The sequence below is a fragment of the Ipomoea nil genome, unplaced genomic scaffold, assembly GCF_001879475.1.
Source record: "Ipomoea nil cultivar Tokyo-kokei standard unplaced genomic scaffold, Asagao_1.1 scaffold1334, whole genome shotgun sequence".
Lineage (NCBI taxonomy): Eukaryota > Viridiplantae > Streptophyta > Magnoliopsida > Solanales > Convolvulaceae > Ipomoea > Ipomoea nil.
The window spans coordinates 1219156-1291244 of record NW_017617762.1 but is presented as its reverse complement, the minus strand read 5'-3'; the positions used below and the strand labels follow the sequence as shown (position 1 = coordinate 1291244).

The 72089-nt window shown below is 36.3% G+C and overlaps 4 protein-coding genes and 1 long non-coding RNA gene across 10 annotated transcripts; 2 read left to right on the top strand and 3 right to left on the bottom strand.

Annotated features, from left to right (window-relative positions):
• Positions 1-2303: 2303 nt before the first annotated feature.
• On the bottom strand, positions 2304-12050 carry LOC109185620. Its single transcript, XR_002054998.1, has 3 exons — positions 11782-12050; positions 11518-11598; positions 2304-2642 (listed from the first exon to the last, which is right to left on the bottom strand). It is a non-coding gene; the product is annotated as an uncharacterized LOC109185620 (long non-coding RNA).
• Positions 12051-12058: 8 nt separating this feature from the next.
• Positions 12059-15301, bottom strand: LOC109185618 (TMV resistance protein N-like). 2 transcript variants are annotated; one of them, XM_019335574.1, is made up of 3 exons: positions 14546-15301; positions 12561-13654; positions 12059-12471 (listed from the first exon to the last, which is right to left on the bottom strand). In XM_019335574.1, exons 1-3 carry the CDS (start codon positions 15076-15078, stop codon positions 12293-12295), a joined length of 1806 nt encoding a protein of 601 aa, XP_019191119.1. In that variant the 5' UTR covers positions 15079-15301; the 3' UTR covers positions 12059-12292. The 2 variants fall into 2 exon arrangements, with proteins under 2 accessions (XP_019191119.1, XP_019191120.1); XM_019335575.1 differs by having other exon boundaries at positions 12059-12463; positions 12565-13654.
• Positions 15302-37151: 21850 nt separating this feature from the next.
• Positions 37152-42695, top strand: LOC109185615 (2-C-methyl-D-erythritol 4-phosphate cytidylyltransferase, chloroplastic). 4 transcript variants are annotated; one of them, XM_019335564.1, is made up of 11 exons: positions 37152-37755; positions 37861-37938; positions 38401-38456; positions 39146-39225; positions 39432-39508; positions 40382-40459; positions 41241-41309; positions 41509-41577; positions 41682-41728; positions 42024-42114; positions 42365-42695. In XM_019335564.1, the coding sequence occupies exons 1-11, from the start codon at positions 37537-37539 to the stop codon at positions 42428-42430; spliced, it is 930 nt and encodes a 309-aa protein (XP_019191109.1). In that variant the 5' UTR covers positions 37152-37536; the 3' UTR covers positions 42431-42695. The 4 variants fall into 4 exon arrangements, with proteins under 4 accessions (XP_019191109.1, XP_019191108.1, XP_019191111.1 ...); XM_019335563.1 differs by having other exon boundaries at positions 39426-39508; XM_019335566.1 differs by lacking the exons at positions 42024-42114; positions 42365-42695 and adding exons at positions 41837-41895; positions 41929-41960 and having other exon boundaries at positions 39426-39508; positions 41682-41767.
• A 62-nt stretch (positions 42696-42757) lies between these two features.
• LOC109185614 (protein STICHEL) lies at positions 42758-49598 on the bottom strand. Of its 2 annotated transcripts, XM_019335562.1 has the most exons (7): positions 48597-49598; positions 46744-48563; positions 46200-46419; positions 44860-45399; positions 43493-44207; positions 43182-43263; positions 42758-43107 (listed from the first exon to the last, which is right to left on the bottom strand). In XM_019335562.1, the coding sequence occupies exons 1-7, from the start codon at positions 49051-49053 to the stop codon at positions 43009-43011; spliced, it is 3933 nt and encodes a 1310-aa protein (XP_019191107.1). In that variant the 5' UTR covers positions 49054-49598; the 3' UTR covers positions 42758-43008. The 2 variants fall into 2 exon arrangements, with proteins under 2 accessions (XP_019191107.1, XP_019191106.1); XM_019335561.1 differs by having other exon boundaries at positions 46744-49597.
• An 11540-nt stretch (positions 49599-61138) lies between these two features.
• LOC109185564 (protein FAR1-RELATED SEQUENCE 5-like) lies at positions 61139-64280 on the top strand. Its single transcript, XM_019335504.1, has 3 exons — positions 61139-61196; positions 61892-62570; positions 62891-64280. Exons 1-3 carry the CDS (start codon positions 61139-61141, stop codon positions 64278-64280), a joined length of 2127 nt encoding a protein of 708 aa, XP_019191049.1.
• Positions 64281-72089: the final 7809 nt, after the last annotated feature.

The window sequence follows — 72089 nt, the reverse complement described above, 5'->3', positions numbered from 1 at the left end:
CCTTTTAGGTGAGCCCAGCGTTGAGAAGTGAACGAGTTAGACTAGACTAGTAGTTATAGAAGTCTACACTCTTAATGTTTTGATCATGATGTTAATTATCGGAATTTAGACTTATATTGTGGGTGACGTTTGATGATGTAGACTTCGGGGTGTCTTTTTCCCCTTATGACTTTCAGTTAGTTTTATGGATGCTAGTTATTTAATCTTTGTTTATAGTTCTACCCTTAGCCTGTGCAATCACCACAGAATGGTGGTTGCGGCAGTGACATTCCCACTAGTTATCTTATTTAGTTGTTTATCCGTTGCTTAGTTTATGTTAATTGTGGTTTAAAATTGTAATTAAGAGTTAGAAAAAGTGGGGTGTTACACAAAGTCCTAACAATCCTCGGCAATTTATACCATACACCCTGGCGTATGACTCTGTGTGCCCAGCTGCAATACGACGTCGCATGACACTGGTAAGTAACGGTTTTTTTTTATTGCTCCGTTTCCGCTGTTAAGTTTAAAAAAAAAAAAAAAAGGAAAGTAAGCGAGGGTTTCTAAAGTGCTGCTTTCATTCACGATTTATTGTTCTTCGATGTATATATCGAGCTTATCTTTGCGATTTGCTTTATATTTCGCAATTATTGGATTTAAGACATGGACGAAGCGATTGCGCAGCATCAAGTGGCGGAGACAGAGGAATTCAATGATCCGGTTGGATTGATAGATAAAGAGAATGTTAATCCAATTTTTTATATTTGATTTCTCATATGATTTTGTATTTTTTCGTTGTGTGATGGATATGATTAAATTCGTATGGGATAGTGATTCATTGAATTATATGAAAATTGGTATATGATTGGTGTTTTTGATTGTGTTTGTATTGGATGTGAGTATGATCTTATTAGAAGGTGTTAATTTAGGGGAGTTTTATGTGCATTATATTGTTTGATTTGTACGTATTTTTTATGTAATTGTGTAGATTTTGGGATTCAATGACATAGTAAGCTGGACTGAAAAGATATTTTATATATTTATGATTATGTATATTGTGGTATGTGTTTATGTGTATTATAGTTACGGATTATGTACATTAATCGTAGAGGTACTTAAGCTATGTGGTTTGCAACTGATCAGGATTTGGTAGGGAAGTCAACGTGTTTGGTTGATGAAGCATATGGCATGTATAATGACTATGCTTTTAGATTAGGTTTTAGTGTGAGGAGGGGTAAGCAAAGATATAGTTCTGTTACAAAAACAATGAAGACGAAGATGTTTCATTGTTCGAAGGCTGGATTTAAAAAGATTATAAGAAATGGTGCTATTCTAAAATTGATGGTCATACAGGTTGCTGTGCATTTGTCCAATTTGATTTAGATGAGAATGGGATGTGAATTGCTTCGAAGCATGAGAAGTTGCGTAATCATGAATTGGTTCCACCGAGCAAGAGTTACCTTCTAAGGTCACATAGGATGGTGTCTAGGAATCATATTTTTTAACTCACTAATTTGAAGAACTGGTGGGGTGTCGAATCCAACAAATAATAATTTACTTACTCTAATAAAATTGCAACAGCAATGAGTAAGGTCGTATCCCTAGAGATTGGTTTAATTAATTTTAAGCCAAGATTAAATTAAGAATTAAGAATTGAATGATAATTCAAGTTCAAAATGCAATAATAAAATAGCGAAGAATATTAAGTATCAAATAAAATGAATCAATATAAAACTAGTATCCAACCCAAGACATAATATCAGAATTGATCCAAAGAAGTGATCATTGAAATAAAGTGTAAATCCTTTTATCCTACACCAAACTGGTTATGGTTATTAACAAGCTCCTATCTCTCCTTACTTTATCGGTAATCAAAACAGGCTCTTCAATTACTTCCCTAGATAATTAACAACCTTAAACAAGCTCTTAGGATTTAATTAACTACCAGCATTAAAAATTAAAAAAACTACCAATTCTAGCCAACAGACTCGCAAGCTCGGTCCATTTAAACTAGATTATATATCTCCATAACATAAGATTGAAAATCTAATTTATAATCAACTATGTTATTTTACCACTAAGGTTTAGAATACTTGAACAATTACGGATTCAAGAATTTTAAATGGCAATTTACTGAAATGAAAATTGAACAAAGGATCATTTTTGCATAATTAATCAAAGAAGTAATATATCAAGATAATAGAGAATATATAAATAATATAACATAAAAGAAAACCAAATTAAGTCTCACAATCCTAAAAGAACCAAAACTTCAATTATTCTTGAGTTGGAAAATAAACTTAGCAGAACATAATAATTAAATGTTTACAGAAAATAAAATTGTTCTCTGAACTGACTGACTGACTTCTACTGAAAATTCAGCCTATTTATACTAGTTCTAGCTCCCTAATCAACTCAAAATAACCCTAATTTTCCTAACATTCACAAATTAAATTCATATCTTAAACCACATAAAATCTAGAAAATAAATAATATTTATTTTTCTAACCAGAGAAATTTAACAAACTAGGCTCCAATTACTCTTGGCTTCAATTGATTTCGTCCAGCTCGTTCGTAGAAGAAGTTCGAAGAAGTCGCTCGTCCCTTCAGTCGTCGATGGAGTCGTCATCTTGACTTCATTCTGCTGCTACGGTCTACGTACATAACTAACGAAACAAAAGAGAAGCAATAAATTAAATGAGACTTGGGCCTTTGGGCTGCTGATAAAACAATTAAAACACTTTACATGGACTAACTAGTTAAAACAATTAAAAGGAAATTAATCCAAATCATCAACTAAACCCAATTTCTATTAATTTGTCCATTAAGTCTAATCATTTATATAATTATTATATAAGTGCAAAACATAAAATTAAGTTCAAAATAAATATAATACTAAATAAATAAAACTAATTTATTATAATAACTAATCTAAATTAAATATATAAATCGTACTTATCAAGAATAGTGGTGTTTATGTTGCAGATTGTGTAAGATTCCTTAAAACACAATCGGAGGATCACCACTTAATTGGTTTTACGAGTAGGGATACATATAACTCTTTATGTACTGATGCATTGAACAATTTGGATGGGACTGACTCAAACACACTGATTGAAATATTCAAACGAAGTCAATCAAGTAAAAAGGATTTTTACTTTGATTTTGATGTGGATTTCGAGTCAAGATTGTGTAATTTTTTTTGGAGGGATGGACGAATGAGGAGAGATTATGAATTGTTTGAGGACTTGATAGTTCATGATATAACATATCGTACTAACAAATATGATATGATTTGTGGACCTTTTGTTAGCATGAATCACCATTGCATGAATGTCATGTTTGGATGCGGTTTTTTGATGAATGAGAAGATTGAGTCATTTGTATGGTTGTTTTAGTAATTTTTTAGATCTATGGATTACAAAAGTCAACAAAGTATAATGATGGATCAATGAGCTGCTATGTAGAACAAAGTTGATTATTTATGTACTTACACCTTTCTCTCCTCCCGTGAAACCAGTGTTCCATTTGTCTACTTCAGTCCCTTTGTAGGTCTCCATGTGGCGCATGCAATATATGCCACAATCTGTTGTGTTGTGTTCATTCTGTCATGACATTTGAATGTACTCCACTTCAATATTCTTGACTTTCCTAGCAAGGAAGTTCTTCTTTGTTTGAAGGTGCTTGTAGAAAGCTGGTTTCTGCAGAATATAGTCATTGTAGTGTTTAACTAATTTGAGTATGGTAGATATTAAATTATAGGATATAAATATTAAATATTAGTATTAGTATATCTTACCAATTTGGCTGGGCAGTTCTCATATTTGTTTTATATGGTATTTCTTGGGGCAACAGTTTGTCAATGACCTGAAGTTTTGATTTGGAGATGTTGAAACACATCAAGTAGTAGTGATTTTGTGGCAAGAGTGTAAAGAAAACCTAAAATGAATAATTAAAATGGATTTAACAAATTGTGTCAAATACAAAAGTAAATCCAATAATGCTAGAATTCACATACTTAGGTATATAAATTATTATTTTTTAACTTACAAGACTTGCATCAGTTATATCTATAGCAATTCCCCTCAGCTGGTAGTCAATGTTGTACAGAAGTCACTGACATTCATATTCCTAGCTTTTATCTCAACTTTTTCAAGGGACATCTGTAAAGAAGAAGTTGTTTGTCTTATAGTGCATTGTTTAAAAAAATATTTAGGTCAAGACATATACTTACGTAAGCAGCCTCTGAGAAGAAGATCCTCTTTGGATGACCTACGACTCTTTTCATATCAATCATGGTCATTCTGTGTGCCCAACTCTGCAGAATATTGGTAGCTACTTGCCAGTTTGCCAGTGTCGCAAAGTCCACTCTTGTTGCAAACAGATCATGGCCAGAAAACAACATTTCACTACAAAACAAATTGATATTAGGTTTAAAAATCATAAAATAATGCACATGTATGGAAGTAAAGTTCATAATGTAAAGAATTTCTATAGTTTAATATACATAAAGTAATAATATAATACAAATAAACATACGTATATGTGTTATTAAAAGAAGTGATTGAACTAATAAGATGTAGAAGAAATACATACAATGAAGGGTATTCTTCATTTGGTGGCAAGAACGCATAGTCAGAGATTAGTTTTTCCCTGGCTGAAACATTTTTGAGCTTCGAAATGTTGCTTGTCCAGTACGGGGATCGAAAGGTCAAAGGGTGCTTCTTGAACTTTCGTTGTGACCCTTTCCGGATATTGACATCTTCAACCTCATCTTCAAACTCAGCCATGATACTTTGTAGAGACATAAAAGTAATTAGTAGCATGATTTAAGTAATAGTCATATAATAGCATGATTAAACTAATTAATAAGACTCAAAATGTACATAATATTATAGCAGAATACACATAAAATATTAAAACAATATACATAACCATAAGTGGCTCATGTCTGATGAGTTATTAAACTGAACTACAAAATGTACATAATTACTGGATAAAATACGCATAATAACCTAATAAACTACACATAATGATACTGTTAAGTGATAATTGAGTTTTATCTATGAAATTCAAGTTGGTCTGGAGTTTCTTGTGCTGGTGTTGGTAGTGCTCCATCAGCAACCAACTTCTCCAAGATTGTTGCAATTGGGGTCATAGGTGTTGTATTTTCTTCTGCTGTTTGTGGTGGTGGTGTTTGGGGTGCTGCGTGGTGCAAATGCTGCTTGTGGTTCTGATGTTGGTGCGTGTGGAGGTTGTGCTGTTTTTTGCTGGAATTGCATTTGCTGCTCCTTCTGCAGGTTTGTCTGATGTAGTAACCTCAGGGCCGGTCGGTGTTAGCAAATGAAATGTGGGTGCAGGATGTCAGGAGTTGACATGTTCTTCAAGGTAGCCATGAATGCTGCTTCAAGATCAGCAACTGCATCCAAAAAACTCGGCTGGTTGTATATATCATCATCACGTAGTAGGCTCTCTGGTGGGGTTGGATTCGGGCTTGGTGTGAGGCTTACATTGTTGGACAAGTTGCTGAATACATTCTTTATAATCTGAATGACAGAGGTGTTTGCCCCAACCCCTGCCATGGCCTCACCGAACTCCATAATGCTTGTGGTTATATTCTCCAAGGCTTCGGTGACCTTTTCAACATCTTGATCTTGTGGCTACTCCTGAGGTGGTGGCTGTTGTGCAACTGGCATGTATTCAACAATCTTCCCCTTTCAAAATCCTCCTATCTTTTTATCAACCTTGACTCTTGCTCTCAAATCGCTTGAAGTCCATGAAGTGATTGTAAGAATAATTTTTCTGACTATCTCTCCTCTAACCTGCACCTTGTCTAGGTATGATAGCTTCAAATAAAAAAAAATAAAAAAAGATAAACCACATAAAATTAATATCAGTTCAAATTAATTTTCAAAATGCTATAGTAAATTACACATAACTTCATAAAAAATGTACATAATTATAAACTATAATATAGATAATATATATTCAGAATACACATAAAGTTGTAGAACAACATCCAAAATTCATACCATAGGAAAGTGGCAAGCCTAGTGAAGGTTGCATCACGTTTGGTTTTCCATGCTGAAGTGGTGTCAACAAGAGATCTGATTGTGTAAGCACACCAGTTCAAGTCTTTGATTTTGCTAACATCTTGCAACGAATAGAGGATCCTGTAGTTGCAAAACATATTCTTGAAACCTTTGATCAGTGTGGAAACAGTGAAGATTACAAAGTCACGCTTGAACATGTCCCCATAGTCACGCTTCTCAATGATCCCATTCAGCATATGGCTCGTTGTTGGTGTGCCTGTCTTTATACCCCACCGTTGTCTCCAAAGGGCAACCAAGTGTTTGAACTGTGGGTTTTTTGTTCATTGCATCACCCTCTATAACAATGTGATGGCCTTTGAGAATACCAAGGGCTGAATGTACATCATCATCTCCTAGAATGAGCTCTTCCTCTTCTATATGGATCGAGCATCTACCAACATCAAACCTTTCAAGAAGGTATCTTAGAAGTTTGCCATCATTCTATATGGATCGAGCATCTACCAACATCAAACTTTTCAATAAGGTATCTTAGAAGTTCGCCATCATAGGAAGAAAGCGTTGCACTTAGGAAGGATCCAAATCCTACGAGATGAAGATGTACATTCAACCCTTGGTATCCCCAAAAGCCATCACACTATTATAGAGGGTGATGCAACGAACAAAAATCCACAGTTCAAACACTTTGTTGCCCTTTGGAGACAACGGTGGGGTATAAAGACAAGCACACCAATGACGAGCCAGATGCTGAATGGGATCATTGAGAGGCGTGACCATGGGAACATGTTCAAGCGTGACTTTGTAATCTTCACTATTTCCACACTGATCAAAGGTTTCAAGAATATGTTTTGCAGCTACAGGATCCTCTATTCGCTACAAGATGTCAGCAAAATCAAAGACTTGGGCTGGTGTGCTTACACAATCAGATCTCTTGTTGACACCACTTCAGCATGAAAAATGAAACGTGATGCAACCTTACTTTCCTAATGGTACAAATTTTGGATGTTGTCCTACAACTTTATGTGTATTCTGAATATATATTATGTATACTCCGTATTATAGTTTACAATTATGTACATTTTTTTATGAAGTTATGTGTAATCTACTATAGCATCCTGAACATTATTAATCTGAACTGATATTAATTTTGTGAGCTTATCTTGTTTTTTTTTTTTTTTCTATTTGAAGCTATCATACCTAGACAAGGTGCAGGTTAGAGGAGAGATATTCAAAAAAATGATTATTACAATCACTTCATGGACTTCAAGCGATTTGAGAGTAAGAGTCAAGGTTGAATACATACAAGCTGCGCAGCAGCCACAAGATCAAGATGTTGAAATGTCACCAAAGCTTTGAAGAATATGACCGCAAACATTATGGAGTTTAGTGAGGTCATGGCAGGGGTTGGGGCAAACACCTCTATCATTGAGATTATAAAGAATGTATTCAGTAACTTGTCCAACAATGCAAGTCTCACACCAAGTCCAAATTGAACCCCACTAGAGAGCCTACTACGTGATGATGATATATACAACCAGCCGAGTTTCTTGGATGCAGTTGCTGATCTTGAAGCAACATTCATGGCTACCTTGAAGAACATGTCAACTCCTGACATCCTGCACCCACATTTCATTTGCTAACGCCAACCGGCCCTGAGGCTACTACATCAGACACACCTGCAGAAGCAGCAGCAAATGCAATTCCAGCAGAAACAGCACCATCTCCACACGCACCAACATCAGAACTACAAACAGCATTTGCACCAGCAGCACCACCACCATCAGTAGCACCCAAAACACCACCACCACAAACAGCAGAAGAAAATACAACACCAATGACCCCAATTGCAACAATCTTGAAGAAGTTGGTTGATGACATAGCTGACAGAGCACCAGGAGCACTACCAACACCAGCACAAAAAACTCCAGACCAACTTGAATTTGATAGGTAAAACTCAATTATCACTTAACAATATCATTATGTGTATTTTATTAGGTTATTATGTGTATTTTATCCAGTAATTATGTCCATTTTATAGTTCAGTTTAATAACTCATCAGACATGAACCACTTATGGTTATGTATATTGTTTTAATATTTTATATGTATTCTACTATAATATTATGTACATTTTGAGTCTTATTAATTAGTTTAATCATGCTATTATATGACTATTACTTAAATCATGCTACTAATTACTTTTCTGTCTCTACAAAGCATCATGGCTTAGTTTGAAGATGAGGTTGAAGATGTCAATATACGGAAAATGCCACAACGAAAATTCAAGAAGCACCCTTTGACCTTTCAATCCCCGTACTGGACAAGCAACATTTCGAAGCTCAAAAATGTTTCAGCTAGAGAAAAACTAATCTCTGACTATGTGTTCCTGCCACCAAATGAAGAATACACTTCATTGTATGTATTTCTTCTATATCTTATTAATTCAATCACTTCTTTTAATAACACATATATGTATGTTTCTGTGTATTATATTAATACTTTATGTATATTAAACTATAAAACTCTTTGCATTATGAACTTTACTTCCATACCTGTCCATTATTTTAAGATTTTAAACCTAATATCAATTTGTTTTGTTTATTTGCAGTGAAATGTTGTTTTCTGGCCATAATCTGTTTGCAACAAGAGAGGACTTTGCCACACTGGCAAACGGGCAAGTAGTTACCAATATTCTGCAAATTTGGACACACAGAATGACCATGATTGATATAAAAAGAGTCGTAGGTCAGCCAAAGAGGATCTTCTTCTCAGAGGTTGCTTACGTAAGTATACGTCTTGACCTAAACAGTTTTTTAAACAATGCACTATAAGACAAACAACCTCTTCTTTACAGATATCGCTTGAAAAAGTTGAGATAAAAGCTAGGAATATGAATGTCAGTGACTTCTGTACAAACATTGACTACCAGCTTAGGGGGACTGCTATTGATATTAACTGATACAAGTCTTGTAAGTAAAAATAAATAAATAAATAAATAAAAATAAAAATATCTATATACCCAAGTATGTGAATTCTAGCATTATTGGATTTACTTCTGTATTTGACACAATTTAAACAATTTATTAAATCCCTTTTAATTATTCATTTCAGGTTTTCTTTACACACTTGCCACAAAATCACTACTACTTGATGTGCTTCAACATCCCCAAATCAAAACTTCAGGTCATTGACAACACCCAAATCAAAACTTTAAGTCATTGACAACAAACTGTTGCCCAAGGAATACCATATAAAACATATATGAGAACTGCCCAGCCAAATTGGTAAGATATACCAATACTAATATTTAATATCTATATCCTATAATTTAATATCTACAGTACTCAAATTAGTTAAACACTACAATGACTATATTCTGCAGAAAACAGTTTTCTACAAGCACCTCTAAACAAAGAAGAACTTCCTTGCTAGGAAAGTCAAAAATATTGAAGTTGAGCACATTCAAATGCCATGACAGAATGAACATAACACAACAGATTGTGGTGTATATTGCATGCGCTACATGGAGACCTACAAAGAGACTGAAGTAGACAAATAAAATACTGGTTCCACGGGAGGAGAGAAAGATGTAAGTACATAAATAATCAATTTTGTTCTACATTACACAATTTATCTCTTGTTTCTTATTATTTTAACATCTATTTTTTTTTTAGGATGCTTTCATTACATCACTTAGAGCCAAGTATGCACCAAACATACTCATGTGGTCAAACAATGCATACATAGAAACGGTCCGACAGTCAACAAAAGACATTTACAAGAAATTAAAATGAAACTATTAACAAAAATTTGTATAAAACACGTTTGATAATCCAAGCTCATATTGACTCGTATTTTAGTTGAATTTTGAAAGTTTCTGTTGAAGATTGACTATTAATAAAAATCTGTATAAAACAGTTTTGGTAATCCAAGTTCATATTGACTCATATTTTATGTTATTCATATTGCAATATAATTATGTGCATAATATAATAAAAATCATAATGTGTATAATCAATGCAAAGACTACACATAAACTATTAAAATAAAAATGTACATAATTATATAAACTGTATTTCAGCAAACAGTTGAATATATCTAAAAAAATCTTTTTGATTTCTTAACCCTTTAATATGCTTCTTTGAGTTCTCACCAATATGTCATATACATAGCCGATGTCGTTAACTTGGGAAAACTTGAACAATGGCAGCAACTATAGCAGCGCATTGATCAGTCATTATACTTTGTTGACTTTTGTAATCCATAGTTCTCAAAAATGACTTAAATAACCATACAAATGACTCAATATTCTCATTCATCAAAAACCGCATCCAAACATGACACTCATGCAATGGTGATTCATGTCAACAAAAGGTCCACAAATCATATCATATTTGTTAGTACGATATGTTATATCGTGAACTAACAAGTCCCCAAACAATTCATAATCTCTCCTCAATCGTTCATTCCTCCATAAAAAAACTACACAATCTTGACTCGAAATACACCTCAAAATCAAAGTAAAAATCATTTTCACTTGACTGCCTTCATTTGAATATTTCAATCAGTGTATTTGAGTCAGTCCCATCCAATTTATTCAATGCATCAGTACATAAAGAGTTATATGCATCCCTACTTGTAAAACCAACAAGTGGTGATCCCCCTGATTATGTTTTAAAAAATCTTATATCATTTGCAACAGAAACACCATTGTTCTTCAAATCAGTAAGATAAGAAATATGATTCCTAGACACCATCCTATGTGACCTGAGAAGGTAACTCTTGCTCGGTGGAACCAATTCATGATTACGCAACTTCTCATGCTTCGAAGCAATCCACATCCCATTCTCATCTAAATCAAATTGGACAAATGCACAGCAACCTGTACGACCATCAATTTTAGAATAGCATCTATTTCCTATAATCCTTTTAAATCCAGCCTTCGAACAATGAAACATCTTCGTCTTCATTGTTTTTGTAACATAACTATATCTTTGTTTACCCCTCCTCACACTAAAACCTAATCTAAAAGCATAGTCATTATACATGTCATATGCTTCATCAATCGAACACGCTGACATCCCTACCAAATCTTGATCAACTGCAAACCACATACAGTTTAAGTACCCCTACGATTAATGTACATAATCCGTAACTATAATACACATAAACACATACCACAATATACATAATCATAAATATATAAAATATCTTTTCAGTCCAGCTTACTATGTCATTGAATCCCAAAATCTACACAATTGCATAATAATAAAAAATAAGCACAAATCAAACCATATAATGCACATAAAACACCCCTAAATTAACACCTTCTAATCAGATCATACTCACATCCAATACAAACACAATCAAAAACACTAATCCTATATCAATTCTCATATAATTCAATGAATCAGTATCCTATACAAATTCAATCATATCCATCACACAACGAAAAAAATACAAAATAATATGAGAAATCAAATATAAAAAACCTGGATTAACATTTTCTGTATCTGCCAATCCAACCGGATCATTGAATTCCTCTGTCTCCGCCACCTGCTGTTGCGCAATCACTTCGTCCATGTAAATCCAATAATTGCGAAATATAGAGCAAATCGCAAAGATCAGCTCGATATATACATCGAAGAACAATAAATCGCGAATGAAACCAGCACTTTAGAAACCCTCGCTTACTTTCCTTTTTTTTTTTAAACTTAACAGCGGAAACGAAGCAATAAAAAAAAAACGTTACTTACCAGTGTCATGCGACGTCGTATTGCAACTGGGCGCACGTAGAGTCATACGCCGGAGTGTATGGTATAAATTGCCGGCAAGCAAATTTTTGTTTGTTTCAGAGACATGTTGGCATGCCACGCCACCAGAGTCTTTATCTGCCGTCAACTTAATGACACTGCTGGAAATAGCTTCTTCCTAGCCATGTATAATTCTCCAGCTACGCATCTTCATTCGCACTTCAATTCTTGATTTCAACAACCATTTGCCATCTACTTCAATCAGCAAAAGGACTTTCCAAACAGGTATAGCTTCTTAACACCAGTTGGGAAGTTAGTTCATCAGGTTTCCTCTAGCCTCTTAATTTAAAAAGGTTCATTTCCTTACGACTTAAAATGGACTGTTCTCTGTTCTCCCACAGTCCCACACCTTGCAGAATTGAATAACAGCTCTAGAAAATTAGCTGTAAGCCTGCCTCCTATCAATTTGTGCTTACAGAAGCACTCCACAATTGACACTATTTAAGAGCATCTCTTACTTTTGCAGGAAGAACTTTGGAAGACTGGGAAGCAGGGAAAAGATTCCCATAAACCGCCTTTTCCAATTGCTTTGGTGTGGTATAATTGAATTGTCCTCAAATTCTTGAGAATATGGCCTTTTTGGGCTATTAACATGCGAGGCAGACTCATTCACAACTCCATTGCCCTGTTCCAGAAAAATATCAAGTAGAACAAGCTAAGGGCACTGTCATGATAACTTAACATGCAGAGAAGGAAATGAAATGATTCAAAAAAAAAAAAACTTACGGTACTCTCTGTTGAGGAAACCAATTGATCCAATAATTTAGACAGTGTGTGTAGATCATCCCTAGAATCTTGGCGAAGAATTTCTTTCCCCATGTTTTGAATCAATTGTGGCATCATTAGCTTATTATCATTATCAACAGTAACGAGGGATATGTCGATGAGGTTCTGAATTCCAACTACTGGGTGCAAATCACATTTTTCTAAAACGTTGATTGCAAAGTCCCTGTCTTTCCCCACAAAATGACAGGCAATGAGAACGAACAATCTCTTGTCATAATCATCTAACGGATTTAAGCTTATCTCGAGATTTCTTTGAATCTTGTGATGAAGAATTCTTTCCAACTTCTCTAATTTACTTCTCCAAACATCCATGCTTCTCCCAGAAAGATAAGAACCCAGATCTTTAAGAGCTAAAGGAAGCCCGCCACAGTGACGAATTGCCTTTACCGAGTATTCCATTAGATGTTCAAGAGGATCGTCTTGTCCAAAGGCATACCTACAGAAGAGTTTTAACGACTCTTCATCATCCAGTTCCTTAATCTTGTACTGCAAATGCCTTTCGTGTCCCTTTAACAGATTCTCACACCTTGTTGTAATTATAATTTTACTTCCTCGAGAAAACCAATCTCTTGCTCCAATTACCACATCCAAGAGTTCTAACTGATCTACATCGTCAAAAACGATAAAAACTTTTTTACTGCCAATAGCATCTTTGATCTTGATGATCCCTTCATCGGTATTAAATATAATTTCCTCTCTTCCTTTCAAAATGTTTTCAAAGATTTGTTTTTGTAGACCAACCTGACCATTGGGTATTTCTGAAGCTGCTCTAACATTTGCCAGGAAGCAACTACCTTCAAATCTATCGTAATTCAAGTTGTAAGCTACTTTAGCAACAGTAGTCTTTCCCACTCCACCCAAACCGCAAATCACACCTACGCCAACATCACTGGACTCATCCTGTAACCACTTGTTAATTTTCCCGACTCGAGATGCTAGTCCAACTGTGTATGAAGGTACGCTTAGTACTGTACGATTCAGTTTCTTTACAATCTCCCTGATGATTTTTTGGATGAACTCTGCCTCATGCCTATATTGCAGTTCAAATATAGAAAGATCAAAAGGTACTAGTTATACAGTTTGCAATCAAAATTGAATCATTAGGAAAACACAGGACAAGAAAAAAGTAACGGTTCAAGTTCATCAAAAGCAACTTATTGCACACTCACAAACTGTTGGAGTCGTTAACATCTAAAGGTGACACGGGAAATTGATCAAAACCAAAGGTTGCAAGTTCATAAACTTCTAAAGTTTACCCATTAAATGGGGTTTAGGCCAAACATATTGAACATAAAGTTTAAGAGTTGATAAATTTGCAGCCTTCTTAAGTGTTAACCTCACCTATTCACTCCATGCCTCCAAATGAATTATATTCAATACTCTTCTCCCAAAAGATTGAATTCCCAACTCCAAGGACTCCCCACACCCTGGCCCGACAGAGGATGTAAATCACGGTAACTCAGTGGCTCAACAGACAGGGCCAAATGCCGGGATCGGCCCACTTTGGGCACAATCCCAACACTGCAGCTACCGAGTTTCCAATCTTGGTCTCTTCTCCCAAATACTATCTACCAAACCAGTGAGCTAAGCCTCTGCGGGCACTTAGTCAATACTCTTCTAAATATATTCATCTAGTCCAATCGGATAATTTATGGGCAAGAGGGAGTACATAACATACCTACATTATGAGTATAAATGATGAAAGCCTAATATTACTTGGCATAGAGTCAATCCTAACAATCTTTAATGGGCACTTAATATTCTAACACAAGAACTCACTCTCCAGTAGAACCAAAGAGCCTACTAATATGAGTATTTAAGGAAACATTATACTACACCTTATTTTCCTGAGAATCACATTGTAAAGATAAACAATTTGGTAAAAAGATGAAGAAATTTGATGATAAATTAGCAAACTTACCCATCACATTCTTCCTGCAAAACCATTCCTTGCAATCCTGCAACTTCTCTGAGAGCTTCTCTCCACTTCTCCACCTTTCCTTTCCACTCCACCCTTCCTTCTTCCACCTCCATCTTCTCCCTCTTCGCGTGCCTCTCAAACGCCTCCGCGAAGCTCCCGCTTTGCTTCTCCACATCCGCCCTTCCCACGCTGTAAAAAATGGGGAAAACCGCATGCCCTTCACTCTTCCTCCTCCCCAGAATAGTCAAAAGTTCGTCGAGACACCACCTGGAAGATGCGTAGTCTTTTGAGAAGACTATAATCGAGATTCGCGATTCTCGGATCCCCCTCCGCAGCTCCGCGTCGATATTCTCGCCCCGGCCTATCTCGTCGTCGTCCCGGAAAGTTCTGATTCCGGCGTTGATTAGGGCAGTGTAAAGGTGATCGGTGAAGTTCTTTCGAGTGTCTTCGCCTCTGAAACTCAAGAAAGCATGGTAAAAAAATCTGGGCACCGATGAAATGCCGGATTCTTGGGTTCTAGCTTCTGCTTCCATTTATTACACCAAGTGAAACGTAAAATAAGGATTGGGTTGAGGTGTGGAGAATCAAACTAAACTATGATCAACAAATGAAAGAAATATCAGAACTATGTGCTCGTAACAGAAGAATTAAGGGTCGAATTCGATCGAGTAGTGTAGAAAAGATTGAAGTACTAGTGAAAGAAGAAGAGCGAGGATTGAATTTGATCAAGAAAAAACTGAAATATATGCTTGTTAAAGAAGCATGGAGGGATTAAAGTCAATAGCATGGAGGGATTAAAGTCAATGATTAATATTAAAAAGAGTTAATACCCAAAATCGTCCTCGACTATAGTGATTTTTCTCAATTTCGTCCTAAACGACCCGACTTTGGTGACCTAATATCGTCCCAGACTTTTGTGTTTCGCTCAATTTAGTCCCAGACTTTTGTGTTTTTGCTCAATTTAGTCCTTCATTTGTTATTCTGTCTATTTGGTGTTAAATAAATAGACAATTCAGTAATTTTAATATTGGCATCTCTTTACTCATAGACATGTGAACTGCAAAATCCCTTTTTTTTTTTTACGAATTACTCCCAGAATTACTCCTAAAACTGCGAATATAAAATTTGATTTGCAGGTCCGGGAGTAATTCTGCGTGTAATTCGTACAAGAAAGAGGAATTTCGCACTTCACAAGTTGAAAGTAAAGAGAGATCAATATTGACATTACTGAATTGTCCCTTTATTTAACACCAATGTGATAGAATAACAAATGAAGGACTAAATTGAGCGAAACATAAAAGTCTGGGACGATATTAGGTCACCAAAGTCGTTTAGGACGAAATTGAGAAAAATCACTATAGTCGATGACGATTTTGGGTATTAACTCATATTAAAAACAATGGAATTAAAATTAAAATATGGTTAAATACTTAAATCTAAGGATGACAGAAGGAATGAAGGATTAGTCCCGCGTAGTCGCGTAGACGGCCGACCGGGAAGAATTTACACCGTGTTTGGTTATACCTCCATTTGAGAGAACTAGGTTACAAGACTTACAACGATTAAATCGATGTAATTAATACAAGTTAAATTAAAACATTATCCATGTAATTAAAAAAAAATATTTTCAAGAATAATCACTTCACTATTGATATTTATCAATTTTATTCTCGATTCTCGATTTTTAATCTAATTATAAACGATCCTTTGACTATTGATTTTGTTAAAGATTTGGTTTTCCGATTAAATATTTGTTTAATAGGCCTTAAGTTTAAGGGTAAGAATGTAAACATAATAGCAAAAATTTTTCTCCAAATTTACATATTTAAGAGTGTTGAAACAAATGATATAATCGTCTCAAATTTAGAGCATAGACTTCTTAGTGATCTGGTCCACTAATGATGAATGAGTTAATACCCAAAATGATCATCGACTATAATGACTTTTCAATTAGTCGACTTGAGCTAGAGGGGCACGAGTCATTAACTGCCTTATCGGCTGACTCTTTGGTCACAAGAGATTTCCCCTTTCTGTCACCCTTCGAGTGGTTGTGTGAGCTTCTACCACTCGTCTCTCCAAGAGCATTCCTCAAATCGTTGTTATTGGTACTCCTCGGTTGGTCTTAATGCTTTCTCACAACCGGATAGGGACAATCCACTTTGTATTGTCCTGGTTTTCTATAGTTGTAGCACAGTACATGCAACTTCTCGGAACCCTTACTCTTCAAGGCACTTGACCTCTTAGAGTGTCTCCGATTTGAGAAAAATGGTGCGGATGGAGTTCCTTAGATATTGCTCTTCCTCATGAAGCGCTTAAACTTCCTGACAAACATAGCAAACTGTTCATCAGATTAAAAATCAGAGAGGTTAGAGTTTAACCTGGATGAAGTGGATGGTTGTTAGTCAGCAACCAACACTGCGGTTCTTGGTACCTCTTCATCACCCTCCAATTCCCTCTCAAACTCATAAGCTTTCAAATCACTAAAGATTTGAGATGTCTGGATAGCCTTGAAGTCACGATGGTCACGCATGGCTATAACCTTCATCTCCCATGACTTTGGCAATCCATGGAGAATCTTAAGGTTAATCTCCTTCTAGGATAACTCCTTTCCCAGATCAGCTACCTCGCTGAGGAGTTTCATAAACCGAGTCTCCATCTCGGCTATGCTCTCACCCTTAACCATTCAGAAGTCCTCAAACTTCTTCATAGCAATAGTAAGCTTGTTCTCCTTCTCTTGTTCATCGCTTTCACCGATCTGAATGAGCACCTCCCAGATTTCCTTTGCAAATTTTCACTTCTTGATTCTAGGGAATAACGTCTCGTCGACCGTCTTGAACATGATGTCCTTGGCTATGTTGTCCAAGTTGTTCCTTGTTCGGTCCTCCGACGTCCATGCATGCCTCTGTTTTACAACATATTCTAGAGTGTCCAGTCTTTGGGCTGCTGCATGAGCATTCACCATCATTATATAGACAAGACCTTCTGTCACGACCTCCCACATCTCGTCATGCAGAGCCGAGATGTGCGCCTACCGCCTACATATGCACCTTCCAATCATCAAACTTGTTTATGTTGAACAACAAATTTTCGGAAAGATGATGATCCATATTATCAAAGAAAATTCTTGCTAGTGAAAAAAAGACTTTTGAATTTTCAATAGAGATCACCAGACAGTATACACAAAGTGTTTACCGTTCAACGTAACTGCTCTGATACCACTTGTTGGTCCCAATGAGGATTAGGATACAAGTCTAGAGGGGGTGAATAGACTTGTATAATTTTTGAAAACTTTTACGATTCATTAAAGTACCTGAGAAGTAGCTTTAAAGTTTTGAGAATATGCACATCAAAAATTGTATTAACCCTTTTAAAGTTTAATTGCACATAAATTTGTTCTTATAAGATGTTAGGTTTGATTCTTGATTAAATGCAATGAAAGCAGTAAGTAAGAAAGTAAAGAGAGATATAGAGTTTTTATAGTGGTTCGACCAACTCAGCCTACTTCACTATTCTCCTTAGAATTCCTATGAGGGTTGCACTAGTCCTTTAGTACAATAACAGACGTTCAAACCTTGAACACTAAACCAACCTTGAACTCCACCAAGTGTTTCAACTCCTCACTAAGTTTACTCTGCTTCTTTCTACTACTACCGTGTAGAAAATACAAGTTTAGAAGAAAAAGTTCTTCTTTCTCTAACAAAGAGAGTTTGGCTATGAATAACTTGATCTTTGACGATTGATAGCAGCACAAGCTTCTTGAAATATGGATATTTGCTTTTAAGCTTTGTCTCTCTTTCTCACGAACTGGTCACTAGATGTGAAACAATTCGAAAGCTTTGGATTACTAAGAAACTTTTTTTCTAGCCCCTTCTTCAGTCTTGGAAGAGGATATTTATAGGCGCATTGAAATAGTTCCGTTGGAGGGAAACCAATTTCAAACGGCTATTGACCAGCGTGTAGAGACCGACGGGTAATCTGGAGGGTAGGTGACTTATTAGATTTTCCAGCCGTTGGTGACTCATTTTGCGCTGAACATATCTTTTTGTTCTGCACAAAATGTATTGGCTTTTAATGAAATATCTTTCTTGGGATGTGTTCCTATGACTCACTTTGCCTTGGACACATTCACCTAAGATATTAAGGTTTCAAACTGTTGACTTAGAGAATGTCTCGACCCCAATCCATTTTGAATGGTTAACAATGTTAACTCTTCGAACCTTAAACCTTATACTACCTCTCGGATACGAATGGTTGACTTTACCATTCATCCCTATTACTACTTTGAAAGGTAGGTCCTTCGATCATTCGACCTTTGCAACATTTCAGTTTCGAATGGTTGACTTTACCATTCGTTCTTATACTCTTCGAATCTTCAGTCTTCTAGTCTTCTTGTCTTCATCTCGAGCTATTCAAAAGGTAACCATTTGAGTTACTATTTGAATCGTTTGTTGAGACTAACCAAAACGTGACATTTCGAGTGTATTAGTAGTGTTAGTGATGGTGTTGTTTAATTCAAATGTGAAAACTGTAGGTGGTGGAAAATCGGTGCTTCCCTTGGCATTGTAGAGTAGTGATGATGTACCTTCTGTAGAGTAGAAGTGAAAAATGGTCATTGCAAAACTGGTGTACTTTTAACTTTTGTACTTCTGTTTGGTTTCAATAATGCAAAACTGGTGTTTGGTTTCAATAATGCAATGTGTATATACCTTGTGTACTTTGGACAATATCACTTTGGTATGAATGGACATAGCAGCAACAAATGGACAATGAACTGTTTAGTTAGCTTGTGTAGTTTGCAGCTCAAAATGGACAATTTCATTGTACACAATAAGAACAATCTCATTCAACACTAAATGGACAATTTCATTCAAGAATAAATGGATAATTTCATTCAATACAAATGGACAGTTTCACTGCAAAACAGAGTTATGAGACAACCAATTTCACTCCAAAAGCCAAATTTCTAACAAAAGAAACCAACATGAGACAACCAAATATCTAACAAAATATACCCAAATCAGGCTGTCAAAATGACAATGCCAAATGTAACACAGCTTGCATGCCAAATATCTAACAAAAAACACCAAAATGGAGGAACACAACTGTCCAATATGTGTCTCTCAATGTTAATTGGATCCTTTTCATTTCCACCGAACTTGGTCTTTAAACTCATTGAGGATCTTGTCATGTACTTCCTAGTGAACTGGTTTCTTGCTATTGTAAGCCACAATGACTTTTTCCCTTGATGTTTGTCATGAGAGCCAATTACTTGTTTCCATTTGCCATGGTCTATGATCTTAATCTTTTTTGGTGGTAGTCCATAACTAGGCTTCACTCCATGAGCATTTCTTTCATCTCTAGTGTTAAAGCTTTGACCTAAACAATTCTAAAGTAATAAGTATGAAGAATTACATTTCACATGGGATGTCATTAGTTGATAAATGCACTAATTCAACAGGAATTTCAAAGTCATAGGCATGGGCATCATGCTGAATTTGGATGTCAAAGTCATGGTGAAATTATCATCATTACAACAGGTGCATTTGAAATTTGAAAACACTTATAGTATACTCAAGATCTTAGGATGTTGACTATAAATGGCACTGGCCTTGTGATCGAGCGGCATAGCCGTGGATCCTCAAATAAGAGACCTCAGGTTCGAACTCTAGGCATCATCAGAATTACAAAAATACATTTACTCAATAAAAAACTAAGGAGCAATAACATGTTTTCACAAAATGACAAGATATGTTGGTTATGATACTTGGACTTGAATATTTGGGCCTAGACAATCGGCCCAAAGTGTATATGGCGATTCAATAAAGTTTCGCACCCGGGTTATAATTTTCATAAAAATTATCAGGTTTGATTCGGATCTTGCCGTAGAACAAAAATGGCATGAGAGGCAATACTACATAATTTTCCTCAAAGAAGTGCAATAACTTTGAGTATATTATATATATATATATATATATATAACATAAACTTGAAACCAAATTGAAGACAATTTATGGGGAGTTGGTAGTAAATTATGCAAAGGATAATATATTCTATAGATAAATTATTAAAGTGAATGAGAAACTTGCATTTTATTCCCTAAGCTTTAGATTATTTTCAAGATTGGACTCTAAATCTAGAGCTATCAAAACGGGCCAGCTCGACCCATATGGACTGGTCCGTCTCGGGTTCAACTGGAAACGGGACGGGACGGGCCGACCCGTTTTTCCACGGGTTGAATTTTCCCAACCCAACCCGTGTAGGACGGGCTAACGGGCTAAACGGGCCAGCCCATCAGCCTGTTTTTTTTTTTAAAAAAAAAATTGCATGAGTAAAATATTTATTGTTGTATTGCTTAAGAATTGAACCCATAATCTCTAAGTTCATAGCCAAGACTATTCCAATCAACCACATTAACCATGGTGAGCAAATATGTATATTTATATATATACAAATCTATGTATACACATATAACATAACATATAAAATTAGATTTTAATTTTTAATATGTAATTATAATTTATTTAATTTATATTTAATACAAATATATTTTACATGTAATATTTTTTATTTTGTAATTATAATATATACTATTAAGTCACTTTATAAAATATATAATTTATTACTTTATGTAGTTTATATAATAAATAAACTTTAAATTAATATTTATATAAAGATTCAATTAATTGTATTAATTAATACTTATAATAAATGTAATATAAATCAATTATTAATTATATATTTATTATTTAATAATGCTTGTTAATGATGCAAATAGATATATAATTATATTACAATGTTTAATATGTGTTCTTAGCGTAGTTATTTTTAATAGTAATAATTTGATAATATAAGTAAAAGGTCAAGGGTTCAAATCTTGTTAGTAACAATGTTTTTAAATATTAATAAAATGTCCAATTATACAACACATTTGGGAGTGGGTTGGGATACTGGTTATACGGGCCGGCCCGTGTAACTCACGGGCCAACCTGTATCCCCCACGGGTTACACGGGACGGGTTGGAAACAGGACGGACTAGAAATCCTCCAACCCAGCCCGTGTAAAATACGAGTTAAATGAGCCCAACCCGACGGGTTGGGCCCGTTTTGACAGCTCTATCTAAATCTCAATTATAAATATTCTAGTCATTTATCATTCTCATCATCCCAAAATTACTTCAATCTTCCCTTTTATAGTTACTCTTCTCCTTCCAAAGAGCATCCACATTAGTAGTTATTATGGAATTATTGTCAGATGAATTATCTTAGGTGGGGTTAATAACAAATGTGGAGTGGGGTTATTTTAGAAAATATTTGTCCTGCAAATATCAAAATAATGTCAGAAAAAAAAAAAGTTAAAATAAAAAGCAACGCGCACAGCCCATGGCTACATGGACATGTGCACTGCACGTGCCCGTGTAGCACGTCAGGCGCGCCTGACGCAACAGTTTTTTATTAATTTTTTCTTTAATTTCTGTTTTTGTTATTTTTTTTCTTTTTTTTTTTCTCTCCCCTCTCACACATTCTCTTTCCTAATCACTCTTACATTATCCCCCAAATCTCCCCAACTAATGCGGATGCTCTAAGCAAGAGAGAAATACCACCTAAAATCTGTGTCTCATGAACATTCTTGATCCTTCCCTTTTTTTTCTCGGCTGGAATCATAAATGAGTTGTCTCCCATTAGTTTATAAGAATAAATTATGGTACAATGATTGTATATTTCCAGAAAAAGCTACGGATAAGATTTGATATTTAAATAGTTCGTTTGTGACTCACCATTCTTTTCGAAGTTACAATAATGATAGCCTGCCAATTGACTAAGGGCAATTCATATCGTGCACCACGGCGCACATAACAATGTGCGCCCATGCACAAAACATGTGCGCTTCAATTGGTGATGTTACTCCGTCCGTCCAAATAGTCCAAATTTTATTACGTTTATTCAATTAAAAGTTTCTGTGTATTGTGTTAAGAGTTTCTGTTTATTCAAGGAAGAGTTTTTGTGTATTCAGTTAAGAGTTTATATATATTCAATTAATAGTTTCTATGTATTCAATTAAGAATTTCTAATTCAGTCAAGAGTTTCTATGTATTATATATCATGTTAAATTATGTGAATTCAATTGAGTTTCTATGTATCCTGTTATGAGTTTGTGTATGCGAAACAGAAGATTTTTTTTTTTTGAACAAGGCACTAAAACGACATCATTTTGAGTAGGGCGAGACACACAATGCACGATATAACGACTATTGACTAAGTCCAATAGTCAGAAAACCAACAAGAGAAATATCCAAAAATATTTCCCAAGATAGAATAAAATTCATAAAAGACATTTTTCATCAAAATATATCATTTTTCTTTGACTAAAATGTACATTTTCTGTTAACTTTATTGTACTTTAATAGCCAAAAAGAAGGGCTTCCACCAATTGGACCCTAAAGATACTCTGGGCATGCAAATCGTGGGTTTCACTACATGATTCAACAACGTTGTTAGCACATCATTTGAGATGGAAAACATCGAAATGGTTGTGTAATAACCATAAACACAAATAACCAATTTAACAAGGCACTATCTGCAAATCAGCCCAAGGTTTCAAGCTTTCAGCTAACTAAACACAAGTTCATGTTGATGTATCTTATTCATAAACCATAGATGATCAAAGAAAGAAACATAAAAGACTGGAACACATGATCCTGCTTCTGCGCACCACAATGAGTTCATCTGCAATGAGCAAACAACACAATCAAATTTTAGAAGAAAAAAGTATACTGGGTCAATATATTCTAATCATGTTTAGATCAATGACAGTTCAGGCTGTTCAGCAGTATAAAGGGGCTAAGCCCATGTAAAATAAAATAAAATAAAAAATTTAAAAAAAGGTCTTAACTTCTAGTTTCACACGATTATTTTGGGCCATTCTCCCATATGTCATACCCATGCCTTAAAGGAATATGTGAACTTCTTTCTATTACCAAAACTGTGACCACAAAGTGCATGCTGTTATATCTTCAGCATTGTGACCAGAGGAGGGAGGGGAAGAGTTCAACATAAAATTTGAGAAGGAATAAAAGGGCTGTGCAAAATACTCTATCCAAAGAGACATGTTGCATTGTGACCAAAATGGATCCAGATGAAAACCAAAGAGGATGTTGGTTGTGTTGTCAAGGAGAAGAAAAAGAAATCAAGCTTGGCAGAGCAAGGGCAACATTGAATCAAATCTTATCGTTCTCTAGCAAAAACTCCAGCATGTTACCAGCAAGCATAGTTATCCACAACTTATGTAATCCATGTGCTAGCATAATGCAAGTAACTTATTAACATTGTGCCAATAACACTACCGTTACTAGTGGAATGCACTACATTGTATATTGGATAACAAAGAAGCCATTCTTGGATCTTTAAGACAAAGCAGTATACAGTTACTTCATACATATCTACAATATATGACTGCATACTTCTAGCCAAAATGATGAAACCTTTTACCATATTTTATCCGAGTTGTGATTATGTGTTGATCACTATACTAAGATGCTAACTTTAACACCAAACAAAATTATAAATCCATGTCAAAGCTACTCTAAGCGGTGGTAATTCTAAAAAATGACCGCAAAAGATCAGACTCACTGATGTAATTGTCAACAAGCAATATGTGGTGTTCCTAGGAAGTTTCATTTCAGGTTTGGAACTTACCACAAATACTTGAAATAAGTAAAGCAGGAACTAAAGATGTAAGGCTAATATAATATTTAAAATTTATTTATAGCACAACTAATTAAAAACATAATCAAGTGCTTGCCACATCTTGTAAACTCTTTTTTGCCAATGTGGTTAGAGGAGCCAAAGCTTTATCAAAGGTTTAAGTTCCGAAAATTCCCCAGTTTTATTTCTGATAGTAAACAAGAATATGGAAATTTAAAAGTTCATTCAGTGAAAATAGAAGACAAGACTTTCTTGCCTTTGCCAGTACACATCAAATAACTATCCCCTCCATCTCTTCTCTATTGCTCTATAGGGCTTTCTTTTCCACTGACAGTGAGAAGTTCAGAACTCATCACATCATCTTCATCTACCCATCCACCGTAAATAACCTAGAGAAATACTCCATTTCTTGCCTCCAATCATTTTTCCAGCCTACCTCCGTCCAAATTCATTAAGACCTTTTCAGTTTGCAAAAGTACACAGTATTATCTTATCTACACCCTGATCTTCAAGGACCATTTTTTATGGTATGTGCAGTATGCATTCCTTAAATCTGTACAAAAAACCACCCCTTTCCTTAATCAATAAAGATTTGACAAACAAAAATACCCATCAACTCGACGTAAAACTAGGATTACAAAATTACCATACAACTATTCTAACATTCTAAATCATGAGGGAGGCAGAATACACGTTTCAATTTATGAACCGAAAGTCCGATTTAGGGCAAAAGTGAGAGGCAACTAGTGATTCCGTAACAGAAAACCGCGGTCAACACAAGCACACAACCGATCAATCATTCGATTTCACAATAGTAACAATTACCCTATAGAACAAATTAATTTTTAAAAAATCATGAACAAAACAAAAAAAATTGAAAGTGAGATAACCTTGTGAGTGATGATTGTTTCTCAGTGAGAGTGAGAATCGGAGGTGGTGGAATGAGAGTGAGAATGAGAAGGCGCATAGATCTTGTTGTAGGCGAGTTCGCCGACGAGGTAGACGCCGAAGGCGACAAGGGCGATGCCGAGTCCCGGAACGGCGTGGCGGAACTGATTCGACAGCATCGGGTGCTTCCTCCACTCGTCCCTCCTCCTGAAAAACTCCCCCGTCGATCCAAGTGACTTAGCCATCGCCGTCCGGCCGGTGGTGATATTCTCCTCGATCTGATATTCGGTGATGCTTGTTGATGAATGATGATGGGTGAGGTGAATGATATGCTGAAGCTGAATCGTCGTGTGTTTGAGAAAATGGGAGCTATCTATGGGCTTGGGCCTCGTATATACGGGCTTTCTCCTTCTTAATGTTCATTTAGACTTAATTATCATATTTGTCATGCAAATTAGTCCAATAAATAAATATATTTATTTCTCAATTGTTATGCTGTGGAACTGTATCCACCTTGCAAGGCGAACATAGTTCTATGTTCATAACTACTGAACTTTATATTTATAATTTTTTTAACTTTATATTCACAATTGCAGAACTCTATGTTTATAATTTTTGAACTTCATATTCATAATTATTGAACTCTATATTCACAATTACAGAACTCTATGTTCATAATTATAAAACTCTATGTTCATAATTTTTGAATTCTATATTCAAAATTATGACAATTTTAAAATCGTGTCCACTTTATAATATGGACACGATTCCTCAGCATAATTAGCCATTATTTCTTGTTGCAATGGACTACCAAAATGGTGTTAGCCCAAAACTAAGTTGCAAACTTTCAAGAAGACAAGAATAGACTGTTGTGTGTACGCATGAAATTTCCCTGACTGGCTTTTATGTGATTGGGTCAAGGATTTAGCAATATGATTTGAAAGGATAAGATTTTTGGATGATGTGGAGTACTCACGGTCAGTATTTGAAAATCTATATTGAGTAAAATCTATTTTGTGATCTTAGTTAGTAATTTTTATACTGTAGATCAAGATCCACAGTATACGACATCGTTTTTGAATGATGATTTATTTAATTTTAACGGTGACCGTTTGGTTGTCCATTTACGATATAATTTTTTTTTTACTATAAAGTATGTATATATGTATTGTGTTGTGAGTTTTTGTGTATTGTTTTATGAAATTTTGTACTTTAAATATGAATTATGTACCTTGAACAAATTAATAGTCGTGTAATACACATCATATTGTGACTTATATTATGAATTTATGTGTCTTGTGTTGTGAAATTCCGTGCATATGGACATAAACTGTGTACCTAAATCAGATTTAAAAATAAGTAAATATATAACATGTGTATGTGTTTTGTGCTATGAAATTCTGTATCTTAAATATATGAATTATGTACCTGAAATATATTAATAGTTGTGTAGACACATAACATGAGAAATGGAACAAACTAGGAATTCGTTAAAATCTAAAGATCAAAATAGCGTGGTTTTGATCCATGGTCTACAATTTTACGTGGACCTTGATCTACGATATGATATAAATTGTCCTTAGTCAGCAAAAGAATCATAAAGATGTAAACTAAAATAAATTGTCCATAATTAATCAACTCAAATGTCAATAGACCATTCTTGTTAAAAATCGAACTCGTAATCTCGTAATTATCAGTCAACAAAATTGAAATCGTAAGATTTGATACTTGATCAAATTGATGCGTGATACGTGTGTTTGTCAAAATGATTATAATAATGTTATTTGTGGTTGAATAAATTATACACTTGACAAATCACAATCAAAGTACTTAGAAATCAATTAAAACACTGCACATCCCATACACACAAGCAACAATATTATTCCAAGTCAACAATCTACCCTATACAAGGAATTAGGCTGCGACAAAACGAAAAACATGTTTACTGTCACATCAACCAATATGACAAAACCATGTTTGTTAATTCATCAATCAAATTATAGAGTAGGTACTTCTCATTAATGATAATGTTGTTATAGGGAAAATGTTCACATTTACTTAGTCTGTGATTGAGTTTAAATTTGGGATATGCCTTGTAACATTTTTTTTAGGCTTACCTTTTAAAGTATAATGAGTGAGGACAACAAATTTCATCCATGTTAAATATTTGTTGATTGTGTTTATGAATACATATGAAAAAAAAAAAAAAAAATCATACGAGAACTTATTTTAAGGAAAAAACTAAGAACTAATATCAATGTTTTCAAAAAAAAAAAAAAAAAAAAAGAACTAATATCAATCGTCTATGTGACCAGATCTAATGGTACCAGAGTAAGGGAAACAATTTGCAACATTTAATTTTGATAATTTTTCAATTTTAAAAATGCACTTTAATTTGTCAACATTACATAATGCACTTCGGGAAATTATACAATGTCACATTCACATGAGAACATGTTACCAAGAACAAACTAAGAAAAATCAATCTCAATTGTTCATCGTGAAAAAATCTAACAGATTTGATACAATTTAAGAAAAAGAATTTATAGTGGTATTTTACTGGCAATTTTTCTAACTTTGAAATTACAAATTTTAACACTATAAAGTATAATTCTTAACAATATAGAGTATATTTATGAGTAAACCGTAAAACTTAAACCATATATATATATATATATATATATATATATATATATATATATATATATATCATAAACATAATCCTAAACCTAAACTGTAAATACTAAACCCTAAAAAGTGAACACATAAACCAAACTAAAAAGCAAAACACTAAACCTAAGTATAAAACTAAACCATGACTCTAAAATGTGAATCCTAAGTACACTACACTTTAAAGACTAACCAAAATATACGAGTATTGAAAAATGTACCGTATAGTGTTGGAAAATGCACCTTTAAAGTTGAAAAAATTATCAAAATACTATCGTAATTTTAATTTTTATCTCTTTATTCCAAAACTGCTAGATCTTATCAGATGGACGACTAAAATTGGTTTTTAGTTTTTTTTTTTTTTAGTAAACAAATTCTTATATAATCATTTTTCCTACTATATATGTGTGTGTATTATTTAAATTACTAATTTGAAATAAGAAACAACGAGCATTAAATGGCAAGTAATTGTTTACTTTTCAAAAATAGGACATTACAATTAGAAATCTTGCAAGACTTATTTTTAAAAAAATTATATTTACAGATATCTGATCTAAAGGATTCACTCCATTTCACAATAAGAATTCAATTTGTACTAAAACTACTCTATATACGTCAATGAAAATTGAATATGAAGTCAATACAATCTATACTTAAAGCAACTCAAGAAGGATGTATGGTTGAGAAAAAGTAAAAAGATAATTTTTTTATTTTATTTTTTGTGTGGAAAGTGATGAGGAAATTGGAGCTTTCTTTGGTGAAACTGGATGAAGAAATTGGAGTTTTCTTTGGTGAAGCTAGATGGAGAAATTGGAGTTTGGACTCTTCTGATTATATAAGAAACTAGAGTTTCTTCTTCAAAAAAAAAAAAAAAAAAAAAAAAAAAAAAAAAAAAAAAAAAAAAAAAAACTAGAGTATTCATTGGTAGAAAGTGATGGTGAAAAAAATTTGGCTCGGTCATTTCCACCGTAGAATTTTGGAGCTTTAAAAAAAAATAAATCTAAGGAAAAATTGTAATTTATGCACATTCATAATATGTCAATTATTAATGTCACCCTTGAATTATTAGTAGTGTAAATGTTGTCCCTCAATTTTTAAAACGATACATATAAAGCCCTCCCGTAGTGTAAATGTTACCCCTTATTTTTTTAAATGGTACATATATTGCCCCTCCCGTACGGTACGGGAGGGGCAATATATGTATCGTTTTAAAAATTGAGGGGCAACTTTTACACCACTAATAATTCAGGGGTGACATTAATAATTGGCATATTATGGAGGGACATAAATTACAATTTTCCCTAAATCTAATCATTTAGGAAATGTCAAAAATTAAACGTGTGTGTGTGTGTGCGCGCGCGCGTGCGTGTGTGTGCGCGCGCGCGCGCGTGTGTGTGTGTGTGTGTGTGTGTGTTATTCAACTTAAGTGTTATTTAAATAATTGCATGTACAAATTGTTTGTAAATCTCATAAATTCCATTAGAAATTTAGTTATAGATTATTGAAAAGTAGACAAAACATATGATAAACACTTGCTCATAATTGTGCACTTGAATGCACAAAAATATGCACTTGAAAGAATAAAAATGTAAACTTGAAGGGCAAAATTATGCACTCAAAAGCATAAATATGTTTAATTGAAGTAATTATGGTAGCAAAAAAAGAAATTTATTCAACTTAAGTGTTATTGAAGCAATTGCCCATACAAATTGTTTGTAAACCTCACAATTTTTCATTAGAAAGTTAGTCATACGTTGTTGAAAAGAATGCAAAAGATATAAAATACTAGCCCAGAATTGTACACTTGAAGGTAAAAAAAAAATATGCACTTTGTTGGTTTTACGGCTTAGGACATCCGATCGGCGGGCCAACACTACCGTAAAATATTAGATCTAGCAACGCAAAGTATTTCGTGGCGAAAAAAAGGGCAGGGTAACGTGATATTATTGAAAAATCCGACCCTTTACAAAGTAACCGCAGGGGGAGGGGGTGGTATTTATACAAGGTGATATATCCTCTATAAGGTAAGGAGGGGGGAAAAAAAAAACTAAACAAGCTTTGGAATCCGTCATAATTAGCACGGTAATTGCCTAAAATAAGAAAAGGAAACCATTTGTTGAACAAGGAAGGAATCCCCGCAGAATCTAACTTCACCGCCTCTTGAGCACGCACTCGATCGGGGACACTCCGACTGCCTAGCCTGGTCACCCGTCTGGATCAACTGAGGCACCGCACCCAGTTAGGGACACTCCAACTATTGAGCCTGGTCGCCCAATCGAGCCCTCTTGAGAGCTCGGTCGGGGACACTCCGACTACCGAGCCTGGTCGCCAATCTGGGCCCGATAAGAGCCCGACCGGGGGCACACCAACCGGGCGGCCTGGTCTCTCGGGTGCTCGCTCTACCGTCGCTTATGAAGGAGGCACTTTCTCTCGAACTACTAAGTGTTCTTCTGTAGTTGGGACTGACTACTCTCCATGTTCCCAAGCTGAGTGCCTGACTAGGGGTATTTATCACCAGTCCCTCACTTTTCTGAGGTCTAACCGAGTGACGACTCAGAAAAGTAAAACAAAACTCATTGAGGAAAGTGTTCGGGGTCCTGACTGGCTCCTTGCCTTCCACTTATAGGTTTGTCGAGCACTCAGGCTTGCGCTGATACTTTGACTAGTTTCGCTATCTTCCCAACTGGTTCCGAGAATAGGTACGATCGCTGACATGTAATTATGACAACTCCTCAATTCTTGCCAGTAACAGTCCTGAGGCGCGTCTTTCCGAAAACAGTCTTATCAGACGTTGCGTCGCTTTCCCAACCGTTCGATAGGTGCACGTGTCATGATCTGGCCGGTCGGCCATACTTATAAATAGCCCTATCCGCAACCCATATCTTCTTCCGCACTTCTAACTCCTTCTTCTCCCCAACTTTCCTTGCGACCTTACTCTCCCTTTCTTCTCCAGCGGCCTTACTCTCTCTTTCTTCTCCGGCGACCGACGTTCCACCCTTTCCGAGTCAGTTCCGTCGTCGGGTGTGGGGATGTCACTACCGTTGGTCCGTTTGTGTTGGATGATCTCCCCCTGTTGATGCCATTGGCAGTGATGCACCATCTGTGGTGGCAGGTAGTGGTGATGCTTCATTATGTTGTGACGATGATGAAGGTAATAGTAAACAGAAAACAAAAACAAAAAAAAAACATAAAACAAAAAAAAAAAAAAAAAAAAAAAAAAAAAAAAAAAAGGACAAGGACAAGGACAAACTTGACGTCTCTTTCTTTGCAGACCTGGAAAAATCTCTCGTGCCAACAAGGGAAAATTTGGTGGCTGGCAAGCACCCACCTTGGGTGATAAATGTTAATGGGATGCTGGAATGTGAGTAGGGTTGTGCAATCGGACGGATCTGATGGCGGTTAGGGTCCTCCGATCGGATTTCAGATATCAATTTTGACTACCCTATTCGTTTAAATTTGTCGACTTATCCGTTCGGTTATAACGTTGTTCAGATTTGATTGGATCGGTCGGATATCCGACAGTATTTCGGTTTTTTTTTTTTTTAAATGTACAAATCAAATAATAAATTCAAAAATCAAAATCAAAAGCACATTAAATAATTGATAGTGTAAAAGACTAATACTGTAATACTAAGTTAATAACTTAGTAATTAGTATTACTAAGTAGTCTATTAACTAACACTAAAGTCGTGTCTAAGACTCTAACAAAAGTAAATAACTAAGAACTGTTACAGACCAAAACTCTACACAACTACATGCACAACTGTAAAGGAACTAAGGAAGTAACAAATTTACAAAATACACTACTGATTAGTGATTACTGAACAGTCTAAACTCTAAACTGAAGCACCAAAAATCCAAAATCAGCAAAATCAGACAAAATCAGCAACTCAGCAACTGCAAGTGTCAACTACTCAACTCCTAAACTTTTAGAATTCAAACAATTAGACCTACTCTTCTTCCTGTGAATTGTGACAAGTTAGTGTAAATAAGTACACAAGCAAGCAACTGAGCAAGCATTAGAAAATAAAAACAGAGAAGGGATTATATAAATTTTGGCTCAGTAAACATTTTTTCCATATCATTTGGATTAAAGGCATATTGCTTCAATATAACTTAAGTATAGAGCAACTCACCAACTTAATCCTTTCCTTTTCAGATTAAAGGTGGAAGCTTCATCATTGCCAAATGCCAACTTAAAGGGAACAAACATAATAAAATAGTTCATACATTACCAACCAAATGCCCAAGGTACTTGAGGCAGCAATTTAGTAAAAGTTACCATGCCTTCATACTTACAGAGTTACGGATGTCGAGTGTAATTGAGTGATTTGAGTCAAACACACTGGGCTCAAAAAATACCAAGTGAGATTAGATTGCAATTGAGTCAAACAGTCAAATACTGTAAAAATGGTGAACTATCAGTAACTCCAGTAAGCATAGGTAGGGTTCATATTCAAGAAGAATAAACAGTCAGCATACAATTACACAGAATCACATAAGCAGAAAGGATTCCAAAATCAGACACATTGTGTGTCATCATTTTCAAAGAATACATAATTATTTATTTATTTTATTTTATTTTGTCATTAAGATTTAAGGGCAAACATCCATAAACTTGAGTACTTCACATTTTTAAACAAATCCAGATTCAGGGTTTTAATTTCCGTTTCCAGAGAGGTAGACACTGTTATACAGTCATGGCCTCATGTTCATCCGGTATCATTATATGGATTTAGGGGGCAAGGGCTTCCAACAAATCAGTATATCACAGTTTTCAGCGACTCAGACTCAAACATTTCACAAACTAACAGTATGAAACTAGAGTTTGCAATAAACACTCAATCATTCAGTGCTTCCACCAGATATATGACATAACATATCATAAATTCTCACAAAATCCGAAAAACAATTCAGTGAATTCACAAACTGACAGTATCAAAGTAGGGTTTGCAAAAAAACACTCAATAAGTCAGTGCTTCCACCAGATATATGACATAACATATCATAAATTCTCACAAAATGCGAAAAATAATTCAGTGAATTCACAAACTGACAGTATCAAAGTAAGGTTTGCAAAAAACACTCAATAAGTCAGTGCTTCCACCATATATTCACATAAGGGGCATAACATATCACAAAATCCCATAACAACTCACAAATTCAAATTTAAAAAACTAGGATTAGAAGATTTACTTCGTTTCTCACAGATACCCCGGAGAACAAGGGCTTCTTTTTACAAATATCACCAGTAGAGGATTAGAGGTCACAGCACCAGCAACAAGGGCTTCCACCACACCTGAGCGAATTGAAACATGTGCTCCATCTCAACTAAAAGCCTGGGCTAGTTGGATACACATTAATGGTTATATACTCACACGCCCCCTCACGTGTGCGGTGGGTTCCAAGCAACACGTGGACCGGTAAATCGTAGTCGCTTACAGGGGTGACGCTGAGATTCGAACCCATGACCTTTGGTCTGGCTCTGATACCAGATTAAACATTCTCTCTAATCGTCTGAGACGCTGAGACCAGACCACCAGAGTATCGGACTACACAACGGGTGTTTGTGGAACGGAGTATCAGAGAGTGGGAGAGAAATCTCAGATTCTCAGAGAAATAGAGATTAGAGATTGAGAGTATGAGAGACAGAGTGATTGCGGTAATTTGGGGCAAACAAATAATACCCGGAGTATTCGGGTTGTCGAACCACAGAGAGATGGGGTACTAATCACTAGCTACTAGGTTACTCATATGAAACTAGTCCGAACGAAACTTTAAGGTTGGGTAATTGCATAAAATAACAAGCAGAATAAAATAAATAACAAGGTTTTGCAAACAATAGAGCAAAATAGGATTTTTGGGATCACAATGTTTAATCACCTAGTGCCAATTAATCGTTTGTAATATTTAGTTTGGAATTAAGATTTGTATGGGAATGCAAAGTGGAATCGAATTACTCCCGTAATCTCTATTCCTAGTGAATTTCCACTCCCGTGGCTTAAACACCCAAAAAAAGATCGAAGATCAACATTCAATTATTCCCAATTACTACCATCTCCCGATTGGCAACAATCTAGAATAAGATTCCCCTTTCCCAAGGTCCAACCATTAGGTGCAATCGTGTGGGCCCTAATTTATGCCCCAACTCCCATTGGTGACACAAACATGACTATGAAGCTAGTAATTTAGGCATTTAATTACCAACAACAACAGATTAAAACAAGATTGCAACACAAATCATAAAACCAAACATAAATATATTAAGAAATTAACGGACTAGGCACATAGGTTCATAAACAAATTCACCCAAAAATCTCTAAAGGTTTTAGCCACTCATGGCCATAATAACAATCAATACAACGTTTAAAGATAAACAAATAACAAAGGGAATAAGAGAAAGAGTGAAAGAGTTCTCCCGAATCTTTCTAGCCAGTTCTCTATTCCAAAGCTAGTTGTAAATCTTCAAATTGGTTCTCTTTGTGCTTTGCTCTTGATTGCCTTCCAAAAACCAAAATCTGAGAAAAGAAGAGTCTCCTAGGGTTGATGGAAGATGATCCTTTTATAGTAGCAACCCAATTGGATTAATTTAGGAAGGTTCCAAAAATTCAGCATTCTGCGTTCTCGACGCGTCGAGCCTCTAATCTGGGCGACTCTTGAAGCTACTGAAAATTTTCGACGCGTCGAGAGGCTGGCTTGGCGCATCGAGGCTCTAATGCTCCGACTTCTTCGTCTTTTGATCCTTTCGTGCTTGAAATTCTTCCCTTGATTTTACACTTAGCCTGTAATGGTGAAAAAACACTACCAAACACCGTAAGGTATTCAAAACAAGTGTAAAACCATATTCTAACGAGCTATTTCGGATAATCGGACGGGTCGGGTGACTTAATTCAACACCCAATCCGAAACCTTATTAAACGATGTCGTTTTACAGGGCGGTTCGGTTTTCCGACTTTGGGTTCAGTTTTCAACGGTTTGGGTTAACCGAAGTTCGGTTCGATCGGGTTCTTCGGTTTTGTCGGGTTATGCACAACCCTAAATGTGAGGGCCGGTGCATGAATGCACCTCACAGAGCAGGTGAAGTGGCTGACTTCATCTTGCAAAATGAACCCTTTGTTTGTGCTCTGTTGGAAACAGAACTGTGTCTGGAAAAAGCTAGAAAATCTGTCAAGAATAGATTGAATGGGTGGGAGTTTTCTACTAATTTCCATGATCGTCTGGAGGACATATTTGAATGTATTACCTTCCTCATGTTGGTGAGTATATGTATGTTTTGCTCCTCTGCTTTGCGTGTAACACATACATATATTCACCACATGAGGAAGAAAGTAATAAGAGAAAATGACTATTTTAGCTCTACACTAACGCTTAATAAACGAAAAGTTAATGGAATGACCAATGCTGGAACAAATTTAATAGTCCAGGGTCTTTTTTGTCCAAATTAAAAGACGAGGACCAATTTTAAAAAATCATAATAGTCATAGGACCATTGCTGGAATTGACTCAGTGAAATAGTAAGGGAAACTTTTAAAAATAAGTGCACAAAAAACAAATAAAATATATAATCAATTACTAAAATGAATTACACCAATATACTTCATGTTCACAATTAAAACTCTATTATTATTTGATCGATGAAGGGATCGACTCCAAGAAAGCTAAAAACTAATCTAGGTTGACTACCGAAGCTCTATGCAAATCCTTCTCAAGCAAGTTTTGTGCAACTCAAAACGAATAATGAGTAAATGAGAAATTGATTGTCAAAGTAAATCCATTTGAATTGAAAATGGGTTGGAAGTACATGTTAGAAACTTTTGTCCATATTGAAAAGGGAAGTGAATTTACAATAGTATATATATACAATACCCTTATAAAGGAAGTTTAAATTATATATTGAGTTAATACCCAAAATGGTCCTCGTTTATAGTGAATTTTTTCAATTTCGTCCTAAACGATTTTGGTGACCTAATGTAGTTCCATACTTTTGTGTATTGTTCAGTTTAGTCATCCGTTTGGTATTCTGTCAAATTGGTATTAAATAAAGGGGCAATTCAGTAATCTCAATATTAGTCTCTCTTTACTCTCAACCCTGCGAATTGCGAAATTCCTCTTTCTTTTACGAATTACTCCAAGACATGCGAATCAAATTTTATATTTGTAGGTTTGAGAGTAATTCTGAGAGTAATTTGTAAAAGAAAGAGGGATTTCGCACTTCGTAGGTCTAGGAGTAAAGAGATACCAATATTAAAATTACTGAATATTATCCATCTATTTAACACCAAATAGACAGAATAACAAACGAATGACTAAACTGAGCAAAAACACGAAAACACAAATCGTTTAAAACAAAATTGAAAAAAATCATTATAATCGAGTATCATTTTGGACATTAACTCATTATATATTTTAGAGACTCTTCAAATCTCGAAATGCTTGGAATTGTGCTTATGAATTCTGTGTTTTCCACTTCTCTATTTAGAGAATTGTGCCTATGAATTCTCTAAAAACATGAAAAATGGGAAGAACGAAGAGTTTAAAAATGGGAGAATTGAGTTTAATAAAAAAAATTCTATTTTCTAATTCTTTAATTTTCTATGTTTCCTGAAAATTTAAAAATTTTCCACTTACTAAACAGAAGTCTTTATTGATCATTTAAAATAAATTATAATCTCAAAAAAAATACTTCCCTGAATCGAACTAGAAAAAAAAAAATATTTTGCATTAGTTTAGCTCAATGACATTATTTAGAAAAAGAGAACGATGTTAAAAGAAAATTTTTTTTCAAGAGAGAATCAATCAAGTTTGGAATAACGTTCAAATTGGCCACTGAATGTAATCTGAAAATGCAATTAGGTCACTGAACGAAAAAAAAAAAAAGCGCAATTAGATCACTGAACACTTCAAAAACGTGCAATTAGGCGTCACTGAACACTCCAAATATATGCAATTTCACCGGATAGCAGGTTACTATTAATTTTAGCAGGTTACTTGCTTACGTGGTAGCTGAGTTGACATTTTTAATAAATTTTAAAAAATTAAAAAAATTAAATAAAAATAATAATAAAACGACGGCGGCCACCTCATCATTTTTATTTTTAAATCACTGTCACGTAAGCATATAACTTGTTAAAATGGATGATAACGACTATCCGGTGAAATTACATATATTTGAAATATTCAGTGATTTAATTATATTTTTTTCGTTCAATGACCTAATTGTATTTTCATGTTACGTATGACCAATTTGAACCTTATTCTATCAAGTTTTTAACTAAAGCTAGAAAGTAGCCAAGTTTATTGACGGTAGAGATTCACCCGCTTACTAATAATATATTTTCAAATGCCATTGATGCACAGCATATTCGGGTTCTTATTAATAATGGATAATTTGCCGTCTTTCAGGCTTCTTCTTCACCCAATCGTCGTCATTCGTCGACGATAATCACCTTCTCCAGCCTCCAGGTTGGCGAATGCGCTAGAATTTCCTTTCTCCATTTTCTCTCTCTCTCTCTCTCTCCCAACCTTCAAAGCGAAAACGAAAGCAAGAACTCATTTGAGCCGCTAAGGCACTTCTCTCCCTTCTTAGTGGCTCAACTATTCTAGGATTCTTGCTTTGGATCCTCATGAACTTTGTCATTTCCCATGTTTTCTGTCACATAAAAGCTCGATTTCTCCGCCCCCTCGGTCACTAGCTGGGCAAAGGTTTTGTGGGTTGTGTGGGAACATACAACCATGTCCCATCTTCAGCTCGGTCTTCCCAATTCGCCGCTGTTCTTGAAAACCCATCCCCAAAAATCCTTTCTCCTACATTATTCCATCTCATACTGTCCCAAGGTTCCTTCATTTCTGCATCCCCGTACTGGAAAAATCGTTCCTTTGAGAAGCTCAAGGCGTTCCCTTTCGAAAATTACTTGTTCTGCTCTATATGGAGTCAATGGAGATCTTCACAAGGTAAATTATATGCATATTCTTCCTTTTGTGTGAAAAAAGATTTGGGTTTTTTTTTTTCTTTAATGAAATTCAATATATTGAGAGTTCAATTGTTTTTGTAATCAGCGGTGCGCAGATCTTGCAGTGAAGGAGAAAAGTGTTTCAGTGATTCTTCTTGCAGGAGGGATGGGGAAAAGAATGGGTGTAAGTGTATAATTGGAACTCTGAACTGAAGCAGATATCAATTTTTGAGTGACCCTAAGCACATGTTTAGCCTATGTTGTTGTTAATTGCTATCATGATAGCTCTTTGTTTAGCTCTGCATATTTGTGTGCATTGTCATCACTTTTATAATATGTCAAATTTTGGGTAAAATGCTGTACCTACTTTTAGGTATGTCACACTGTCTCTGCAACTTTGTATTCCAACCTCCTCTGTTGTCTACTTTTTACTTTTCGAGTTCTACTATGTATACTTCCAAATTCTACTCCCTTACTTATACTCCTGATGTGGCAAGCAATGATAGACTATTTTCATCGTGTGGGTCCCCAGAAAAAGTTTTCACATCAAGAATTTGAGAGTGGGGGTAGAAAATTGGAGTCCACGTAATATTTTCCTTATTTTCCATCTTTGAGATGATATTTTCCTTATATTTTGTGCTTATAGGTGAGCATGCCGAAGCAGTATCTTCCACTTCTAGGCCAGCCAATTGCATTGTACAGGTACAAGGAAAATTGTCCTTTCAAATATATTAACTGATTAGCCTAAAATGCATTGCAATGAGCTGTTGATTTATGAGTTTTCTCATTTCCCAATCCTAGACTTCAGATATTACTAACTTTGTGAAAAAAAAATTGATTGGTTTTTGCATTTCCCAGTCCTAGACTTCAGATATTACTAACTTTGTGAAAAAAAAATTGATTGGTTTTTGCATTTCCCAGTCCTAGACTTTAGATATTACTAACTTTGTGAAAAAAAAATTTGATTGGTTTTTGCATTTCCCAATCCTAGACTTCATATATTACTAACTTTGTGAAAAAAAAAATTGATTGGTTTTTGCATTTCCCAATGCTAGACTTCAGATATTACTAACCTTGTGAAAAAAATTGATTATCGATGTTATGCTGCCAAGCTTTTTAAGCCTTAGAGAGAAGTTGATATCATAACTATGTACCAATACAGGATATGGTTATAGTCTCTAACACCAAAGCCTTGATATTAGCTTACCTGAGTTGATATGAAAATCGAAATTCCACTGGTGCTCTCAGTATGTACAGAAGTCTAGTAGGAAAAGCTCAGTGTAGTATGATTGGTACACAAAGCCACACAAACTTAGTAGTCGAAAGAATATTTCTGCATCTGTTTCTCTTTGTGCAGGCTTTCTAACTCAAAGTTTGTTGGCTTGTTGCAGTTTCGACACCTTCTCTAAGTTGCCTCAAGTGAAAGAAATTGTGGTAGTATGCGATCCGTTTTATAATGACGTTTTTGAAGGTATGAAGCTATTGGTTTATTAATTTACTAATAGTAATACAAATTTTGTGCAAGCAATATGTGCAGTTGACTTTTCATCCTTATGTGTTTGGTGTGTGATGAGGAGAGGGGGTTAGTTTGTTCAAGATTGCATTTTTTATTTTTCCTGCTTCTTTGGAGATATTACAGATGGTCCGTTAGAGTTTTTTGATGTTGTTCAGATGCAGGAAAAAAATTCCACATCGAATTGAAATTTGCATTGCCTGGAAAGGAGAGGCAAGATTCTGTATACAATGGTTTTCAGGTACATGCTAAATGTTACCTCAAATTACAGATTCATGAACTTCAAACTCCTTATCTTTTAAAAGGCCTTTTTAAGTGGGGGTTTCACTAATTTTGAGGTATTCTACAGTCTACACTTGCATGCTAGAAAACCGTAATCTGAACTTTGGAATATTAACATGGAAATTCTTGGAAGTTTGAGACAATTTATATCTATCAGTTGTCACTCAGCCATGGACTCATGGTTTTAAGAACTAATTTCACCCTTTTGGTCCCATGACTTTAGAGGTTCTATCATTTTTGGTGCACAAGTTTAAATTTTTTCAATTTTGGTGTCTAACTTTGTTATTTTTATCAGTTTTGGTCCTTTCGACCAAATTGACTGCGAAATATTGCTGGATTTTACATTTTAGGGGCAAAATCGTCATCCCAAGGAAAGATATTCAATATCTAAACAAAAGAAAAATCATGTTAAGAGAAATATAAGAGTTTGGCAATCGTCGATGCTATAAATCTCATAGATCTGTGTCTAGTTTCTGTCCGTCTTCCCAATTATTCTCATCGATCAAATACCTATAAATATGATTTTACAGTGATTTTGTTTAGATATTGAAGATGTTTCCTTGGGATGACGATTTTACCCCTAAAAATATAAAATCCGGCAACATTTCATCGTCAATTTGGTTGAAAGGACCAAAATTGATAAAAATAACAAAGTTAGGCACCAAAATTGAATACTTTTAAAGTTGTGCACCAAAAGTGATAGATCCTCTAAAGTCGTGGGACAAAAAGTGAAATTAATTCTGGTTTTAATATTAAGGACATATTAGTATCATTACAATTCTCAGTAATTATTTTTAATCTTCTAGTTTCACATACTACTTTGATCTTTCAGGAAGTTGATTTGAGTTCTGAACTCATTTGCATACATGACGCTGCGAGACCTCTAGTATTGGCAGGAGATGTAGAAAAGGTTTGTTCATTTGCTAAAAGTCCTTTTGTCTTTTCCTCTTGTTGGTAATATTGAGGCCATTTTGTATGTACCTTTATTCTGAATAAAATGTTCTTGTGATCTACTGCATAATATCTGTGAAGAGTGGGCATATAAATTACACTGGATGAAAGAATAGACCAAGCTTGACTTAACTGATAATTAATTGCATTTTGTATAAAAATTTAGACTTAACAATGGACATAATTGTATGTATGCCTTTTGAGTTAATACCCAATTTGGTCCTTCGACTATTAGGATTTTACCAATTTGGTCCTCGACTACCAAAGTTGTTCAATTTAGTCCCTAACTATGCAATTTTTACTTAAAATGGTCCATCAACTATTTGGATTTCACCACTTTGGTCCTCGACTACCAAAGTCACTCAATTTAGTCCCTAACTATATACAAATCTTACATAAAATGGTCCTTCGACTATTAGGATTTTACCACTTTGGTCCTCGACACTAAATTGAACAACTTTGGTAGTTGAGGACCAAAGTGGTGAAGTCCTAATAGTCGATGGACCATTTTTGGTAAAAATTGCGTAGTTAGGGACTAAATTGAGCAACTTTAGTAGTCGAGGACCAAAGTGGTGAAATCCTAATAGTTGAGGGACCAAATTGGGTATTAACTCTATGCCTTTTTTAGTTTTTATGTTTTTGAGGGGATGGGGGAGTAGAGAAACTCAACTATTATTAGATAGAATAGTATAAATGGAAGCCTTTTTTAGTGTTTCTCAATTTTGTGGATTTCTTTGCAGGTCTTAAAGGATGGTTGGCTTGTTGGAGCAGCAGTTCTTGGGGTTCCTGCGAAATCAACAATTAAAGAGGTATGTTTTATGATGATTATTGGCTTAATTAATCGTATCCAGTTTTTGAGCTTGTAATTGTCCAAAGTGGTAGAAAGAATACACCCCTTGATGTACATACATTCATGGATGGTTGCCATAATTTCACCGAACAAAAACTTGCCTATGGATTATGGAATTATCAGTGTGGTTTTACAAGTTGCATGAATTATTTTGGCAGGCAAATAATGAATCATTTGTTGTGAGAACTCTTAACCGGAAAACCCTCTGGGAAATGCAAACTCCACAGGTTTGAGCCGACAAATATATATATACTACACACACAGTATTTTGATAAAGAAATCTTTCTTAAACATATGCCATGGTGCTAGTTGATTAACTTTTCTAGTACAGGTAATCAAGCCCGAGTTGCTTAAGAAGGGGTTTGAGATAATCAATAGGTACACTCTATTACTAATTTGCAATGTGTTTTCAATGTTTTGACTAGAACTATAATCCATTCCACCATAGCTGGGCTTTCTAGTTTCTGTATTAATACCACCATAGCCTTTAATTCGTCACCTCAATATCTTTGTACAAGTAAACATTACGGTTACGGATAATATGCTATGCTGAGTTCCATTGCTACCTAGCTAGCTATTATTGCACCCGAGTTAAATAAATCTTGTAAAGTAGTGTAATCAAAGCTCAAGGATCATCTGCCTCATTTGATGCTAAGTTTTGCACCTTCTCCAGGGAAGGTCTTGAAGTCACAGATGATGTATCTATTGTGGAGCTCCTTAAACATCCAGTCTACATTACCGAAGGCTCCTACTCTAACATCAAGGTCAGCCTTGTTGAGCATACATAATATATAAACATAAATGTGCAATCCAACTATCAGTCTAGGCTTTTAGTTGAGATGGAGTACATGCTTTAATTTGGTATCAGAGCTAACTCCATGCCAAGGGCATGGGTTCGAATATCTATGTCACCCGATAACAAGAAAAGAGATTATGGTCCAGAATCAACTTAGGCTTTTAGTTCCAATTGTTATGGTATGTTGTTTTAATATGCAACTACTCTTTTGCTTGCAGGTTACAACACCTGATGATATGCTGCTAGCTGAGAGAATATTGAACGCGCGCTTCAATTATGCATAATTAAATTGAAATTGAAATTGAATTGATCCCATATTTTGTATCCATCCATCCATGTACAGTGAGTGAGAATTTTGTAATGACATTTAGTTCAACCTGGAACAGGTTGGTTGGTTGCATTGTAGTATTCTTCAAGATTGCAGAGTGTTCACATTATCACAAGGTGTGAGATCATGGGTACTAGGAGAATGTAATGAACCTTAACTTGTTATTTTCAAGGAAGGATTAAAGCAAATCTTTATCTCTAATGAAAGCCCAGTTTCTATGTGTTTAATTGTGTATCCAAATATCAAATTTCTCCTCAGTGCAAGACAGAAAAAAGACTACTAGTTTCAGTCCCAAAAACATGTCTATCTTTACCATTTATTATTGAGATTGCTGCAGAGAAACAAGGCATGACAACTTGAAGAAATTGCAGATTCCCAGATTGTGAAACTTTACATCATCATCTCATTCTTTTACTAAATCTTCAGATCCATAAAGAATAGGAGGAATGGAATAAATATAAAAGTGAAAGAGGAAAAAGAACCCCATTTCTTGAATCAGAAACTTCTGCTGCTGCTCCTCACCTCCTCTTATCATCATCTTCGGTATCTATTATTCTCTGTTCTCCCTTTCGCGCATTCCCCAAACCATGAAAGCCGCCCATTTCTGTTTGGACGAACATGAGTCCCTTTGACCTGCACGCACACAAAATTTAACATGTTGCTAGCTAAGAAAGAAGTGATGAGATGAGATAATCCAGAAAGTATACCTTCCCCCTTCTTTGAGGTTTGGTGTGATTCCAACATAAAAAGCCACTGCAACCATATGCTCCTGATCCAGATTCATATCCCCTGTATTTGCAGTCAAACAGATATCAGCAATCAGAAAATTAAAAGGGGTGCCGGTCAGTTATGGGTAACCTAGGCTGGTTTACTTCTTTGTGGTCTTTTGCCAGCTTGGGCCAGAAGGCGGGTTTACCTACACCCGAAAGGGTTATGGGGTTTCTCTCGTCATCCAAAATTAAGGGGGGAAAGTTGAATCAAGAAAAACCATATATAAATAGAGAAATCTGATACTTACATGGTTTCTTTGCCAATATTGATTGCATAGCTGGTATCATGCAACAAACTTGGTGAAATGGGATAATCAACCATTTTATTATTTGGGTCTTTGGGATTGACCTTTTCATCACTCATCTTCAAATTCTTGAGCTCATCTTTCAGCTCATCTTGCCAATGCTGGGAGGATAGGTCAAGGGAAGCCATCGACTCTAATTGATTATCATGATAAATGCCATCTTGGGGTAACACCTGATTCCTCTCGGGTTTAAGGCGACTCAGTGAACCAGGAGTGCCTTTCTCCATTGCCTGTAACCAAGCAGTTTCGAGCCTCTGTTCATGGATGATCGATTCTATTCTCTGTACTGGAATTTCTGAAATTCGCTCTTTTGAACTGTTTATTTTAGCATTTCCATCCCGATCATTAAAGCTTCCACTCGATACATGCCGTGGCTCATGATGTGCATCCAGACCAGAATATTCCCCTAATGCGTTAGAGCAAATTGTTGTCTCCTTGTTTATGATGCTAGCTGTATCCATCTGCTTTGGACTCAAATCCTGTAAAGTAATTAGTTTTGTACTGCTCGCGGAGTTTTCCTCCTCCGGTAACAAAACAAGTCTAACATCTACATTTCTCCGTAAAACATTCTCAAACGAATTTGTGATACTGCTTAGGAACCGCTCTGCTCGGGTTTTTATTTCATTATCCCGAAATGCAATGTGAGCAACAAAAACACCTGTAAAATTGTTCAAAGATGAGTTATCCTATAAATAAATAAGGGTTCATTTGGAAATCAGGAAAATAACTAATTTCCCGAAAAACATTTTCTTTTTCAGTGTTTGGTTGCATTCTGGAAAATATAGGACCGAGTCTTTCTCTGTCCGTTTAACGGTCCAGGTCCACCCAACTAATCTCCAAAAACATTTTCTTTTCCCGTGTTTGGTTGCATTCTGAAAAATATAGGACCGGGTCTTTCTCTGTCCGTTTAACGGTCCAGGTCCACCCAACTAATCCCCGTTCACTCTGAGAGGCTGGGAGCTGGCCCAGGAGAATCATCACTTTTGAGAGTCAAATCCGGGTTATCCCGAAATTCTCCCCCACAAAGAAAACTCATTTAACATCTGAGCTACCACCCCGGGTTGGCAACCATGTTTTGAATGTTGGTGGAAAATGACTTACACCAAATTTTGGCGTAGTCATTTTCCGCAAAACTGCCTACATTTTCCCCAGTCAACGGAAAATGTTTTCCGTTGACTGGATTTTCCTACTGTATCCAAACAGTGAAAACTCGGAAAACATTTTCCAGAAGTCATTTTCAGGTTTCCAAACAGACCGACTCACTGTCAATTATCACTGTGGAAGCTATAGAAAGACCAAAAAAGACTCACCGTCAATTTCAGACATGGAGACGAGAGTTCCACACGTATGAAGCAGCTGCTTCAAAGTATTGGAATGACACTTTTCGATGCATCTAACCCAGATGTCGTCCAACATGTTTGTATTCACACTTCTAGGCATGGTCTTTCCAAGCTTAAGTTCATCCTGCGAGGCTAATGACTCTCCTGATATCAGTTTGCTTTGAGTGGTCTTCGCGTATCCTAGATCTTTACTTGACGAGATTCGATGACTGCCTTTTGCAAAGGACGAGGGAGAACCTAACTTAGAAGGTGCATACAAAGAATCCCCTTTCTGTTGTTTCCGGGAAACGACTTCTCTAAACGTACTAGTAGAAGGATCCTCCTCTGTTGCTTTGGAGCTTTGCCTTCGACTACTCCCGGAATGAGTTTGATCCGGGGAAGGAACAGAACCTAGCTGTAGCAGGGTTGCGGTGAACCAAGTAGAGCGTTCACTTGAAACCCTTAATTGTTTCTCTGCATCTGAAAGAAGCTTCAATGCATGCTTCAGTCTATCCACTTCCACCTCAGATACTGAAACATTCGTTATATTTGTTAGCATAGAATTTATGACGAGAAAGTTCAGAGCTCAACACTCTACAGATAGGATAAATACCACATTCTCAGTGAAAAATGAACCATTAACTAGAAGACAACTTCAAGTGCATTTAATACAAATTTGCAAAAAAGCCTCTAGCTAATTAAAAATGGTCCATAGTGCACTAGTGCATACAATCAATCATATACAGATAAACTTCTTGAAGGATGCCAAAATTATTTGATCCTAAAGTTTGTACCGTTTCTTCGGAGAGATGGTTTAAGTTGTGAGCTAAGCTAATATTGTGATTAAAACATACATTGTGTTTGAAGGTACACTCAGTGTTGCTAAAATCCCGCCTAGGCACCGATTAATCGATGCTTAGGCGCTAGCCGGCTGCCTAGCGTATCACCATAATCGATGGTCTAGGCAGCTGGCCGTCTATGCGGTCAACTAGGCCGCTTAAGCGTCGCTTAGGCTGCCTAGACGCTGACCGCCTAGGCCTCCTAGGCACCAACTAGGTCGCCTAGTCGGCCAATTAGTTATTGTTCCCTTCTTTTTTAAATGGGTTATTTCACTCAAAACGACATCATTTTGAGTGAAATAACCCTAAATTGTTCAAACTATACATGTTTGTTTCGGTTAATTTGTAATGTTATTTCTTCTAGCAACGGCAGAAGTGTGTGATATCATTGTTGCTAGAAAGCTAAACCCAGAAACGAACATGATTAGCAATCAGTTTGATGAGGAAAAGAAAGTCGAGTAAAGAATGTATTGACATGGAAACAGCACTTACAACTCTTTCCAACAAAGGATGAATCGGTGGGTTTTGCATCAATACTAGGGTGAGTTCCCGCAATGATATCCATGATGAGAGTGGCCAATTGCGACATCAAAACTATTGGATCAATGCCAGAATCCAATAATTCTCTCGCTCTTTTGACTGTTTCTGCTGTGTCCGATGACATGGCTAACTCCAAAAGTTCCAGTAGTTTTTCATCTGAAACTACCCCAACCTTTGGACAAAATGTACATAAGCGAATTAGCTTGACACATTCAACTTACAATCAATTAATCAAATGACTTCAAGCATAATTGTTACCAACATTTCGATTAAAAGTTGAGTATGATGTACTATAACAGCAAATATAATTGCAAAATAAAATACTGGCTATCCTTGGGGGCTATGTATGTTGAGCATATAACCGTTAATGTGCAATCCAACTATCAGACTTTTAGTTGAGATGGAACACATGCTTCAATTATGTACCAGTCTCACCATATTCTAAAATGAAAAAGAATGATAGAGAGACAGTATAAACGAAACATTCTATACTCACCAAGTCATTCACCAAAGAAGTAGTGATGCGTTTCCCCAACAAACTGAGTTGATCTAACATAGTTTCTGCATCTCGAAGTGATCCATCAGCATTTAAAGCTATCAACTCGAGCGCTTCTGGTTCCACGTCCAATTTCTCATCACCAACAATCTTCTTCAACCTGATCACTATATCGTTATCCCTAATTTTATTGAAGAGGTACTTCTGGCACCGAGACAATATGGCACGGGGCACATTGTCAAGATCGGTGGTAATAAATACAAAAACAACACGCGGGGGTGGTTCTTCAAGAAACTTCAAAAACGCCAACCAAGTCTTTGAGGGTAGCATGTGACACTCATCAATAACAAAAACCTTGTACCCTGAAGACGTTGATTGGTGAGCTACAGATAGACTCTTCAAAAGATACTTAACTTTATCGATTCCCTTCTTGTTGGTGCCATCGACTTCTCTAACATTCTTGCACTTTCCAGAAATAAAATCGGAACATTCCCTGCAAACACCACAGGGCTTAGTTTCTTCTGTTGCGAGGCAATTTAGAGCAGCAGCAAAAATCCTCGCGGTTGAAGTCTTGCCAGTCCCACGTGGACCTTGAAGAAGATAAACGGGGGCAATTCTCCCTCTCGAAATTGCATTCATTAGGGACTGGACAACTATAGTCTGACCAATCAACTCCTCGAAAAACGTAGGCCTATACTTCTGGCACAGGCTTCTGATATTTCCAGGGGAACCTTCCTCTTCTTCTTCTTCTTCCCCGTTAAATGCCACTAGCTCGAGCCCATCCTGACTTTTACAGCTTGTAGACCACCTCCTTCCATCCAACCGACTCAGCGCCTCCAAATCGAGTTCTCCAAAGTTTGTGGAGAGTTCATCATCACTAATTCCCGTTCCCATCGATGACCCTCCTGGACCATCATCGCCATTCGTTAGCAACGGAATGAGGCCTTGAGCAACAGCCCTCGAGCCATGTCTCCTCTTGGTGTAATCCAACGATGATCTGCGACGTCTTCTTTGATACACCGTTTGGCTTCCACAGAAAATGCTGCTCCCTTTCCTCCTCAACGTGTCTGAAAGCGAGGGTGAATAGCAACTCCCGTACCCTGCTCTATATTTTGGAGTTGACCTCCTGGAGGACCTGGACCAGCAATAAATCCCGCATCCATGCCTACCTGGCAAATCCAACTGATCCTCCACTTCATCATCGTCATCGCCATCATTGAAGGATTGGGTAGTGCCATCCCATGACCCTACGGTACTTGGATTCCTAACACCATATCTGTTATAAGAACTAGTCGACAAGGCAGGAGTACTGTATGTATATGAAGAATCCTCTCTTCTTCTTCTACTGTTTCTAAACTTAGAAGATGAATAAGCCCAGTTCTTACTCCTCAGCCTAGCAAGCAAAGGCGAGGCTGCAGAAAATCTCCTAAAATCCTCGGCATTAGAGTAATCCTCAGTATCTTCGGACTGATCTACCAAACTAGTAGAGTCATCCCCACCTAAACCTAAGCCTAAACCGGGCAAACCCTCCAAGACTCGTCGTGGAATCCTACTAGAAGCCATCTGTTGCTGCAACTTCTCACTGTTATGCCTCAAAATAGCCGTGGAAAAATTGGTTTTCTTTGATTTTTTCTTAATGTTTCGCCTAATGGATGGCATAAAATTGGCATCTTTACACTTTAAGATCATTGAAGCATACCTATCAACTGCATAGGTATCACTCTTGGAATCATTCCCACCATTTCGAGCATCGCTTAGGCTATCCTCTACGCTCTCCTCTGGGGTAGAAGACGACCCATTTCCATTCCCATTTCCATTTCCATTCCCATTTCCAAGACAATCCTCTCCATTACCCCCTCTTCTCCTTCTGCTCCTCTCACTCCCAGATTTTTGTGACCTCCAATTATGCAAAAACACCTTTTTCTCCTTTTCCTTTTCCTTCTCCTTCTCCTTGGCATTGCTGTTTGTATGGCTCTCTGGATTTCCATTTCTTTCGATCCGAAAAGTGGGTTCACCTTCTTGGCCCCCAATCACATTGAGAGCATCATCAACGTTATTATGATGGTGAAAGAAATGGTGTTTGGAGTTATAGTTTAGCATATCACCTGCAAGAGTGGATCTAGCAGAGCCGAGAGGGGACCTCCAGGAAGAGGTGGTTCCGGGATCTCTAAGCGCCTTAGCAGCTTTCTTGATTTGGGTCAATTCCCTCTTCAAATGCAAGTTGCTCGGATCAAAACTATTCCCCCCTCCCCCTCCACCGCCACCGCCACCACCTCCGCCGTAGCTGCGGCGGCGCATTTCTGAAGACATCGATTTTACTACTAAAAACACTTCAACACCCACTTCCGCTAAAAGGGTTCGCTTCGCTCATTTAAAACACCGCATTCGATTCAGAGAATCCAAGAAACATGGGCAAAAAGTAGAACTCAACAAATGTCAAACTAGAAACAGATCTGGCAAAAAAGCTCCCCAACTTTGTGAACCCAATAAATTTACCCTTACAATAGGGGGGTAGAGTAGGGTGAGGGGCCGCCGTAGTGGGTAATGATGCCAGAGAAGATGAAATCAAGAATGTACAGCTTGAGCTAGGTAGTAGAACATGGACTAGGGTTTTCAGAGTGAACTGAAGAAGCTTGTGAAAGAATAAGAATGGTGGATTGGTGGTGGTGCTTCAACAATGGCAGTATAGATACAGAACATTACAAGGATGAATAATTAAAGAAAAAATTTTAGAAAATCAAGAAAAATAAAATTATTTTCCCTCCAAACACACATGAAGAGGAATCTGTCTTCAATTTTTGAAGATTCTTGAAAATATATTTATATATATATTACTACTGTAAATATTTGTGGGCATTCTGTCAGGGATAACTTCTGTAAATATTTAAAGGCACCTATGCTACATTCTAATTGAAGTATGATTATTCATTTATGTATTTTTTGAATGCATTCATTTATGTATTTATTTAATACTATTTATATTTTCTCCTGTCATGCAAACAAATTTTCAAAAAATAATCAGTAAATAACTTTTTTTTGAAAGCTATCAGTAAATAACTTAAATAAATTACTGTATAAAAATGTGATATATGATTTGAAAAGAATTGCAATTCGGGGTGTGTACAATTCCGTAAAAATACAGTTAACCGATCGAATAAAAAAATTATTACTTATTTTTTAATCGAAATATTCAGTTCGATTAATAGTTAATGATTAATTGAGTTTGAAGCCGATAGCCAGAAGACTAATATCCGTTCCTATCGTCAGCACACTAAGTGGTAAGGGACTGGCCAAATAGTTTGCTCCCTCATGCTTAAGGGACGTGGTGTTGAACCACCACACCAACTATGTTTTAATTCATAAATCATATACTATTAGACTAGTTTTAAATTTTTTTATCATTTATATATACTGATGTAATGACTATTTTGTTGTGTGAAAATATAAATTAAAAATTTCTATTTATAAATTTTATAATTTTTTAAAATTGGACTAAAATATTTCAGTTAATCTTTAGTCGACCGATTAATATGAAAAAAGAAATTTCGTTTGATTAGTTCGGAAATAAGAATTTTAACTCGGTTAATGGTTACAACATTTTGCAAATTAATTAATTTTAGTTGGTTATTAACAAAATAAACACCCCTAATTGCAACTCAACTAATATTTGTCCTTCTGAATTAAAAATTCAACAATAATATATTTATTTATTTTTCAATATAATATCAATAGTATGGTATAAGATTAGATACCGATAGTATTCAATGTAATAAGAAATAATATACATGATTGTATACGATATGATATTATTAATTGATTGTAGAAAAATCTCAAGAATATAGTAATGACACACGTATATATTTCATATGCTAATTTGTAATTGTATGAATGAAGTGTGTAGCTATATCTCAATGCATGATTTAAATGAATAAGTTATACCAATAGATTTGAATGCATTGAGCAAATATCGTCTAAAACTCATAAAGACATCAAAATTTGAGGTTTTATTTATCTATTTACTTATTCATTGATGTAACAAATATTCAGACACTAGACTGCATGAGAGATTTTAGTATTCTTTCCAATATAGATCGAGTGAATGTGGTATTGTCTTCTCATGAAAGATAGATTGGTATTTGTGGGTGACGTGGTCGGAAGTATTCGAAGATATGAATAAGAAAAGGATATTAATTATTGATTTATGAAAAGTTTTAAGTGGAACTTTTTATTTACTAAACAAATGACTTTGAGACTTAACTAATGGTAATTAGTATAATTAACATTTTTAATGTTTATAAATAGTGAAAATTCAAAACAAATAATTAATTATTGAGAGTTTGGATAGATGTGGTTAAAGGCGTAGACATGCAGCCGGAGCGGGACAGTAGGGTCCGAACTTAGATGAAGAAACTGCATGAGACTCCAGTCAACTCATAATTATCCATAAAAAGAAAAAGAAATTCAAAGTATATTGAATCTATTCTCCTTTTATCTTTTTCTGTAGATAATCACGAACATTTATTATGTTCGAAAGTAAAAAATATTTAAGGATGAATGAAATTGAAATTGAGTTAATACTCAAAATCGTCCTCGACTATAGTGGTTTTTCTCATCGTCCTAAACGATTTTGGTGACCTAATATCGTCTCTGACTTTTGTGTTTCGCTCAATTTAGTCCAAGACTTTTGTATTTTTGCTCAATTTAGTCCAAGACTTTTGTATTTTTGCTCAATTTAGTCCCTCATTTGTTATTCTGTCCATTTGGTGTTAAATAAATAGATAATTCAGTAATTTTAATATTGGCATCTCTTTACTCATAGACATGTGAACTGCGAAATCCTTTTTTTTTTTTTTACGAATTACTCCCAGAATTACTCCTAAAACTGCGAATATAAAATTTGATTTGCAGGTCCGAGAGTAATTCTGGGTGTAATTCGTACAAGAAAGAGGAATTTCGCACTTCACAAGTTGAAAGTAAAGAGAGATCAATATTGACATTATTGAATTGTCCCTTTATTTAACACCAATTTGACGGAATAACAAATGGAGGACTAAATTGAGCGAAACACAAAAGTCTGGGACGATATTAGGTCACCAAAGTCGTTTAGGACGAAATTGAGAAAAACCAATATAGTCGAAGACGATTTTGGGTATTAACTCAATTGAAATTATATGAAAAGGAAATTAGTGAGAATATTGATTTTGTTGTTTTATTATTATGTTTGAATTGTAAGAGAATAATAAGTATAGTGACTAATATATTCCTATATAATAACTTGGAGTTGTGGTTGAGTGATAGTGACTCATCTATCATTAATTTAAGGTTAAGGGTTCAATTATTAGCTTTGGGTATGGAATAATCTTAAATTTTTAGGTCAACTGTCTCACCCAAAAAAGTGCTTACAATTCAGCGATGAGATTAGTCACTGTGTTCGACGGTGGAAACCTTGGGTACACCGTACACCAAAAAAAAAAAAAAAAGTCCCTACACAATAATAGAGTAAATATCACTTTTGGTCCCTTGACTATCATATGTGAAGCACTTTTGGTCCTTAACTATTGTTTTTTTTTTCAAATTAGGTGCATGACTTTCTAACTAGTATCACTTTTTGTCACCCGGTCTAATTTTCCGGCCACATATTACCGAAATTCCAACCGAAAAAATAATATGTTATAATTAGAAGGGCATTTTAGTCCTTTCAAATTTATTTCATTTTTTTTCTTCTTCTCGCTTTCTTCCTCAGCTCTCCGTTTAGTACACGTGAATTACTTCCTACCTTTTTCCTTGGTTTCTTTAATACTCAGTTTGCAGAACACAATACTTAATTTGACATTTTATTTCATTTCTTTTGTTACAGAAATCAAGGAAAAAGGTAGGAAGTAATTCACGTGTACTAAACAGAGAGATGAGGAAGAAAGCGGGAAGAGGAAAAAAAAATAAAAGAGAAAAATGAAATAAATTTAAAAGGACCAAAATACCCTTCTAATTATAACATATTATTTTTTCCGGTTGAAATTCGGGTAATATGTGGCCGGAAAATTAGACCGGAGGACCAAAAATTATACTAGTTAAAAAGTCATGCACCTAATTTGAAAAAAGTAATAGTCAATGACCAAAAGTGCTTCACCTATAATAGTCAAGTGACCAAAAGTGATATTACTAATAATAATAATAATAATAATAATAATAATAATAATAATAATAATAATAATAATAAGAAGGTAATTAAGAAAACTTTATGATGACATAATTATCCTACCAAAGGAGGAAAGATTTTTTTTTTTTCATGGAAAACAAAATACATATCTTGCCTGGCACCCCAGGCACCAACAATCAAAAGCTGGCTCTGATTACTAGCTAGCGACCCAACTAGACAAGATCAGACTCTCACAACCATATTGATGATGTTTCTTGTGGGGGTGTCCACATTGTTCTACACTCGCTCGTTCCTAGCAACTCACGCCCCTTCACAACGGCACAATCATGCGTCCCAAAGCAAAAATAACTAAATTTGCATTGATTCTCGCAACGAATTTGATTCTTGCTATCATTCTCATATCCAGACACTTCTATGAGGGAGATTATATAAAGTCATTGCATACTTAAGAGTATTGTAAATTTTTTCTATAATAAAATAAGATATTTCACATTGAATTGAGCCCAATTGTAATACCTCAACTCAACCAATACAGCCATACAAGGAAAAGTCATAATTGATACTTTTTACATTAGAATTGTTAATTAGTAAAAAGACACAAACTTTAACTAAATTTATTATATATAGTAACACGATTTACAAATAATTAATCATTTTCTTTTTTTACATAAATAATTACTCTACCAGTTAAAGGTTCACACTTAAGTACTCAATTTAAACTTGGTGTATTTTAGTTTTTTTTTTTTTTTTTTTTTTTTTTTTTTGGTTGTATATTCTTAAAAGATACATTATATTTAAACTTTTTTTTAGATTAACGAAGAAAATTCACAATTACTACTTAATCTATACATATAATTTTATTTACATATATAAATGACCAGGAAAACTTAATCATGCTAATTTCTTGAATCAAATTTTGTATAATAACTATATTTAATACGACTGTATGTATAATGGTACCCGAGTTGGACTTCTATTTAGAAGGTTGTGAGTATGAGCCTCAGTGGAGACGTTATTGACTCTTTGTGTTTCAGTAGGTTGAGAAAATATATGAACAAATGCTATATTGTAATAGAATCAGTAGCATTCAAAAAATAGGATTGTATGTATACAAAATAACTAATCCTATATAAATTAATCATATGAAACAATATTAAGCATCACATATTTGTTGTTTGTCTATAATATGAGTAATACATTGTATATGGCAATTTTGGTGCTTGCTTGTGAACATCAATTGAGACAATAGTGGGTTGAGTAATTGGTGAATATTTATTGAAGTAAAATAGAGTGGCCAACTTTTTGTTAAATCTTCCATCATGCACGTCCAAGGGATATGGGTGATTGAGAATGGTTGGGGAGAATTGGGGGATAATGTAAGAGTGATTAGGAAAGAGAATGTGGGAAGGGGAGAAAAAAAAAACAAAACAAAACAAAATTGATTTTTAAAGAAAAAAAAAAAACAAGGTCAGGCGCGCCTGCTGTGCAGCTTATTGTTTTTGATATTTCAGTTTTCTTGGGAAGAGAAATATTTTATCATTTGCAGGAGAAATAACTCAAGAATTAACCCCACCCCACATCTATAAATAACTCCACCCAAGTTATTTATTCTTACATTAACCACATATTATCCACTAGTGTGGATGCTCTTAGTGGGGTAGTCTAGATTATTTTTTTAATAGAGAATTTCACTTTTGGTCCTATTATTATTGGTATATTATTAATTGGATTTCACGAATTTAAAAATTGTCTATTTGACTCCACAACTATTCAATTTTTTACAATTTCAATTCTTCCGATTAAATTGTTAACGAAAAGTAACTAAAAAATTTTAATAGGTAAATTAAATGATGAGAACAATTAGTTTTTTTTTTTTTTTCTCTCTTCTCTTTCTTCTCCATTTCTTGCCCCGAAACTTGGGAAAGAAGCTGGTGAAGCATTCTGCAACTTCGACTCTACAAAAGACTGCAAATTACAACCAGCCACCTTTTTGCCTAGTAGTGCTTAGCTTGATCACCTTCCAGTTTATTAATTTTACGAAAGCTATTAGGGAAATGTGATAATGTTGGAAGTGTTGCAAAAATCCCACCTAGGCATCGATTAATCGCCGCCTAGGGGTTAGGCGTTGGTCGGCCGCCTACCGCATCACCATAATCGGTGGTCTAGGCGGCTGGCCGGCTAGGTGGCCGATTAGGCCGCCTAAGTGCCGCCTAGGCCGGCTAGGCGCTGACCGCCTAGGTCTTAGGCGCGGACTAGACCTGCTAGGCACCGACTTGGCTGCCTAAGCACCGACTAGGTCGCCTAGTTGGCCGATTATCTATTGGTCCCTTCTTTTTTTAATGGCTTATTTCACTCAAAACAACATTGTTTTGAGCAAAATAATCCTAAATTGTTCAAACTATAGATGTTTTTTAGGTTAATATTTAATATTTTAGTATGAACTATTAAAGTATTAAATAGTTTATAATTATTAAGTCTTTAAAAAATTTAAATAAATTTTTAAAAAATAAAAAATACATGGGCGCCTAGGCGCCGATTAATCCACGCCTAGGCGCTAGGCGCTCCCCGAGCGTCCGAGGAGCGTCTAGCGATTTTTTCAACCATGCCTTGGAACAGAAGAGAGGAATTGGGATGGTGCCGGTAAATAATGCAAATTATTATTATTGTTGTTGTTATTTATTATTATTATTATACAAAAGGCTAATATGCAATAATGCAAATTCAAAAGTGTACTTGCACTTCCATAAATATCTCACTATGGAACTTTTCAATTTTGAAATACTACTCGTACAAGCTAGCTGTCTAAGGTTTAATACTTCTTTCATGAACATGTATATAGTAGTAGACTAGTAGTAGCCTACTAGGTTCCATTTACTTGCCATTTATAGAGATCCCAATTTTAAATCTTTTTTTAATCGATTTTAATCTTGTCTGATTGATATTCCATACATTATTCCAAAGTTTCATCTCTATGACCAGTTGAGCTACCCATGCGGGCATTGATATTCCATACACGTGTTTGTGAGTGAATGAGTAAAGATGTAATATTCTAATTTTGAAAAAATGTTTTTTCCCCTCTAATATTTTTTCTCATAATATGATTCGTATTCATTAGATGTCCATTTTTTTTTTTGGTTGAGAATGACACTGCCCAAGTAGTGACATTTAATTTATTAGATGTACATAAATTAACTAATCTCACCATTATTTAAAATTAACATTTAATTACCAATTAAATAGTATTATATCATGAGGGATGAATTAGAAGGAAAAAATATGATGAGTACCTAGCATTACTATGTAAAGTTTTTTATTCAAGATGATAAACGATGCCATTTAATTATATATATATAAGGGATTAGGTGTATTTGAGGCTTCACGTGCGGTTATGCGGGTGGACGCACGTTAAGCATTAATCCGACGCACTTAAAGTACACAACACACGCACATTAAGCACACAAACCTCCCGCATGTTAAGCACAAGCCTCACGCATGTTAATCACAAAAATACACGCACCTTAAGTTTTAAAAAACAACTTACATTAAGTATACACTCACGCACATTAAGTACAAAACTCACGCACCTTAAGCACACGACTCACGCACATTAAGCATAAAACTTATGCACTTTAAAGTTTCAACGACAACTCGCATTAAGTACACACTCACACACATTAAGCACAAAACTCACGCACCTTAGGCACAATACTCACACACCTTAAGTACAAAACTCACGCACATTAACATTACACACTTACGCACATTAAGTACAAATCTCAGGCACATTAAGCACAAGACTCACACACATTAAGTACAAAAGTCACGCACATTAATCAAGCGCACAACCGTACAGGAAGCACTCAACCGCACTATATATATATATATATATATATATATAGAAGAGCGCTCATATGCGGCGGTGCGGTCAAATTCCAGAATACACCAACAGTGTTAACAATATGCACCAACAGTGTAATAAAAACACACCCCAATGAAATGTAATAAAACATCACAAAATACACCACAGACTCAAAAAAACACACCATATAACTCACCACCCCCAATGGTGTATTTCCGAACAGTGTATGGTGTTTTTACTCACACCTAATGGTGTGTGTTTGGTGATGCAGGGCTCTGTTTACTCTGTTTTGTGTGGTGTATTTCCTAACATTGATGATGCATATTTGGTGAACTATTGGTGTTGCCGCACCGTAAGAAATAACCGCACCGTAAGACATTGCCGCACCTGAACCCGCCTCTCTCTCTCTCTCTCTCTCTCTCTATATATATATATATATATATATATATATATATATATATATATATATATATATATATATATATATATATATATATATATATTTTGTTTGTTTCTACACTACCTAGATTATCATCAAGTTGTTTATTAAAGTCCATTGCACTAGAGTGATACTTGGTGTCTCAACAAATATTACTTTAATTTATTTTTAATACTCACTAATGCAACGAATTGATATTGGTAATTGGGGTTGGGAGCTCCACATATATCATTTTTTTTTTTTTAATTTCATTTGTTGGATGAAAGAATAGCAAAAATGTATGCATGATTGGTGGAATAGGACATAATAATGATAGCTTGGGGGTTAGAGGACATCATAGTGTGAAGAAGCTGAAAAATCAAAGAGTAGCAGAGAGCTAAGCTGGCCTGGACCTAGCAAGCTAAATCAAAACCACAGATTATTATCATTATTAAATGTATGCTTTTTGTGGAGAGAAATCATTCAACATTGTTGCGTTGATCATGCAAAAAAGGAACTAGAAGACAATATTATGAACAAAAATTAAAGCAAAAGTCTCATATTATATTGTTGAAAACAAAATTTAAATTATTGTATTGTAATAATTACATTAACAAGCTAGATTTTAAAGTCGGTATTTTAATATTAAAATATGATATTTCGGTGTAATATTAGCTAATTTAATCCATTTTAAATTATCGTCAATAATTTCATTGAATCTTTTTTTTTTTAATGAATCTAAAAGCTAATTCCAGTAAGATTTGATATTGTTGAGATTAGGTTAAAAAAAATATATTATTTCCCCTTTTAGATTTTACATTCTAATGCTCTAAAAATAATATTGTGTTCGTAAGGTGCTTTATTTGTGTGCTTAAAGTGCGTGATTTGTGTACTTAAGTTGCGTTATTTTTCTTCATAAGTTGCGTGATTTGTATGCTTAAGGTGCGTCAGTTGTTGAAACTTAAAGGTGTGCCATTTTTAAACTTTAGCAAGGCGTTTGGTTGGAGGAAATTTAAATTCTATTCCTACTTAATTCCCACCTAATTTCAAAGGCACTAAATTCCTTAGTTTGATTGAAAGGAATTGCAATTCCCTCATTTTCATGGAATTAGAATCTCATGATCCTCGCGGGATTTTAATTCCATGAATTTTAGGAAGAAAAAAAAGATAATCATAAGACAAAATTATCTCTCCCCTTTTTTAACTTAAAATTGATGCCGGAGCTTCCCTTCTAGATGATAGTCGCGTATTATTCTTCGATCAACAGAGAGAACGTCATTCCTGAGCAATAATCATTCTTGGTCTGGAAAAAAATTGTGGATCTTGAATGCAAGTTGAAACCTAAAATTCTACTTAATTTTAATTAACAAATTACCTTACCATTAATTATGTTGTTTTTCGAATGATTAAAAATAGATTAAAATGTAAGAAAGCAGAAGAGGAACACAACAATTGTTCACGCAGTTCAGAGCTAAACTCTTACGTCTGCGGGGCAGCTCACGTTAGCCCAATCCACTAGATGTTCACTAAGATTACAAGGGGTTTGAATACAAAAGGCCTCAGCCACATAAATCGACTTATTAATCGTCACAACTCACAACATATATTTCTGGAGAGGTACATGCATGCTGAAATTCATCTTCATGCTTCAACTACGCTGAACCAGCTCCAGGCAGACTGTCACGGTGAAACCACCACTTTAATACACATTAATAAATTGAAACACCATGTTTAATATATAGAGAGAGTCCTTCAAATTTAGCTTAGGAAATCCGTGAATAATGAGATAGAAAACCATCCCTTTTATACTTGAAAAGGTGGAACCGACTTCCTTAAAAAATGTTGACCAGAAATCCAATAACAAACGATAGCCACCCATTTAAATTCAGGCTGAAAACTAGTTCAGCACAACTAAATTCTGTTAGGGAATCATGCTAAGATGCGCTGACCCTGATTTAGATTGAATAAACTCCTGAGATAGAATGCTGAGATAAATTCAGATAGGGGTACGGTCCAATATTACATCAAATTAAAATCTAAATTTTGTCAAATAAATTAGCCAATTATATTAAGGTAGAATGTGTATCATTTGTACACTTACAAGGTCAACCTTAATTAAATATGTTTTCTCAAAACTCTCAAGTATTTAAATTTGATGTGTATATAGCGTGTGGTGTGTTTGTTTTATAATAGCGAATGAATTTATGCTATAGTGAATGACGTCTGAAATTGCACCGTGAATCTTGAAATAAAAAAGTAATGTATTTTTACTTGTTTTTAAGTTAAGCATCAGTTACGTTCATTAATTAAACTTAGTTAAACAAATATAAATAATGAAGACAGAAAGCATAAACGAAAGTAAAAACACAAAGAAATTGTTACGCAGTTCGGAACGCTTCTCCTTCGTCTGCGGGGCAACCCACGTCTGCCCAATCACTATAGATGTTCACCAAGGAGTATTACAAGAGGTAAGTACAAAACGATTACCAGCCGTTACTACCACAACACCTTCCTAACATCTACTCAGGATTGTACGTGCATGCCGTTACAAGCTTCAAGTGTTGATGTAGAACCAGGTTCAGACCCACCGTTCCAACAAGGTTCACACGATAAATCAATATAGAAACCAGTAGTGAAATTAGAAAATATCTTCTCAATATAAGAGCTTGGTAATTCGTCAACTTCAATTAGGAAATTGCCTCCTTTTATACTGATTCTCTTTCAACAAACTTTTCCCAAACACATGGTGTCCACTCACATGAGAAATACCATAGCCATAATAAAATATTAATTCCTTAGCAATATGTTTAACTGCCACACCACATTTTTTCTTCCTCAAATACTTCCAACGCCACAAATAATACCATGCAACCAATTAATTAGCAACACTAATTAATCAAGACCATTTATTAAAATCTTCAAATCTGAATTGCATTACGGACCAAGTGCTTGAAGACTTCCAGTTTATTTACCTTGCATAATATTCCTACCTTGTTTTTGATAGGAGATGGTCCATGGTTCATATGATAAATTCAAACTAAATTATGATTATTTTGACAATTAAATTAGCCAATAAGCAAGGGTTTTAATGTGTATCATTTATACACTAACAACGTCAGTTGTGTGTTTGTTAATTTTGATTATATTTTTTGGTGTTTGAATGTGCAAATGGGTCCAGAAATACTTGTCATTTAATAATAATAATAATAATAACCATAACGACAATGAGCATTTTGGACGTTATACTACTTATTCCCTCTCAATTCCCATATATACCAAACATTGAAATTGAAATTCCCAGTAATTTTATTCTTGCAAACCAAACACGGAAAAACTCTCACTTTATTACCACATTATTCTTTTTCCATGGAATTACAATTCCTTTCCACCTAATTCCTTCCCTCCAACCAAACGTCCAGTAAGTTCGTGGTTTATGTGTTCTTAAGGTGCGTCTTTTTTATTTAACCGCACGGAAAACTATACCCACACACGAATACACACACACACACACAGATATATATATATATATTATATATATATATATATATATATATATATATATATATATATATATATATATATATATATATATATATATATATATATATATATATATATATATATATATATATATATATATATATATATATATATATATATATATATATATATATATATATATATATATATATATATATATAGGGTGGTTTTCTGGTGCAAACCACTTCTTTTTGTGTGAACATGTGCACTCATCTGGCGCGTTGATTTTTTGTATCCGTCAACCCACGGTGAACGTCCAGCCCGCTACGGTACACCGGCACGCGTGTTAATTACTCTTGCAAATTTGTATTTCTGTTTATGTAGGAATACGACTCCAGTTATGAATGTTCCCCCTATATTTTCGATCACCACCCCGCTGACATATTGAACTCCGACTGTGCTGGTTACGTACATGGTGACGATGGAGATTCACGGCGATGCAACCCCGACGACTGGTGCGGCGGAGCATTATCCCACAGGTACCCCCCCCCCCCACCCCCTTCCATCTGTGTTGCTGTGTTCCGTTTGATCGCACTCCGTTAACTACAGTTAAACCCCTCCCTCCTTTCCTGTCAATTCTCTATATATACACCATTCTCTTTACTCTTTGACTCCCACTCCCACTACACATCTCTGATTGGTTTAAATTCCAAAGTTTATCAATGGCTTCAATGGCTTCGTTAAGTATTCCCGTAATTTTTTATTTGCCCCATGCACTTAATGATGGTTTAACGTTACCAGCCCCCTGTGATTAATTTATATGGGTTTCATTCACTGTTTAGAACTATAGCAAACCCAAGCAAAGTTTGGCATTGAATATTAATGGTTAAAGAAACAATGTTCCATACTAAGGTGTTGTGGTGACAATGTAATTGGTAATATGCATTTGTTGTTAATTGAATGTAACTGGGATCTATCATTTAAATGTTATTATTGTTGGGAACTATCATTCAAGTAGTTCCGTATTATGGATTTTTGTTCCCACATGCAGATTATAATTACCTAGGTTCTGCTTGCCTAACATGATATTCACCAGCCTACAATGATAACAAAGTTTGGAGGAAAAGATGATAATCTGGACTGTTTTTAAGTTTGTATTTATGTTGTTATTCAGATTATATAGTAATGTAATTAATCGAATGCTATAATTAATGTGTTGGTGCGACTATTACAGGCTCAATTGATGGTGATTCAAGTACTAGGGATGTAACTCACTACACGCCGGGCCCTACCACCGGCCTGAAACAACACTGGAAGCCCACCGTAGACACTAAAATCATACCTGTACTCGGGCAACGTTTTAAATCACTATCTGAAGGGATTGAATTCTACAAGAACTACGGACGTGTTGGTGGTTTTGACATTAGGCACAACAGTGTTAAGCGAGATCGGACCGGGGCAGTTATTCGGCGTTCTTTAGTTTGTAGCAGGCAAGGAGCGAAAGGAGGTGGTAGGAGGGTACCCACCGTAGTCGTCAATGTTACTAGTAGTAGCAATAAGCAACGCCGAAGAAGGGTTTCTAATAGAATCGGGTGCAATGCCAAGCTTGGGTTGAAGAAAAATAGTACTGGGGAGTTTGTGGTAACTAAATTTGTCGAGGACCACACTCATAGTCTGTGCTCTGAGGGTGCTAAATTATTTATGCGGGGTAACAGGAAACTTAATGTAGCCCAACAAGCATTTTTAGCCAACTGTTTTAAAGCTAATGTGGGCGCTTCTACAGGGATGAGGTTATGTAGGGAAGTAGCGGGTTCATTTGAGAACGTTGGTGCAACGTATGTGGAGTTTCATAATTTTAAACGAGACTTGCAAGCGTATGTGGATGAAGTTGATGGTGAGTTGATTATCGAAAGGTTCAAAACCAAGCGTGAAGTCTGTGACAGCTTCTTTTACAATTACCATCTCGACGAAGAAAACCGACTTGCACGACTCTTTTGGGCCGACCCTATTAGTAGGCGGAGTTTTTCCTGTTACGGTGACGTGATTTCGTTTGATGCCACGTACAGAACGAACATGTGTGTAGCAGATTACATTTTAAATGCATAGTACTGGATTGCACTCTTGTTTATACTACCCATACTAAATTACAATCTGCATACCAATACATGGTTAAACCCCATATTGATGATAGAACTTTCCGTATTTACTTGTTTGCATTGCCCTGTCATTGCAGGTACAACTTGGTGTTCGTACCATTTACTGGAGTAGACAACCACAAACGATGCATCACTCTTGCTGCGGGGCTGCTCAATAAAGAAGACGTGGAATCGTATAGTTGGCTATTAGAAAGATTCATTCATGCAATGGGAAATGTCCCCCTATGTGTTGTCACCGATCAGGACCCCGCTATGAAGATTGCTATAAGACAGGTTTTACCCGGGTGCCGTCACCGTTATTGCATGTGGCACATTATGACGAAGGTTGGTGAAAAATTCGGGCCTGAGTTATCAAACAATGAGGTATTCCGCAAGAGTTTGAATGATATTGTGTGGAACGAAACAACCTCCACCGGTGACTTCGAAGTGCAATGGCAACTGCTAATGGAGAAATACAACTTATCTGATCATCGTTGGTTCCAGAGCTTGTATGCAGATAGGGATCATTGGATTCCTGCTTTTTTTATAGATTCTCCCTTGAGTGGGTTGGTTCGCACCACATCTCGGTCCGAAGCACAAAACAATGTTTATGGGAAATTCACACGCCTCCATTCTAGTTTGGTAGAGTTCTACATGCAGTTCGAAAGCGTTCTTGAAACACAACGTCACAATCAAGCTAAACTGGATGCACAGTGCGAGGGGTCCTTGCCCGATTTTAAGACTCCCTTGGCATTAGAGCGGCACGCCGCAGATTTGTTCACACTATCTATTTTTTACACTTTGCAGGAAGAGATTGAAGCTGCCTTCTTTTATTGCGAAATTGTGGGCATCCGTGAGGATGGGGGGAACATTTATTACACCATCAAAGGGGATGGCACCACTACGTACACTGTAAAGCACGAGCCGGGCGGGTCCAGTACTATTTGCAGCTGCAAGATGTTCCAACGCTTGGGGCTAATTTGCAGACATATGTTCATGGTGTTCAAGGGTTCACATTTACAGCAATTACCATCCCAGTATGTTGTGGATCGTTGGCGCAAACACCTAGGATGCAATGCTTGCAGAGGGCAGCATGTTGATGGTGTCCCTCCAAAATCAGGTGCCACAGAACTGTGGTCTGAGATAAACACGTGTGTCGGGATGGTAGGTGAGAGCACGGTGCGCCAAGCTCGGATGGTGCAGGTATTGAAAGAGTTGAGAGATGAATTCGCGAGCGACTGCGAGATCATCGGGGCAGCAAAGAGCAATAGGGCCACGATCGAGGCATTCTGTGGAGTCCAGCCACCACCATGTATAACCATTAAACCCCCGGCACAGGCAAAAAACAAAGGGAGTGGAAAACGTATTAAGAGCAACCGGGAGATAGCCATAGAGAACAGTGTCAAAGTCGGGCGAAAGTGTGGGGTGTGCGGTGAATACGCCCGTCATAATGCTCGTAGTTGTCCTTCCAAGCAAAGGGTAGTTTAGTTGAATTTTAATTTGATGTATTCCATAGCATAAGATAATTTACTCTTAGTATGTGCAATACTGCCATGTTGCTTTTGTTGCACTCTGTAAATGATTTCAATAGTTTGTCTATACTGATATTATGCTCTATTGCGCACACGAATTGAGTCTATCCCAGATATGTTATTTCCATTCACATGGTAATTCTTTGACACATGCACAGTGTATTATTCACTACGGAAATAAAATAGTCATGGACAGAAATTTGACATGCAGAACTATGTACCACTGGTTAGTTTAGTATATATGCAGAACTATGTTGGTTCAATAAATTAATTTAATTGCTTTTTCTGACTCCAGTGCACTAAGAACCTACTGTAATGAAAATATGCAAATCATAACGAATGGTTAATATTAACAAAGTTTGGCACCTGTGCATGCAATTCATAAGTAGCAATCTATTTAATAATTAAAATGGGCATAACTAAATACCATCCACAAAGCAGTAGCTAACAGGTTCCCAAATCTAAATGCACTAGCTCTGCACTAAAAACTTTTAAAATTACTATTGCCAAGGTTAAATTGCTAGCCGCGATCAATGTTGGAGTTGAGCCGCCCTTTGGACATCATATTGGCCGATGCGAGTGGCAATATTCCCCTTGTTCTCATTTTCCTCACTCAACAAGATGTTGTGCAGGTAGCGTTTCCGTAAATCGAGAAGCTGTTGGCTGTTCCCTTTCTGCAACCCACAGTCCCAGTTCCTGCACCTCTGACCGGTGTATGACTCCATATGCCGCATCGTAAAAACCGCGGAGTCTTGGGTGAACATGGTGGATCTCCATGGCATCTGCATCCGCTTTGGTTTCATGCTTGCTAGCCGAAATGCACGGAGCGTTTGAGATTTGCTATCCAAGTATACGCTTAGTAAGTCTATCTGCAACAAAGGGATTTGGTTAGTGAATATTATTTATCAATTACCACACCCCATGAGACCATCCTAAGGCATTGGGGTAAACACCAATAAATGTTAGTACCACAGACACATACCAACTCCGCCGGAGCACTACCATACATTTCTTTGTTCGTTTTGTTAGCAGATGAGCTGTCAATAATATCAAACCTAGAATGCTCAAAACTTATGCTCATCATGTAGTACCGGCCCTTGTGCAAAATGGGGAAAATAAACTGCACCATAGACATATGTGTGCATTAGTTATGTACCATCCCGTAGTATAAAGTGTGGCGGAGTATTATATCAAAGTGTAAAAACGGTTACCATATCTATAGTCGCTGTCCCTTCATGGTGTGTAGTATTCAGTTCCTCATCTAGCCGCTTGTTGAACCACGTTATCCTCTCATCCTGGTTGGAGGAAATGCTCACGACGGTTCCAATCTGCACGCACTTCTGTTTAATAGTGGGAGTTTATGGTGGGGTCATGCAGTTGGGTTTTAGATACTCACCGTGGCCCTGGTTGAGAAATAGATTCGAGAAGGTCGCCCGTCCCTCCGGTGTTTTTCCCTAGAATTAAGAACGCTACACCATGCATCAACTACATTCTTTGCCACATGTGTCCTTTCCATTAAAGTTCTGAAATCTGACCATCTGGCTTTTCGCTTGTCATGCTGGAACAGCACCTCATTGCTAAAATGAGAAACAAAAATGATGATGTCAAAGAGAAAGCAGTATAGTGTTTTTAAATTAGGCTCAGTGGTCCATCAACACACCCATATCACATCTATTAACCACACATCTTAACCAGTATAATGGGGTCCTTTTTTCCCCCCTCAGTCTAAATGCACCAATCACTTCCTTAAACCCATTTCGAAATGCCAGTGGCTGGCCAAACCTGCACAACACCTATACCAGCAAAAGTTAAATCACTTTAATCATAGAAAAGAAGTTCCCTTTTCCCTCTACTTGCAAGTTCAATGTACCTCTACTATGTTGTACCGCCTAACACGTAAATGTCTGGTGTTCAACTATGCTATCAAAACATCACCATGCTTCCAATATTATTCTGATTTGGGAAACGCACTTACCGGTCCCCATGTGGGCAGCCGAACACCCACAACCAAACAACGTATACGGGTGGTAGAGGTGTGGTAGGGCAACCCAAGGTTGTCCTAAAAACCATGCCGGAAGGATATTCTTCCTGGATGACCGGCCCCTCCCGATCGCGATCTGCTCCATCACGCCTCTCGAGTGCTACCCATTGAGGAGAGGGCTGCAATACGGCCTCCATATGATTCACCTGAACGGGTACCTATCATCCGAAATTTGACAATGAGTTATCATACTAAAGCACAGCAATGAGTTATTTTAGGCACAAACCTGGGGTTCAGGTGTGGTAACATCTGCTTGTAAAGCCCGGTTCCGCTCTAGATTCTGCGTTGCCAACTCCTGTGTCATCCCAAGGCTAAAACTAGGAGCATCAACGCCCCCGATATTGTCCAACGCCTCAGCCTCTAGTCGATCCAACTCCTTGAAGAATTCTGGGTCGTGCCACATGTGGTCGTCGTGCGCATCTGATGTCGGGGCGGGGGGTTGATGATCCTCTTCAGCGACGGGCTCCACAATTAAACCAAGCAGTAATTTCGATGCAGCGGTGACCCGATCGAAATCCTGGTGTTGACGAGCTAGAGTGGGGTGTTGCCATACCATATCAACAACCCGTGAAGCAACTGAAAGTAGGTCCCCGGACATGGTTGCAAACTCCTTGTCAAAGGCCTACATCAACATTGTTTATCAACCCACCTAATAAATGTTTTCCACGATAAAAGACGCGTTGCGGGCAAGGATAACACTATCATACCGTATTACTTGGTGTTAGTAATTCGACGACCCGTACAAGTTCCTTGGGCATCCCCCTCGTCTTGATAGGGGGGAACAAGCAGTCCTCGGGACCATGGACAGCACGTGGAGATCCTTCATACTCCACATCATCAAGCCGCCGTAGGGGGGTGTAAAAGTCCTCACCCGACACACTCTGATCATCAATTCCTACAGCCATTTGATGTGAATCCCCACCTGCGATTAAAGTAAATAAACCATTATTAAAAGAAAAGCGAGTATATATCTCAATTTTGGTAGCCTAAACTATACTGCTGCTCCGAGCTAGTCTAGCTAGCCTAAACTATACTTTTTCTTTGCAAAGTTGCTTCCAGGCCTTCTCCCTTAAGTTCCTCCCTCAACTTCTTCACCTGCAAACAATGGCCTCATCTCTGCAATAAATTGCAGATCAACCTACAGCCATCTGCACAGCAGGTCTGCTCTTGGAGCTTCCCTCCTGCTGCCAGTACCCCAACACTGCTGTTCCCCTCAGTGACTGCCCAGCATAGCAGCCCATCACTGGGTGAAAAGATCATGGGAGCTCAAGCCTCACTGCTCAGTCCCCCCTAGGATTGCCTCCTAAAAAATCTGCTCAAGCCTCACTCCTTCCTTATTCTCCCAGCCCCTTTTAGAAACCATCAACCTCCCTTGTACCCCCTCAATCCCCTCTGTATTTTCAAATAATATTTAATTTATCTAGATTTTTCAATGAAATAAATGTGAAAGTCGAAAAATTTAAAACCGTATAAGTTAATTCCTAACTTATAAAATCAAGAAATTTTAATCTAATAACCAGGTAACATACACCAAAAAATATATATACATCAATCATCGCACAAATTTATATATCAGAAGATATAAACCATTCAATATAAATAAATCTAACAAAATAAACAATAAAAATTGCATGCTTTGGGGTGTGTGGGGTGTTTGGGAAAATTGCATACCATTTTCCGGGTGGATTAACTGGGGTGTATGGGGTGGGGTAGGTAGTATGGTTTACTGTGATTGCAGAGTTGGTTTCTGCTTATTTGCTGTCCAATTTGACATTCAAATTGCAGAGTTGCAGAGTTGGCATTCCCCGGTTAATACACCCCAAACACCGCCGGAAATGGTATCACAGTGAAAGCCCACACCCAAACAAAAATTAAGATGAATTCAAAAACATGAGAAACACCGCTAACCTTTGAGAGTCTTCAGAAGAGACGACCGCGGAGGACGGGAGCCTGCCCGACGCTTGAAGGGACGGTTCTCCACCACGACTTTGCGCGAACCAGCGGATGAAGGCGTCGTCGGCACGAACGGATGCCCAGACCTACCCAACATCGACCGACGAGAGCCACTTGATCGCGCCATGAACTATCACACAACCGGGCGGAAATAGCGAGAGGAAGCCAGAGATGCGAGCTATCGCCCAACTGGACGGGAAACGTCGATAGATACGCATGGATTCACCCCCGAGAGAATAGGCAACCCGAGAGAATAGACAATTTGAATCCGATTTGGTTACATCAAATGTCCAACCGAAGGTGCACCACTGAAGTGCGGCGCACACCACTAGCATGTACCTTCACCCACAACCACCGATTAGTAAAAAAATGCACGGCTGAGATAGGTGCACATGTTCTCATGATATCTTAAGTTCACACCTGAACCCACACCTATATATATATATATATATATATATATATATATATATGTGTGTGTGTGTGTGTGTGTGTGTGTGTGTGTGTGTGTGTGTGTGTGTGTGTGTGTGTGTGTGTGTGTGTGTGTGTGTGTGTGTGTGTGTGTGTGTGTGTGTGTGTGTGTATATTCTTATTTCCCTTCTTCTTCCTCTTTTCGATTTTTTTTGGGGTTAATTCAAAGACACGGGTTAAAGCACAATAACCCCATCATTCATTTACTTGATTCGATACTTTTTGACTCAGTTTATATATTTTATTATTAATGCAAACCATAACATATTATATTGTTCATTTGACTTTGTAAAGCATGTACATACTAAAGCAGACAGAACAAAAATAAGGGAAAAATTGGATGAATTACAATTTTAATCGCTTATTTCTTATTTATCATTAAGCGACAAGATATGATACACATCTAAATTAAAATATATACCGACAATTCAAATTATATGTTGCGTGTATATGTGTATATATATCTGGCCAGCTAATAACTTCTTAAACTTCTTCTCCCAATAACTTCTTAAACTTAGGTCAATAATGAGTTACCTGAAATTAAGAATTTGGGTTTTGATGATAGGTAAATTACTGGTCGAGAAAATAATGAAAAATTATTATATTATTTTTAATAGAACTTTGGACGTGTTTGGTTTGCACATGAGAATCGAAATCGGAATGAGAATCAAATACTTGATAAAGGTAATGGGTTTTGGTGAAAATATTTTGCATGTTTGGTAGTAGAATAGGATTCGAATGATTACCAATATTGATGTTTGGTTATGTATGACCCTATAATGAGAATAAATGTTTTAAAAATACAAAAATAAAAAATCAAAGCAATTGATCATTATATAATGACATCCGATCCAAAGCACCAATATGAACAAAAAATCAAAACAAAAATATGAGGGATGTAATGAGTAGGCGACAGATGAGGAGGGATAAGATAGAATGATACTCGTTTTTAATTAAGAAATGATGTTTTTAATTGAAGGGGTAATCAAATCTCATAATTGTGTTTTAAAAAGTTGTCAATCAAACAATAACTATGATTTTGATTCTCATCCCTAGTGTATAAACCCATAAACCAAACACACCCTTTGTTATAGTAAAATTACAAATTACAATGGTAGAGTATCAACAATATTTTTCCTAACTTTTTTTTCTCTAATACTAGCGATTACTTATAATTTTCTCTTGACAATTATTGATTGAATTGCCTTACATAGGTAATCAGTTCACAGTTAAGGCACACATCCCCACTACTTAGATGTTGCCATTATGATCATCAATAATACATCTCTTAACGTTCTTAGTATTAAAACTCTATGTATTTGAGTTAGTTTATGATTCACAATCCTAGTGTCCCTATGATTCACAATCCTAGTCCCCCTCAGTCTCCTCTTGTATATATACCTAGAATCAGTACTCTTGTAATTATGACTGTTAATACCATCAATGACAGTTCTCATCTGGTATCAGCTAGCTAGGGTTTCTTCCCAATAGCCAACGGATCTGTCAATTCCTCTGAACGAACCGTTTCTGATGCTACTCTCTCATCGATTGCTTCAACCGTGACCACTCTCTCCACCACTCATCACTTTATCAGTGTCAAACTGACTTATCGAAACTTCTTATTTTGGAGGGCTCAAGTTGTTCCTTTTTTCAACGGGCATGACCTAATGGGTTTCATCAACGGATCAAATCTCTGCCCGCCGGCCATGATCTTGTATGGTGAGGAAGGGGCATTACCATTGCCGAATCCCGCTCGTCCACCATGGGTTCGTCAGGATCAGACGCTCCTCTCTATGCTCATGTCATCATTGTTTGATGAAGTTATGCCCTTGGCAATCAGGCATCAAACCAGTCGTGTATTGTGGACTGCCGTCACCTCTGCCCTCGCCTCATCGTCTCGATCTCCCTCGTTGAACCTCCTTGGGCAGCTCCAGACGCTTCAGCAGGGTGACACCTCCATCGCCGATTACATCGGCCGAGCCCAGGTTCTGATAGAGGACCTTACCCTCGTTGGCCGTCATGTTCATCTCGAGGAACAAAATCTATACGTCTTCCGGGGGTTGATTCCCGAGTTCCGGAATCTTATCTCTTCTCTCAATGTTCGGGGAACGCTGGTCACGCTTCATGAGTTTTCGGATCTCCTCGGTGCCGAGGAGTTCGTCGCCGGCAGTGGACCGAATGCATCGCCGACGGTTTTTTTCTATGCAGAAAAGAGGACAGCAGCGAGGAAAGGGGAGCCAATCGCGTGGTAGTGGCGGTCGTGGCTCCGGGCATAACGGCGGGCAGTCCCGTGGCGGTGGAGGAGGCCGTCGCAGCAATGGTGGCCGTGGCCGTGGTGGTAGGAATGGCAATCACCAACCTAAATGTCAATTTTGTGGGATACTAGGGCGCACTACGGTCACTTGTTACAAGCGGCATTAAAAGGATCCTCATGCTAATATGGTTTATCTGGGTGCTCCTTCAGATTCCTCACATGACTCTCATACTTGGTTCCCAGACATGGGTGCGACAAATCATGCTACCCCAGATATAGCGGTTCTCTCTATCTCGGATGAGTATAATGGTAATGACACACTCCGTGTCGGTGATGGTACATGTTTGCCTATTAGTCATATTGGTCATGCTTCTTTTCATACCCCCCTCTATGTCGTTTCATTTGTCTAATATACTTCATTTTCCCACATTATCTACTTCTTTATTATCCGTTCAGAAATTTGCATCTGATAATAAAGTATTCTTTGAGTTTCGCGCATCCATTTTTGTTGTGAAGGATACCAACACCAAGGAGATTCTTCTTCGGGGCAATAGTTCTGGTGGGTTATACACACTACCAGTTCTAAGTTCGTCACCTTCCGCGTTTCTTTCGGCTCGTGCATCTCCGTCTATCTGGCATGATCGTTTGGGCCATCCACACCATCATGTCCTTAGTCGTGTTCTTCCTTTTTGTTCGGTTAGTGGGTCTAGTAGTACTATTCATTGTAATTCAAGTTTATGTCATGCGTGTCAATTGGATAAATCTGCTCGTTTTCCATTGCCACGTGTTGAAACCTCTAGTTCAAATATTCTTGATTTAATCTATAGTTCTATACTGATATTTGGGGTCGAGCTCCTATCTTGTCTGCTGATGGTTATAGATATTTTGTTCTCTTTGTTGATGACTTCTCTCGTTTTACTTGGTATTTTCCCATGAAACAAAAATCTGATATCTATGATATTTTCGAGAAATTTCGTGCTCTTGTTGAATGACTTTTCAATCGTAAGATCAAATCTATCCAATCTGATTTAGGTGCCGAGTACAAAATG

What these genes read in the sequence shown, in the direction of transcription:
- LOC109185614 (XM_019335561.1), bottom strand. Translation starts at nt 49,053, where the DNA reads ATGTCTTCAGAAATGCGCCGCCGCAGCTACGGCGGAGGTGGTGGCGGT. An exon ending in CTCCATGTCTGAAATTGACG is followed by an intron (nt 44,208 to 44,859) that starts GTGAGTCTTTTT and finishes ACAATTTTACAG; the next exon opens with GTGTTTTTGTTGCTCACATT. An exon ending in AATATTGGCAAAGAAACCAT is followed by an intron (nt 43,264 to 43,492) that starts GTAAGTATCAGA and finishes CTGCAAATACAG; the next exon opens with GGGATATGAATCTGGATCAG.
- LOC109185615 (XM_019335563.1), top strand. Translation starts at nt 37,537, where the DNA reads ATGTCCCATCTTCAGCTCGGTCTTCCCAATTCGCCGCTGTTCTTGAAA. An exon ending in CAGCCAATTGCATTGTACAG is followed by an intron (nt 38,457 to 39,145) that starts GTACAAGGAAAA and finishes GGCTTGTTGCAG; the next exon opens with TTTCGACACCTTCTCTAAGT. An exon ending in TGGCAGGAGATGTAGAAAAG is followed by an intron (nt 40,460 to 41,240) that starts GTTTGTTCATTT and finishes ATTTCTTTGCAG; the next exon opens with GTCTTAAAGGATGGTTGGCT.
- LOC109185618 (XM_019335574.1), bottom strand. Translation starts at nt 15,078, where the DNA reads ATGGAAGCAGAAGCTAGAACCCAAGAATCCGGCATTTCATCGGTGCCC. An exon ending in TTGCAGGAAGAATGTGATGG is followed by an intron (nt 13,655 to 14,545) that starts GTAAGTTTGCTA and finishes ACTGCAATATAG; the next exon opens with GCATGAGGCAGAGTTCATCC. An exon ending in CTCAACAGAGAGTACCGTAA is followed by an intron (nt 12,472 to 12,560) that starts GTTTTTTTTTTT and finishes TTGATATTTTTC; the next exon opens with TGGAACAGGGCAATGGAGTT.
- LOC109185564 (XM_019335504.1), top strand. Translation starts at nt 61,139, where the DNA reads ATGGAGATTCACGGCGATGCAACCCCGACGACTGGTGCGGCGGAGCAT. An exon ending in GGCGGAGCATTATCCCACAG is followed by an intron (nt 61,197 to 61,891) that starts GTACCCCCCCCC and finishes CGACTATTACAG; the next exon opens with GCTCAATTGATGGTGATTCA. An exon ending in GGTGAGTTGATTATCGAAAG is followed by an intron (nt 62,571 to 62,890) that starts GTTCAAAACCAA and finishes CTGTCATTGCAG; the next exon opens with GTACAACTTGGTGTTCGTAC.